The 72,089-nt window shown below is 40.7% G+C and overlaps 2 protein-coding genes and 1 long non-coding RNA gene across 4 annotated transcripts; 1 reads left to right on the top strand and 2 right to left on the bottom strand.

Annotated features, from left to right (window-relative positions):
• Positions 1-23,542: 23,542 nt before the first annotated feature.
• Positions 23,543-27,711, bottom strand: ADRA2B (adrenoceptor alpha 2B). The gene has a single exon (XM_003758102.4). The coding sequence runs from the start codon at positions 27,035-27,037 to the stop codon at positions 25,721-25,723; it is 1,317 nt and encodes a 438-aa protein (XP_003758150.1). The 5' UTR covers positions 27,038-27,711; the 3' UTR covers positions 23,543-25,720.
• A 75-nt stretch (positions 27,712-27,786) lies between these two features.
• Positions 27,787-34,974, top strand: LOC116421430. 2 transcript variants are annotated; one of them, XR_004231787.1, is made up of 4 exons: positions 27,787-28,092; positions 30,651-30,710; positions 32,876-32,985; positions 34,290-34,974. It is a non-coding gene; the product is annotated as an uncharacterized LOC116421430 (long non-coding RNA). The 2 variants fall into 2 exon arrangements; XR_004231786.1 differs by lacking the exon at positions 27,787-28,092 and having other exon boundaries at positions 30,341-30,710.
• On the bottom strand, positions 31,135-67,425 carry ASTL (astacin like metalloendopeptidase). The gene is made up of 13 exons (XM_031950954.1): positions 67,282-67,425; positions 64,857-64,967; positions 61,942-62,000; positions 49,435-49,525; positions 47,014-47,131; positions 45,813-45,994; positions 42,104-42,185; positions 41,748-41,893; positions 35,602-39,081; positions 34,284-35,147; positions 33,188-33,313; positions 31,973-32,100; positions 31,135-31,474 (listed from the first exon to the last, which is right to left on the bottom strand). The coding sequence occupies exons 1-13, from the start codon at positions 67,337-67,339 to the stop codon at positions 31,334-31,336; spliced, it is 5,586 nt and encodes a 1,861-aa protein (XP_031806814.1). The 5' UTR covers positions 67,340-67,425; the 3' UTR covers positions 31,135-31,333.
• Positions 67,426-72,089: the final 4,664 nt, after the last annotated feature.

Here is a 72,089-nt window from a genome sequence, read left to right as displayed (position 1 = left end):
GTATAATAATTAGAATTGAATTAAAGAGAAATGTGTGGCCTTGGGAGATACTGGGGTCCCCATCAGTGGTGTCTTCAAAGAAATTATTCCTGCTTCATATATGGGCTAGACTACATGACTTCTGAGGTTTCTTCCACCTTTAATTTTGTATGATTCTGTGTAGAGGAAAGAGGGAAATAAGAATTCAAAAGTTGCTAGAATGCAAATTTGAATGGATAGTGATTGTTTGGCAAAGGGCTTTAGAATTTGTTTGGTAGGCAATAGGAAGCCACTGAAGGATTTTGAGCAAAAAAAAAAAAAATAGCATAATTGGAGTTATTCTGTAGGAATAGCTGTGTACTAGGTCATCAGTAAATTATTTATTGAGTTCCTATTATGTGTCAGGCTCTGTGCTAGGTTCTGGGGTTAGAAAAAGAAATAAAAGATAGTCCCTGAGAGACAAACAAGTAGACAAATATATACAAAAAAAAGTATATGAGGGGAAAATAGGAAATAATTAAAGGAGAGAAGGGAAAGATTTCCTGTAATAGATGTATGTTTAGGAAAGATACAGGTGGCAAGGAGACCAGATTTGATTAGTAAATTGAAATAGCCCAGGCAAGCCCTAATGAAGGCTGAATCTAAGGTAGTAGCAGTGGAAATGGAAACAAGATGATTTAAGAAATATCCTAGAGGAAGAAGACCAGAACTTAACAATTGTATCCATAAGTCACCCTTCAGGTTTTCTGTTTTTCAGTTAGAGGTAAGGAAACCTACTTGGGAGGAAGATGGGAACTGGCCATGGGGTTACCAAAAAAAATTTTGTTAAGTGAGCAAAGAGGGTCACTGAAGCATATAAAATGCATGGAAGAGAATAAAAGAAGGTCAGCAGAAAACAGACAAGCAAGATAATTTAGGAAATATGTGTTGAATGCATTATATGCTTAAAGAGAAATGCAAATGCTTTATAATACATATTTGAGATTCCATACACTGTCTTCCTTTTCTGTTTTGACTTGTATATAGAAATTATAGTGTTATTTGGTATTGGTTAAATTCAGAATTTTAAAAAAGAAAAAAAATATACAAGTCACTCTTTAACTAGTCTGAGGACTACTAGTCAAAGTCACAGAGAGGCTCTTAGGACCAAGAACAGGACAAAAGGACTATCTCATTCATTTCTAAAATTAAGAGGTTATACTAAGCCTCTTTCAGCTTTAAATAACAATAGTAACAACAACAATATAATAATAACAAATAATAATAATATGCAATAACTAATAATAATAAAATGTTTTAAGGTCTGCAAAATACTTTACATATGTTAATTAATTTGAACCTCACAATAACCTGGGAGGTAGATGTTATTACTGTTCCCATTTTACAGATTAGAAATCCTATGAATTTTTTTTTTCTTTGTCAAGGACTTCTCTTTTTTCAGGGATCATGTGAATTTTAGCAACTTTAGACTTTGCTCATGCTAACGGGCTAGAACATCTCAGAGCTAGAGGGCCCTCAGAAATCATCTTATTCCCACCTGTAGCAGATCAAACACAAACCATGTGTTCTAGTTTCAGCTTGGAGAGTTCCAATAAAGGTAGCCCACAATCTCCTCCAGCTACCCATTAAACTTTGGACTTTGCTTTTTAGCTTTGTTGGTTTTTTCCTTTTTCCCTTGAGCCTAAATCTGTCTCATTAGAACTTGTACTCGATGCTCCTAATTCTTCTCTCTGGGGCCAAACAGAACAAGCCTAATTCATCTTCCGTAGGACGGCCTTTCAGACACTTGAAGGCAGCTATCATGTCTCTCTTAAATCTTCTCCACCTTAAGCTAAACATAACCAGTCCCTTCAACTACAGTCTCAGGTCCCTGCATCATTCCTGTCTCCTTCCTCTGGACACTCTCCAGCTTATCAGTGTCCATTCTAAGACATGACACCCAGGACAGAACGCTCTGCTCCAGATGTGGGGTGACCAGGGCAGCTGGTCCTATCACCTCCTTATGATGGCTGCCTAAGATCCCATTGGAGCATGCAGAAGGTTGGGGGAAAGAGGGAGAAGGGAGCTAAAAAGCCTTTCTGAGTTACTGCAGGTCCAGCAGGGATATTTCACTTCCACTGGAATTGGGGGGAGGGGGGGAAAAAGGGAGAGAGAGAGAGAGACAGAGAGAGAGGAAGAGTGACAGAGAGAGGAAGAGAGACAGAGAGAGAGAGAGAGACAGAGAGAGAGGAAGAGCGACAGAGAGAGAGAGAGAGAGAGAGAGAGAGAGAGAGAGAGAGAGAGAGAGAGACACAGACAGATAGAGAGAGAATGTGACAGAGACAGGAGATGCACACACAGAGACAGACAGAGAGAGAGAGAAAGACAGAGACAGACAGAGACACAGAGAGACAGAGAAAGACAGAGAGAGATAGAGACAGAGACAGAGAGACAGAGAGAGAGTGTGTGTAACAGAGAGAGAAAGACAGAGACAGACAGAGACAGAGAGACAGAGAAAGACAGAGAGAGATAGAGACAGAGACAGAGAGACAGAGACAGAGAGAAAGTGTGTGACAGAGAGAGACAGAAACAGAGAGACCGAGAGAGAAACAGAGAGAGCAGCCTCAGGGATTTCAGCGTCAGGGAGAAGAATAATAAACAAACATGTTTGTCCAGAGTCCCTCTGCTCATGGCCTCCCCTCCTCCTCTGCCGAGCTGGTCCCCTGATACCCATTGCTCATCCTGACTTCCTGGAGACAGGAGATCCTGACATCCCATCTTATTTTTATCCACACGCCTACGGAGCCGAGTTGGAAGCTGGACTCTCCAGACCTCGGTGTGCCCTGGGCCTCCTTCTGTGCCCTCAGCAGTGCACTCTAAGGCCATCTCAGACGTGAAGGAGCCCACAGCTCGGGCCACAGCTGGGACACATACCTCCTGCCTCACCCCCATCTGCTCAACTCTAGCACAGTAAAATCAGGCTCGCTCCCTCTGGCGTCCCAGCCAAAGGTCCTGGGTTTGAAGGCTGGATATTCCATTTAGCAACTGTGTGACCCTCGGCGAGTCACAACATCTCTGGCAAAGTTCCTCAGCTGTGCGGTGAGAAGACTGGACAAGATGGTCTCTGAGCCTTTTCTAGCTTTAAATCTGTTAACTTGTGAGCCTCCCTCCCTAGCTCAGTGTCCTGGAAGCCTTTCCTCATTGCCCCTCCTTTGGCTCCCTTGAGGGATTGTTCCTTTCTCATCACTGAATGACAAATCCCCTCACAGCCATCCCATCTCTCCTTCTAAACTGTAAGCACCAGGAAGGCAGACTTCACTTGTTATTCATCTTTGCCTCCCTCCCATTGCCTTGCACACAGTAAAATGCTCGAGGAATCTTTGTCAGATGTTGGTTGCTGCAGCAACAGAGAATCTGGAGACTTGGATTTTTATCTTACTCCTACCTGGAATAGTGAGGGGGATGGGAGGAGTGGGGGATATCCTAAGCATGAGAGACATGGGATCACAGGATCATAAACCTAGAATTGGAAGAGATCTCAAAGGCCATTAAGTCCAACTCCCTCATTTTACAGATAAGGAAACTGAGGTCTTATAAAAAAAAAAAAAAAGAACTTTTTCCAAGGACTCTTTTACACTTAGTAGGGGGAGCTATTATTAGATTTATAGACTCTCCATGCTACCAGCACTACTGAATGAGTGACCCTCTGGTTTGTTATTTGGTGCTTTGGGATTGCATAAGGCAGCTTACAGCAAAACTGTCAAGTAAGAGACTCCTGAATATTCCCTTTTTCCCTCACCTTCTTGTCCCCTACCCCTGCTCCCATGGATAGAAGCAAGAAGATGAGGGAAAGAAGGTGATGATTCCCTGTTCCTGACACCAAAATAAATGACAATGGGCCTTTTCCCCAAAGCACAGAGAGGGGGACTAAAGCGTGGAAGGAGGGAGATGGACCGGTAACTATCAGAGGCAGGGCCAGGAACAGAGTTGAGGAATCTACTTGCCTTCTCCTAGAGGCTCTGAAACTCTCAAGCTATCACTAGCATTTATTTAGCAGGGTTAACTCTGGAGGTCGAGGAGGAACCCCAAGAATAGAAATGGTTTATGGAGACAACCCCTATCCCTCTCAAACTGGAGGCCTTTCTGAACCCTAGCATTAGGCCTTGCACACAGTAGGGATTTAATCAATATTGGCTAAATTAGGCAATGAAAGGTCCTCCAGCAACTCACATACACACTTGACTTGGGGCTCAAGGAAGATCTAGCAATATCATCAGTTAATCTATCAGTCAAAAAGCATTTATTAGGGGCCAATTATATTCCAGATACTGTGTTAAACTCAAACTCCTGCCTGAGATCTGGACTGCTTTTCCAGGCATATCTAGCTAAAGATACCAGAAGCTGCTCTAAGTTAGAGAAAAGCTAAGTCCAGCTCTGGGAGGATTCCTTCGGATTCTCTCCCTCAAAGATAGCACCTTGCATGGAATTTCTTGAGGCAAGATTGCACAGTGGCTAATGTGCTGCATCTTCAAGTCAGGAAGGCCTGATTTCAAATCTTGCATCTGACACTTACTAGTCAGCAGGTCACTTCAGCCCCTCAATGTACCACTGTTTCCACAGCTGTAAAATGGGAATAACAGAAAGAATCTCAAGGAATGCTCTCACAGGCTTTTTGTGGGACTCAAATAAGCTGATGCATGTTAAATGCTCGCTGATTTTAAAGGACTATATAAATGCTAATTCTGCATGAACTGCAGGAGTCTCTTAACCTCTCCATATTCTGGGCAAACTCTCCTAAATTGAAAAAAAAGGTACCAATCTGCAGGAAATTTCCTATAGCAAAGAAATACTTCTCCCTTTGAATGTCAGTTAAAATCATCTTTTATCTATTTTGTATATGTGCATATTATGTTCATATGGGCATAGGTTCATATATGTGCACATGGAAATATTTTATATATCATTTTTATTTTATTATAATTTTTTCTCAATAGAACATAAACTCCATGAGGATAATATCATTTTTATCTTTATATTCTTAGTGTCTAGCACAGTGCCTGGTACATAATAGGTACTTAGTAAATATTTATTGAGGTATTATAATTATTCATTACTTTCTGTCCACAAGATTCCTTGGAGAGTCAAAAAATGAGAAAGCTTGTTCTTTCTAATAGACAGGGTGACCAAGATGCAGAGACAACCTCATTCTATCCTATTACCCTAAAATTGCCAGAGATGGGAGGAGGAGTTGAATTTCTTGGAATCATCCTCTATCACCAGGGCTCTGCCCCCAAAAGCACAACCCAGCACTTTTTATAGCCTAAACATGGCTACTGCCATCAACACCTTTCCTGCAATTTCCCCCCCAGACTGTCTTTACCTCCCCCCAAATGAAGGGAGCCAGACCATTTGTGGAAACACAATATGGGAGAAAGAATACCAAACTTGGGAAGTAAGATCAGCATCATTAAATAATAATATTTGACTTATAAAAGACTTCAGAAATTCTCTAGTTTGCCCCCTCATTTTATAGAGGAGGAAACTGAGGCACAGATAGGGAAAATAATTTCTATGTTAATTGCTACTCACAGGATACAGGATATCAGGGGAGTCATGTTGTCTTTTGGGCCTCAATTTTCCCATCTGTAAGATGTAGATAATAATAACTTGGAGTGGTTTATAATAAATATGTATATTTATATTATAAAATATATAATATATATAAAATTATTAAAAAATATAATAACTCAGAAAGTCAGACCTTCTGACTCTAAGACTCATACTTTTCCCCCTCCCTATACCAAACTGCCTCTTGTAAATCACAGAAGGAAAGCAGTATGATTCAATGGTTAGAGTGCTAAACTTGGAGTCAGGAAAATCTGAGTTCAAATTCTGTATTAGATGTAGAGGGAAGCTGCATTAGAACCAAGAGAACAATTTATATAATAATAGTGATATTATAAAAAACAAACATCTTTGAAAGGCTGAAGCACTCAGAACATCCACTATTCCAAATAACCGATGATAAAGTTTGTTATTCCTGATCGAATGGGGATGGACTCAGGGTGCAGAATGGAGCATAATTTTAGATACAGACAATACAGGAATTTGTTTTAAATGACCATGCATATTTGGAGTAAGGACTTTGTTTTTCTTATCTTTTTTTTTTAAATAGGATTGGAGAGAAGAGAAAAAAAGGAGAAAAACAGATTTTTGTTCATTGAAAAAAACCCAATTTTTAAAAAATCCTTCATCTGATACTGGTTGTCAGTTTTTCTGTCTATAGAATGAGGGTAACAGTAATTTCACAAGGCAGGTATGAGACTCCAATGAGATAATATATGTAAAGTGCTCAGAAAAATGTTCCATGCTATAGAAATGTCATTTGTCACAGGGCTATTGTGAAGCTCAGATGGATAACAGATGGCAAAGCACTTTGAAGAGGATTGCTACATTATCCCTCAGCATCTCCCATGTTCGAGCTCCTGTACAGGTTGCCTGGATATCTGCACACTTATTCCCCTCCCACATTCGGGCTGGCTGTGAGAAGCTCCAGTCCGAGAAGCCCTGATCTTCTTGTTGTCCCTCTCCCCATCCGCAGCTGTGGGCTAACCCTGACTCCCTGGCTGCCCCTCTCTGTCACTCTCTCAGTTTTTCTCCAGCTGCTTTCCTCCAGATGCACATTTTCTCAGGATCCTTGGAACCCTGCCGGCCCCTGACCCCTGACCCTCCTAGAAGAGCTGTTGCCTCCCAAGAAGCAGCAGTGCAGGAATCCTGGAGGCCTCAGGCTGCGTCTTCTCCCCCTTTCTAACTCTCACTTCACCTCCTCCTCAGCTCTTCTAGGGAGCTGTCAGGATTGGATGCAACTGGGAATTGCTGCACCCCTGGCTTGGGGGTTCAAAATGTGTCCTGAATGGAAGGAAGTGGGAGGATACCAGCATGCAGCTGCTCCTGGAGTGGGAAAGAAGGAGCAGGTATAGTATGGGAAGCACAGTCAGTCACGGGGAAGGGCTCATCCGAGCCCATCAATCCCTCTTCTCTCCCAACTCCACTCTCTGGGTATCTTTGTCTATGGTCTCGTTCTTTCATCCCATCATCCCTTTCCAGTTCCCCGTCATCATGTTCTTCTCCCACATTAGAGTTCCTTAAGAGAAAGGATCATCTTGCTTGCTATAGTACCTGACACATAGTAGGCATTTAATAAATGTTTTACTCTCTATCTGATCATCTACAAGTTTCCAACTTTAATTTTCTTGCTAATAATAAAGTAAAATAAATTTACTTTATTTTAAAGTACATAATAAAGGTGGAGAGACAGAGATAGAGATGGAGACACAGAGGTACAGACATGTTGATACATAAAGAAAAAAAAGGAGAGAAAGATACAGAGTCACAGAGATACAGACACATTGATACACACAGAAAGAAAAAGAGAGAGAATGAAAGAGAGAGAGAAAGAGAGAGAGAATGAAAGAGACAGAAAGAGAGAGAAAATGAAAGAGAGAGAGAGAAAGAGAGAGAGAAAAAGAGAGAAAGAGAAGAGAAAAAGAGAGAGAATGAAAGAGAGAGAGACAGAAAGAGAGAGAGAAAGAGATAGAGAATGAAAGAGAGAAAGAGAGAGAAAAAAGAGAGAGAGAATGAAAGAGAGAGAGGAAGAGAGAGAGAGAGAGAGAGGGAGAAAAAGAGAAAGAGAGAGAGGGAGGAAGAGAGGATTAGGAGAAGGAGGGAGTTATCTTGAGAGGTAGAAGAGTATGGGGAACAAGGAAGAGTGTTGAAGAATGAGCAACATAGAGAAAACAGAAGAATTTTCACCCACCACCCACCCTAAGTACAAAATGCATCATAAAACCTTAGGTTCTAAAGTTGGAAGGGACTTTAGAAATTATCTAGCTCAATTTCCCAAATTTATAGTTAAGGGAACTGAAATTCAGAAAACAGTAATTTTCCTCAAGGCTATAGAGGCAATAGAAGAGTCAAGATTTGAACTCTGGTCTTCCAACTATAAAATCTATTTTCTTTCTTTCTCCTCCAATGGTACCTTTTTTAATTCATGCAGAAGTTTCCTAGCCAAGAAAGAAGAAAATTCACCCTTCTGATGATCTCTGTTCCTTTAGTACTTGTCTTCCTGTTAAACTGGGTGTACTCATATAAACTCCTTACTCGTAGTCATTTTGGTGAAGGTACCACACATTAGGAATCTTCGGTCCAGAGAGTCCAAGTGATTGCTTTTGCCTATAGGGCTGGTCAGTGGCAGGGCCTAGACCCAACCCCAAGTCTCTTGACCCCACCCTAGTGCTCTCACTAGCACTCACAGACTCTGCTGGGTTGGTAGAAAAAGGAGATGAATCCTTTCCTCTCTCTAACAGCAACAGGCCCTCACATCCCTTTCCTCACATCTAAAATGGGCTCATTGTCTAAAAAAATGAGACATGTGAATGTCAGAGCTTCAAATCTGGTTCCAACTATACATGTTCTGGAATCAGGAAATCTAAGCTCATAAAATTATGTGACCCTTGCCAGGTCACCTCACCTGCCAGTTTCTTTATCTGAAAAATGAAGGTAACAAGAGTATTTATCTTCCAAGGTTGTTGAGAGGATCAAATGAGATGATATTTATAAAGTGCTTTGCAGATTTTTAAGCACTATTCTCGGGCTGCCAGGTGGTACAGTGGATAGAGCACTGGTCCTAGAATCAGGAGAACCTGAATTTATAGCCACCACTAACTTGTGTGCTTCTGGGTCATTTGATCCTGATTGCCTCCAAAAATAAAATAAATGCTTATTATTATTATTATTATTATTATTATTATTATTATTCCTGGGATTGTTCCCTTTTCACATCAGGAAAGATTCTATCATGAAATGGGCTAATCATCTTAGCAGTTTTGAGCTCAGAAGTGTCCTATCAATTCAGGGGCATCTCCTCAACTCAGAAATAATGCTATTACACTGGGAAGGGAATAGTCAAATTTTCCTAAAAGCCTAGCACCCTGTGGCTTCCCTGGGGACACTGAGACATGGTTTCCCTTCCCGTGTCAGAGAAAAGGCCCCAGAGAGGGATCCGTCAGCACCATAAATAGCTTTAACCTTCCAGTGATAAAGCTTTTCCAGACTTTTTTGGTCTAAAATTTGTTCTGATGTCTTTTCTTCAGCAGGCCCAAGAAAGGCCTGGTCATCCCCAGGCAATCCTGGGAACTAGGCTGATGAGGGGACAATGAAGAAAGAATTGGGCGAAACCAGCAAGAAAGAGAGTCACTATGAAGAAAAACACTGTCCACATCCAGAAAAAGAACCGATGGACTCTGAATAGATCAAATTATACTATTATTACTTTCTCGTGTGTGTGTGTGTGTGTGTGTGTGTGTGTGTGTGTGTGTGTGTATTTTCCTTGGTCTATATTTTCTTTCACAACATGGCTAATATGGAAATATATTTTACATGATTGTACATATATAATCTATATCAAAAGGGGAAGGGTGAGGAAAAATTTGAAACTCAAAATTTTGTAAAACTGAATATTAAAAATTGTCTTTATATATAATGGGGAAAAATAAAATACCATAAAAAAAACGAAGAGTCACAGAAAGCAGCAAAGTGGGCAAAAAAAGAGCAGGAAAAAGAGAAGAAGGGAAAGACAAAGAGAGGGAGGGAAACTTGTAGAGGAAATGGATATGAAATAAGGAGGGATTTTCTTCAAGGAAATCTCTTATTAATAGATAATAAGGAGATTTTCTATCCCGGGTCTCAGGATTTAGAAATGCACCCCTGGGTGTAGGTGTTAAAGGAATACAAGATGAGAGAAAGAACCATAATTCTAATTTCTTTAAACTCTGGCCCACTGTCAATTATCCTTCCAAATGGGGGACACACCACAGAAAGCATGAAGAATCCAAAAGTCTAATTTTATCCAAGAGCTCCAACCTCCTCCCCACACAACCTTTTACCAGAACTGATAATAAAAAAAAAAAAAAGCAAAATTGAAGGATCTGGAGCTCATTTCGCTTTCCCCTTTGATAGAAATGCTAACCAGCAATGATAGAGAGGGCTGGCCTTGGGCAAAACCGTATAATTCTTTCAAAGATTCATTCAATAAATATTTAGTAGATGCCTCTTATGTGCCAGGAACTGTGCTAAGCACTGGAGGAAGTTTTAAGTTCCCTATCAGGCCATTCTAATCATAGAATAATAGAGTTCCAGGCAATCTAAACTTCCAATTTTACAAATAAGAAAACTGAGGCCCTGAATAGTTAAGTTCTTTCATTTATTCAATGTACAGGACTTTTTCCATTACCGAATGGCAATGCAGTTTCTCCAAGGAAGGTGAAGTGATGCAATGAAGAGAACACTGTACCTGGACCCAGGACAGGAGTTCAAATTCAGCCTCAGACACTTAACAGTGGTTACTAGTTAGGCAAGTCACTAAATGCTCCCCAGTCTGTTTCTCCATGGGTAAAATGAGGTAATAATAGCATCTACATGCCAGAGTTGTTGTAAAGACAAAATGAGATAGTTGTAAAGCACCATACAAATCTTACATAGTTCTGTAAAAATGCTAATCATTGCCAATCAATCAATAAATATTTATTAAGTACTTACTATGTGCCAGACATTATGTTAAGCACTGGAGATACAAAAGGAAGCAAAAGATAGTCCCTGCCTTCAAGGAGCTTACAGTTTAAAAGGGGAATCAACATGCAAGTAAACCCTTTTCAATGTGCTTCCATATTTCAATTCAACAGATATTTCTTAAGTGCCTATTATGTGCCAGGAATTATGCTAAATTCTGAGGATACAAAAGGAGGCAAAAAACAGTTCCTGATCTCAACAAGCGCCCAGTCTAATGGGGGAAACAACATGGAAATAAATATATCACTTTATATTTTTCAATGTGTTTTCATGTAGGTTATCTTGTTTGACACTTGTGGTTAGTGGACTCTTCTCTTACTCTCTATTCACATATATCTTCTCCTTTTAATAGAATAAGACCTTGAATCAGCCTAGATGGTAGAAGAATTCTGCAAACCAACAGTTCTGGAGATGGCCTCCCATCTTGGCACTTCTGGTACCATTGTGGTGTGTTCAAGGAAAACTAGAACCTCTTTAGTGAGGGCTTGCCAAGCCCTTTTCAGGCTGTTCCTCCACCTTTGGGTTTTACCTGGCATTCAAATCTCACCTGTGTCTACAAGACAGGTGTGGCCACACCTGGCAAGACAAATGATCTCAGCAGATAGGCTAAACCAGGTTGAAGCTAACCAACAATCCTTACACTCATTGGTGAGTTAGGGGAATATTTTCCCCAAGCATGTGATGACTTCCTGCAGTGGAATAGATGAATGAGAATAATTTGTCCCAGTGACCATGAAGGCAGCTGAAACAGGCTCTAAAGAGTATCTAGAGCATGGTCACAAATCAAAGACGCCAAGGTCACCCACTGCATCCCAGACCATCATCAGTCATCTTTCCCTTGGACTTCAATAATGCTGGAAGAAAAAGTGAGACTGACAATTTAGTGCAACTCTGCCTCTCTTAAATCCAGTTCACACACAAATCAAGACATCATCGATGACATCATTGATCCTCCTCGAAAAGAATGAACAACAGTTCCACTGTACATCAGCTACCTCTACAATGATGAGAATGGCATTCAAGGAGTATGTTGCCCACCAGAAGATGAGGCATGGAAAGGGATCTAGATAATCCACAGACTGTATTCTCACCCCCTAATACCAGAGACTTGAAAAGAGCTTTGTTATTAAACTAACTGGAGCCTCTGAAGAAAGATGATGGGGAATGGAATTTCCTTCTTAAGGATGATTTTTTTCCCCAATAGTATTTTATTTTTGCAAATACATGTAAAGATAGTTTTCAATATTCATTTAGTGTTCCAAATTTTTTCCTTTCCCAAGACAGCAAGTAACCTGATATAGGTTAAATACATACAATTCTTTTAAACATATTTCTATATTTGTCATGTTGTACAAGAAGAATCAGATCAAAAGGGAAAAAGACATGAGAAAGGAAAAAAAAACAAGCAAACAAACAACCAAAAAAATTGAAAACACTATGCTTCAATTCATATTCACTCTTCATAGTTCTCTCTCTGGAAGGAGATGGCATTTTCAAAGGGATGATTTTTTAAAGGACTAGTTCTGAACTTAGCTTTGAAACTGCAAACCTTAAGTGATATATATCAATGTTATTGAAACTGAGGGAGAATTACTTTGAGGGACAATGCTGGATAACAGGTCCTCTCAACCCATCTTCCTAAGTTTCTAAAAGTCCCTGAGAAACTCTTTGTTTATTAGCTGCTTCTATGAGAGTATTACTTAATGGTCAATATTCCAGTCTTGCTCTCCACAACTAGAATTGCCCTATCAACCCAACTCCTCAATAAGAAAGCTTTAGATCACAGATTTCTAACCACTAAATATAAGTGTCTCAGGAGATCTCAAAGCCTTGCCCGGAAGCTCTCCAAGCTGGTTGCTTCCATCATTCTCCCTAACCCCAAATTCCTTCTAGAATTAGGGCAGGGTCAAAGAATCTCGACATTGGAATGGTTCTAAAAGGACATCTCATGAATGACCAAGAATCCCCTCTATGATAAACAAGTAGTCACTTTGACTAAAGACCACTAGGGAGAGAGGGAAATCATTGCTTCCCAGAACAACCTATTTTATTCTTAGAGAGCTTTAGTCATCAGGAAGTTTTTCTTGACATCAAGTCAAAATTTGATTCTTTATAATTTCCACTCATCACTCCTATATCCACTCCCCTACCTTCTATAAACAAGCAAAATGAACATAATTCTTCTTCCATGTAACAGTTCTTTAAAGTTTGTGAGCATTTCTACTTTCTCCCACAAAAAAACCAAGTCTGCATTTCTCTCAAATAACCATGTTCAGTTCCTTTGTTGGATTTTCAGATGTCATAATCTTCGTGCTCTTCTCCATTCTGGTTGCTATCCTCCGGACACTGAAACCTTCTTCAGGACTTCACAGTTAGCATATAGAATCACCTTCATCACCCAAACTCTTCGTCCTCTAGAATGCTCACAGAGGGAAAGAAAAGCTCCTTTTTTCATGAAAATAAGAATTTCTGACCTAAAATTGTCAAAGTAAGCATAACTTTGTCTTTCTGCTTTTGGAAGGAGTATTTCACCTCTAATTCCTGGAACATCTAGGAAGAGAATGTGTAAAAGAAGGGTTGATTTTGGAAAGAGGCCACAAGTGAACATTTTTGGATGACAGCCATGAAAAAATGAAGAGCACCACCATTAAATGATAAATGGAAGGGAAGAGAAGGGAGTTTGTTGACAGAAGATGAAACTTCTTGTGAGCAGTGAATGGAGAGGGATATGTTTGTATACTTGGGTAAAAGGGGGAGAAAAATATTCTATATGTCTGTCCCATGCTAGTATTTGCCTCAGATAATCTTGTGGTCTCCTTCTCTATGTACAGATTGTATTCTATTTCTTCCCTTAATCACCTCCTTTGAGAGCCAGTTCTATTTTATTTGTCTTTATATTCTTGACACCTAGCATGCTCCCTTACATCTAGTAGGTACTTAATACATGTTGGTTGAACTAAGGTGAAACTCCTGTGGAAAGCTCTTTCTTCTCCTCTCTGCCTCCTGGCTTCTTTCAAGTCTCAGTTAAAACCTTGCATTCTACCAGAAGCCTTTTCTTTTCCTTCTGATAATTATTCCCCATTTCTCCTGTGTAGAACTTATTTGTATGTAGTTATTTACATGCTGCCTCCCTCATTAGAGTGTGAGCTCCTCTTGAGAAGGAATTGTCTTTTCTCTTTCGTTGTACATAGCCAGCACTCAGCACAGTGTCTAGTACACAGCAGGTACTTAATAAATGTTCATTTATTAAGGAGTAGAGTCTTAAGGAGCAACCTTGGTGCAACCATGAAGAGGTCAGGCTAGGAATAAGGTCTGGGAAGAGACACCAATGGGGAAAGAGGAGAAAGAAGAGTTTGAATTAAGTGCTGATTTTGGAGATAAACAGAATTCATGGGACAAGGCTGTATCTCCATAACCCCACCCCCAAGTAGTGGTTACCTGAAAGACAACGTGTGATGCTTAGAGACATGTCTCCTGATTGTTTGAGAGACTTCTGAGAGAAGACCAGCAAACTCTGAATGGCAAAAGGGATTTGGGGAGGAGTCCATACCTCAATACTGCCTTTGATTCCCAAAATCTGCGCCCCCAGAAACTGACTAGAGTATACCATTAGATGAGATAGCTTTGTACCTGCTTAAACTGAAACTTTCTCTCACTTCCAGATCTTTATTCTTGTGCAATCTGTCACCCAAACAAATCTGCAGTTTTCCCAATTATTGTTTTACTTTCTTTCTTTGATAAGTATGTTTGCTTGCTATCTATGATTGTCCTTTGTTTAATAAATGTATGGTGAGGAGGGGAAATTAAGTCACTAAGATTAAACTAGCACTTTCTAGATCTGTTGCATCCCATTCCCCTTCCCCAAGCAACCAGGGGAAATGATTTTTATTTTGACCCTCCCAAAGAGAATTGTACCCTTAGAGTATAAATATCTGATTATAATAGATAGAATTCCAAGCCTGGTAATTCTCACGCTCCTCACAAAGATGGGACTCTAGTCTCCTTGAGATTTGGAGAAGTGCATTCAGATCTGTGTACAAGTCTCTGCTAGACTAGGTCAGATTACTCTTGTAACATCTCGTTTTTCCGTGATCACAGCCCTGCTCCCGGAGGCAAGACAAACCTTGTCGGAAAGCAATTGAAACCCAGTCTAAAATAAAGTTTGCTGAAGTAGACAATTTATCTTACCAATAGAAAAGCATCAAATGTTAGAGCTTCAAAGGGAATTTAACAATTATCCAATCCTTTAATTACCTACAGAGCAGAGCTAATCTCTGATGCTGCCTGCTGTCTGCCTGGGTGGAGAAGTCTGGCCCAGGGCCTCTACTCTACTGACATATGAATTGGGTTCAGTCCTTAGGAACATGATTATTGGGTATTTAATGATCCAGATGCACAGCCTGGATCCCCATCCCACTTATCCTCTCATCATCAGGATTGTGATGGAGAGGGGAAATAAAATAAAAATCCAGGATGGAGACTATTTTTACCACATCCTTCTCTGGCACTAGTCCCCCTAAAGCAATGTGGTAGAGAGACAAAATAGTAAGGTGCCCTGAGATCATAGACAAACAACCCAAACTCTGTGTGCTTCAATTTCTGCATCCGTACAATGGACATAATATCTGTTTTGGTTGGTTTATTATGAAGATTAAGGGACATATAATAATATGCGATTGCTTTGAAAACTTAAAGGTGATTTTATACAAGTGTGTGGTAATTCCAGTAGCCTGAACACTCATTAAGGGTAAGGACTATTTTTATTTTGCTGTTGATCGAACCCCAGAACCTGCCCCAGAGCCCGCCTCATAGTAAGCATCTTATAAATGTTTGTTGAATTAAATTGACTCTATTCAACTAAGTGCCCTAATCAATAGGAATGGCCCCAGTTCTTGAGCTAGCAAAAGCTCCCCTAATCCATGTGGTTCAAAGTCTCCATCTGCTGCTACCTCTTCCTGAATTCTCATCTCTGTCCAGCTCAGGACCCCAAGCCTACCACTTCCTATCCTTTTCCTCCCCTTTCATTATTCCCTCCAGCACTTTAGTTCCATTATTACCAAATTCCCTTTCATCTTAGATCTCTTCTCATACTCTATTCATCTTTTTGTACTCATAGAAACCTGATTTTCTTTGAAAGAAAATTCATCTCTAGTCTCCCTCTTTAATGTGACTCTACTACTTTTCATGAATCCTGAAACACCAGAAAGCCAGTCCAATTAATCGGTCTCTTTCTCTTCCTTTTTCAAAACACCAATCCATTCCTCCCTTTTAACAGAGAACCTTACCTCTACTTTAAGGGAGAGGCAAGAGAAGCCATCAACACAAGCTTGATTATACACCCTAAAAACTCCTACTATACCTAAAAACTCTGCTTCTCAATCAAGTTTCTAAATAAAAGGAAGCCCTCCTCTTTGCCGAAGCTAGCCCCTCTACTTGTGCCCTGGATCTCATTCCCTCCTATTAACTTTCCCCAGTAATCACTCTTCTATAATCTTCAATTTCTCTTTTCGTCTTGGCTCCTTCCCCAAGATCTATCTCTATCAGGTGATAGATATCACTATACACTATCATATATTGTCATCCTTTAAAAAAAGCCTTCATTTTAACCCACCATCTTCTCAAATTATTGCCCAAATCTCCCCTTCCTTTTCTCTGACTAACTTCTAGAAAAAGTTGTCTACACAGGCTGCCTCCACTTTCTTACCACCAATTTACTTTTCAGCTTTTTGCAAACTGATTTCCAACTCCATCACACTACTGAAATTGCTTTCTTTGAGGTCACCAATTTTCTCTTAGCTTCCTTCTCTTGATCCTCTCTCCTTCTTGACCTGTATGTAGTACTAGATATTGTTGTCTACCCCATCCTTCTACATATCCACGCCTCCTGAGGCTTCTATAATATTCCTCACTCTCAGTTTTCTTCCTATCTGACAGCTTTCTTAATCTCCTGTGTGAGATCATTGCCCATCTTCTTCCCCATCAAGAGCAGATTTCCCCAAAGCTCAGACCACGGTCATCTCTCCTTTTTCTTTGTCTGCTCTCTCCTTTGCTGATTTCAGCCACTATTCGGTTTCATTAGGTAATTCACAAATTTATATATCTAGTCTCATTCTCTCCTGAATTAATGGCCCCTAACACTAATTACCTACTTGACATCTTTCTTACATATAGTTAGCATCTAAAACACGATATTACAAATGGAACTCATTCTTCCTCCTAAACCAGCCTTCCTAACCTCTTTAGTTCTACTGAGGGCACCTTTCCTGTCACTCAGGTTTGTAACCCTGAAGTTTTCCTTGACTCCCACTTTTCTCCTCTCTTCCCCACAAAAACTAGTCCACTGGCAAGTCTTTTTTTTTTTAGTGAAACAATTGGGATTAAGTGATTTGCCCACATAGCTGGTAAGTGTTAAGTGTCTAAAGCTGGATTTAAACTCCGGACCACACCATCTTTTTTTCCCAATGTTTTAATTCTTTTCCCTCCACTAGCAAGCTCGAGGATGATTCTGTCTCCACAATATCTCTCATACCTGTACCTTCTCTGAGTCCTAGATAGCTATTTGGCTACCCTATTTCCACACAGCTGACCAAATTATCTTTCTAAAACAAAGATCTGAATATCATCTTGAAAAAACAAATAAAAATAAACCTTTCCTCCTACTAGTTCCCTGTGATCTCTAGAATAAATATTATAATAATAATTTTTACTTCACATTTTAATATTATTCCTATATTACTTATTATTTTAAATTATAATTATATTATTCCTCATCTTGATATTTAAAATACTCCACAAGCCAGGTCTAACCTACTTTTATAGTATTTCATATTTCCTTTACAAAATCTATTTTCTAACCAAACTTAGCTACTAGCTGCTCCCTGAAATCAATGTTCCATCTCCTACCCTTATGCTTTAGTATACTAAACTATCCTTATTCCTCATCTCAGATTTTCAGAATCTTTATGTTCCCTCCAGGCTCAGGTTGGGTACCACCTCTAGAAGCCTTCCCTGATCTTCTCCAGTGTTTTCCCTCCTGACATTATGTTGCATTAACTTATCTGCATGCATACTGTAGCCGCTCCATGATCTATGGGGAATGCAGACTCCTTGTTCTTTGTATCTCTAGCATGTAGCCACAATGCCATGATGATTAATAAATGTCTGTCAACTTGAACTGACTCACCTCTGGAGATAACTAACCTGTGCCCTAAAGAGGCAAAAATGACTTGTCCGAAGATCAAGCAATAGTCTGAGACAAATTTGTTACAGAAATCCATGGCTTCTGACTCTAAGATCAGGGAACTTTCCACTATAATGTGCTGCCTTCCACAAAAGAACAGTTAATCAATATTAAATTTAAAAGTTTCTGTATGGACAAAAGAAATGTAGACAAAATTAAAAGGAAAACAGGAAATGGGAAAATTTTGCAACAAATTTCTCTGATAAAGTTCTCATTTCTCAAATATTTAGGGAACTAAGACAAATTTATAAAAATTAGAGCCATTCCCCAATTTATAAATGGTCGAAGGATAAGAACATGAAATTTTCAAAAGAAGAAATCAAAGAATTAATAGGTATGGGAAAACATGTTCTAAATCACTATTGATTAGAAAAATACAAATTAAAACATTTCTCAGATATCATCTTATATCCATCAGATTGGCTAACATGACAGAAATGGAAAATGACAAATGCCAAAAGAGATGTGGGAAAATAGACACATCAATGCACTATTGTGAACAGGCCCAACCCTTGTAGAGAACAATGTGGAACTATATCCAAAAGGCTATAAAAGTGTGTATACCCTTTGACCCAGCAATACTGCTACTAAGTCTGTATCCCAAAGAAACCAAGGAAAATGGAAAAGGATCCATAGGTACAAACATATTTATAGCAGCTTTTTTTTATATTGGCAAAGGAATTGAGAGATGTTCATTAATTGGAGAAATGGCTGAACAAGTTGTGGTATATGATTATGATGGAATACTGTAATATGTTGTGCTGTGAAAAATAATGAAGAGGATGATTTCAGTAAATCATGGAAAGACATGAGTTGATGCAGAGTGGAGTGAGCAGAATCAGGAGAACATTGTGCCCAGTAATAGCAACGTTGTAACAATGATCAAATGTGAAAGACTTAGCTACTCTGATCAATACAATGATTCCCATTTCCAAAGGGCTCATGATGAAAAATACTATCCACCTCCAGAGAGAACCAATGGATTTTAGTGTAAATTGAAGCAAATTTGTTTCACTTTATTTTCTTGTGTATGTATGTATGTGTGTGTGTTTTCCAACAAGGGTAACATGAAAATATGTTTTGCTTGACTTTACATGTTAAAAAAAATAAGAACAGATAATCAGAAAATTTGCTACCCAATTTTGGAAAAACAGTCCATTTATCCCTAGAACAATATTCCGTCTTTAGTGCCAAAAAAACTCTCAAGAATCATCATCTTTCCAGGTCCTTCATTAAGTGAATGAATATCCCCACTCTCACCTTTCACTTTCACTATCCAACATTTGATACAGACAATTCACATTTTCTTTCCATCCCTGTACTCCCTGCTCTAAACCAAGGACACTCAGCATTCTGAGTATATCTCTGGACCAAGAGAAATTTGGTGAGGCAAGAAAGCTTATGATTCTCTGTCTTTACCTCTAGAGCCCAGTTCAGTGTTAATCAGATAGAAACTGAAGATAGAGATGAAGACTGGACTTATGATGTTATTGACACATTGAATATATTTTACTATCCAGTGATACTGGCTTCTTTGCTATTCTTCACACAAGCCTGTCCATCTTTTGCCTTTACTCACTTTTACTTGCTATATTCAGTTGTGGAGTGCTTCCCATGCCTAGAGAGAGAATTCTCTCACTATACATCTCTGTCTCTTGATTTTTAAAAAAATCTCAGCTAAAATTCCACTTTCTGTAAGAAGCTTTTCCTGATTCCTTAAAATTCAGTGCCTCCGCCCTGACAATATCTCTAATTTGTCCTGTACATATTTTGTTCATATATAATTGTTTGCCTGTTGTCTCTCCCATTATATGAACTTTTGAGAGCAAAAACTGGTTTTTGCCTTTCTTTGTAACTCCAGCACTAGAAATAGTGGCTCAATAGAGCAGGCACTTAATAAATATTTATTGTCTTGACTTGACTGAAAACTCCCAGATTAAGAAAGCCTTTCTACCAATGCTGGTCAGCACCTTCTCTGCATTGCATTGTTTTAGAGAGTTGCTGGCCCTAGTGAAATGAGAGGTTACATGATTTGCCCAGCATCACATAATTAAGTGTCAAAGGCAAAATATGAAACTCATTCTTTAGGGCTCTAAGGACGGCTCTCTATCCAGTACGAGATGTGCCTCTCAGTAATAAGAATGTATGTGCATTTATACGGGGTGTTCCAAAAGTCTGTGCAATTTTAAGCTATTGAGACTTAAACCTGCACTCAGACTTTTGGCACAACCTCTATATGTATTTTAAGGTATACAGAGCCCTTGACATAAGTGCTTTTCTTATTTAAGACTCACAATGACCCCATGAAGTAGGTTCTATAGGCATTATTAATCCCTTTTCTTGGAAATGGGACAAAATGAGGTTCAGAGAATTTAAGCAATTTTCCCACAACTAGTATATGTTCATATGTAGAACTGGAGTATAAGTATATTTGGATCTTATTCTAACAGTGTATCCAATAAGCCAATATTAAAAGATATTGTTGGATTGGTAGCTCTATCTCAGGGATCTCTAAGAGATATCACTATAAAACTGAGAAATACTTTGGAGGAGCTTAATATCCCTCAACCCCACATCATCAACTCAACTTAACAAATTTATATTGTTCACCCAGATCTTCCCCAATATAATCCCCAAGCATCATTCCCCATTCAAAGAGAATATGGCTGCCAAAGTAGCTGTCCTCAAGCACAGGTCTGACCATGTCACCTTCTAGCTCAATAAATTCAAGAGAATTCCTATTAACTCAAGGATAGCAAGTTCTCTGTTTGATATTTAAATTGTCCTTTCCTACCTTTTTATCCTTCTGACTTTTTATACCCTTCCCATTCTAATATTCAAATACACTAGCTAATTTGCTGTTCTTCAAATAAGATACCCCCATTTCACAGGTTCCTTGGCTTCCTTCAAGTCTTAGTTAAAATATTATCTCTTAAACATCTCAGTGTCTCCCCTTCTCTTAACTGCTAGTTCCTTCTCTTCTGAAATTAACTTCCATCTACTCTGTACATATCTTGTTTGGACCATGCTGATACCATCATCAGAATAGGGGTTCTTTTGTGTTGTGGATCCCTTTTGCAGTCTGGTAAAGCCTATGGGGTTCTTTTCAGAATAATGGCTAATATAAAATATATAGGAAAGCAAAGGAAAACAATTATATTGAAATAGAATTATCAAAGTTTCTGGTCCCCAAATTAAAAAGTTATAAATTCATATGTAAGCTCTTTGATAGCAAGAACTGGGTTTGGAGTGGTTTTTTGGTTTGAGATTGTATCTTTTTCATAATCCCAGAGTTTAGCAGGATGCTTAGCACAGGGTAGGTGATTAATGAATGTTTTCTGATTGATTTTGATGGATTGCTCAAAATGGCTTTCCTCATCCTGTTTTCTTTACTTTCACTGACTCCCACTGAAAATTATCAGCGCTATGTTCTATCCCCTCAGAGACAGTCAGTCAGTCAACCAACATTTATTAAGTGCCTACTGTGTAACAAGTACTAGAATAGACTAAGCTTAGTTCTCTCTAAGGATGAGCCAGACAATGTAACAAATGAATCCCAATCCGCCCTATCCTCATTGCTAGTAATGTGATAATGAGAGGGCTGGGCAGAGTCTGTGACAAATCCGGCTGAAGAAGGCATCTTGGGGAAATGTGGGATTGAGATATGTGTGGAACCAGGCAATTATAATAATAGCATTCATGTAGTGCTTTTTAAAGTTTGCAAAAAGCTTTACAAATAATATTTCATTTTATCCCCACAACAACCCTAGGAGGTACATGCTGTTATTATCCTTGTTTTAACTGATGAAAAACTGAGGCAAACTGAGATTGTGACTTGTCCCAAGCAGGATCACACAACTAGAAAGTGTCTTAGGCTGGTTTTGAATTCAGGGCTACCTGACTCCAAAATTGAAGATTCTATCTGTTTGCCTCTTGACCAATTACTTTTCCTCTCTATGAGGCAGCCCTTCCTCATACTTCCTCCCTGCCTTACTCTCACAACTGCACAAGAGTTGGAAAAGACCCAGAACAACCTAATGTATATTTTCCCTTCTAAGGAAGAGAGCCATTCTCTGTGAGCTTTGGGAATGACTTGTATGCTGAGTTGCAGTAATCTGATTTTTGAGATGAAAAGAACACTGGCTTCTTCACCTTGTTGTATCTCCTTATTTATCTCTCTGGTCTGGGGAAGAAGTGAATTAGCTAAGAGATTCATTATGGATGGAACACCAAAACTCAACAATGCACATCAAGAGAGCTCCTGATTGGCTAAGACTAAACCTGAGACAGTGAAATGGATCACTCTAACCCTAAACCCAGTGACCAACTCCAATCCCCAGAACAGTTTGGTCCTGAGTTACCTGTACACTTGAGTCTTCTATCTAAAGAATGGTGGACCATCTGTGCTAGAACTAGGGAATTATAACTAGGTTGAATAGCTTTGGAAGTTTAGAAGCAAACTAATTTGGAGCTGGGTAAATTTATTTGTTGGACATTTCTAATTACCTTCCTCTGGTATATTATTCCTGAATTTACATATTCTCTTTCCCTGGTGAATAAGCTTTAGAAAAATCTCTTGGGATATATGGAGAGAGCTGGAAAGGAACTGGATGGGAACAAGTGAAAGAAACTGGGACTGGTAAGAGAGAAAGAACATTGAGGGGTAGGGAAGCTGGGATGATCCTGCTGTAAGGGAAATGATCATTGCAGTTTAAGCATGAGAACCCAAGATGTCAAACTGACTTAAGATCCAGGAAAGTCAGAAAGCATAGTGCCTCAAGTTATGGGTTCAATAATTAGTAGAATTTAGGAGGTAATGGAAAGCCAAAACCCTAGGCTCCCTATACAAGATTCCCTGGGAAGCTAGTACCCAGGAAATTAAGTCAGGCCTAAAGCTGATGTTTTATGCTCTCTTTTTAAAAGTAATTTGGTGTTTGTCTTCTGTTTGAGCCCTGTGTTTGCCCAGGTCAAAAGATCATAGCGTTTATTGTTCAGCTCCAGCTGCATCTACCTTATAAGAGGAACTTAAATAAAATACAGCTTTTTAACTTGCTTGCTCCTTTCCTAACAATGAAGGTCCCAACTACCCATCAAAGCTTAGGCTGGAGATTACCCACAATAAATGAGCAAAAAGAAAGGGAGATGACTCTGCTAATTGGAACATGTTCGATCCCCCTCCTCCTTTTTTTTTAGCTTTATTCATGCCCCAGAAGTAAGAACCCCTATGTGCCTAAGAAGTCACAAGACTATGGGGGTTCCATTGTTGGACACATAAAAACCCCAAACCATTTCATTTGTCCTTTTCTAAAGCTGAAAATATCCTGGAGATATTTCTCTGAAAAAAAGTAGTAGCTATTCCCACTTTCCCTTCTTCCCTGTGTTCTAGCAGGACTCATTTCAGTTGTCCCCAACAGGGGAGCACACCCTTAGCCCACTCAGGCCATACATTTAGCCCTGCCAATCCACCCATGGGAGAAATTCTGCCTATCCCACCCTCCATTCTTTTTGGCCAAGGCTGTGAGACAGGAAGTCCCAGAGACACCATCCCAGAACCCCCACAAAAAGGGCAGAAAGATACACAGTCTTTGTCATCTTACTGCTTTTAAGTTCCCTTTACAATCTGGTTATAAGGTTGGGAGTTCCCAGAGCTGCTCAGGTCCTAGGGAAGAAACAGAGTTGCCCCAGCCACATTTCAACCAAAGCCCTGAGATCTCAGTGCTAGGAGCTGGGAAAGAATGGGAATAATAGTCTCCTAGCAGTTTCCTGGGTATTGAGCACACAACTTCCTTATTAAAAAATAACCTTTATTGTTTAAAAAAAAAAAAAAGCTCAGACTTCTTAGAAACACCTGCATGCGGCGTTGCTGGGCCATGACAAAACAGGAGAATGCCACAGGGCACAAATAACAAGACCAGAAAGCATAGGTTGCCTGGCTGTCCCCTCCCACAGTCTGTGGCTCCACAGTGGTGGTCATGTCTACACCCTGGAAATGTTCCTCACTTTCCTGCTGACTGTTACAGTCAAGGCCAGTTCTCCCCTCTTCCCAAAGAAGACATTCTCTGATCTTGGTGATGTCCATTTATCTAGCCCTCCCACCCCCCCACCCCCCCGATTGCTAAACCAGGGACCCTCCTCACTTCCTCTCTTCTCTTCACCAAAATCAAAGCTCCCTAGAGGTACCAGTCTGAGGTCAGGACCCCAGGAGTGCTAGAAGGCAATCAGGCCTACAGCACTGCCCACACCTATCTAGGAACTGAATAGTCCAGTGGGCTCCACTTTCCATTACTACTGTATCATAGGCATATGGCCAGACATTCCCCTGGGAGGGTACTGGGAATATCATTCATATATTCTCAGTTGTACCAGACACCACATTCAGAGACCGGGAAGGAGCCAGATGATAAGCTGCTCTAAGGTGTGGAATCTGGAAATTCAGTCTCTAATGGCGCTGATCCTCATGTACACCCTGAGGTCAAAACGGTGAGGTTCCCAAGCCAGGGCATCCCGACTTCCCTAGCACTTCCACGAGAAATGCAGAGCTCCCCTCACCTGCTCCTACAACAGCCCCGTCCGACGCACAACCCCCATTCCCCTGAAATCTCTGACACCCATCTATCATCCATCCCTCTTAGCTTGTTCCCACAGACAGGGTATTTTTAGCCATCTTGGGGGAAATAATTTTCCTGGCTCATGACAAAAGACTTATCCAGTGTCGGGGGACAGAAGGCAGCACAAGAAACTCCTAGTGTTCAGGTGAAATGTCAAGAAGTTGTCATGCAAAATAATAACTCAAACCTTTGGAGGCAGGAGGAGCATATTTTCAATGAAACCCTTTAAAAGAAGGAGCCACACTCTTCTCTTTCTCTTGGCTTCCAGGTTTGGGGTAGAAATTCATACAACACAGGCACAGAACTAAATTCCAAAGGAAGACAGGTGGTGGTAAACACAGAGAAAAGGAGATTTTTTTATATTACCGGATAATCACATTTCCTCAGCCTTGCAGTCCCCAATCAAACCGGGTACCTTTCTATTTCTCTAGAGCCTTCCCCCACGGAGCTCAAAGCTTTTTGCAAACCCTTTCATCTTCTTGCTGTGAGTAGGCGGCAAGCTATTGTTGCCCTGGTTTTTGCAGAGGGGGGAGACTGAGGCAGCGAGTAGGGAAATGCCTGTGATCCAGGCTCACCGGGTGAAGCAGAGGCAGGGCATATTGACTCCCACATGGGAGCTAGTCAAGGGAACAAAGCAGAGACTCTTCCTGAAAAGGAGCCCCAACCCAAAGGGAAGTGCCAGGATACAAAACTGCCAATAATTCTCAGAGCCCTGCAAGGCAGTGGGTACCGTTGGGGAGGGAGGCTATGGCTCCATTGCCACCTCAGATACTTGCCTTCCCTGGAAATGTTTAAGTCTGGCTTTCCTTGCTCTTTGGAAACATTCCCAGGTAAGTGCCCTCCCCAGGAACTCGGGCAAGGCAGATTGAAGAAGCCAGGTTTCCTGAGAAGGGAAAGGTACCCAGTTTGATTGGGGACTGCAGGGCTGAGGGAAAAAAAGCCATCTCTCTGTCATTGTGAGGTCTTCTCCAGGATTTGGCCTCTGATCCTGCTCTCACTTTGCCTCACCCTCTGCACAGGATGGAAGGCAAATGCTCCAACCCACCAAGTTCTGGAAAAATAAAATTATGCTCCAGGACACATACACACACACTCACAAACACACACTCATTCACACGTAATACTCTCCTCAGCAGGCTCCCTAACTGATCAAGAAGAGGAGGATTTAAAGAGCTTAGAGCTACAATCAGTACCAGGTAGAGAGAAAAGGCCACTGGGAGCTACCCAGCCTGATGGCTCCACTCTATAAAACAGGGCAGGCTCAAGGACCCTAACTGGATCCCCCAATTCACCAAGCTGTCTGAGTCCATTGGCGGCAAAGGATCCTACGGAAGGCCCTGCGGAAATCCTGGTTGAAAATTGTATAGATGACAGGGTTGAGGGAACTGTTGCAATAACCAATCCAGAAGAAAAACTGAAAAAGGCCATGAGGGACCTTGCAATGCTGGGGGCAGATGGCTCCTAGGCTATAACTGAAGAAGAAAGGAAACCAGCAGAGGACGAAGACTCCGATCACTACGGCCAGCACAAAGGTGAAGCGTTTTTCTCGGTTCATCTGGGTCCTTCGTCTCCATGGCTGCAGCCCCAGAGAAGCAGGTTGGCGGGCCAAGAGTACCTGGCCCCGGAGTGTAGCCAGTATCTGGGAGCCCTGGGGAGGTTGAAAGTTTGAGGTTCCTTGGGGAGAGGAGGAAGTTGGAAGGGCTGGAGGCCCACACTCTTCTTCCTCTTCCTCTTCTTCCTCCTCCTCCTCCTCCTCCCGCCTGTGATTGCCATCCTCCGGCCCCACGGAGCTCTGGTTGGGAGGCGTAGAAGGTGGCGTTGGATCTCCGATCGGTTCCCCTCCCTCTCTCTCCCCGGGAGGCTTGGAATGCCCATTGGCTTCACCCACAGCTGGGAGAACAGAGGGTGGCAGCTTGGATATCGCAGATGCCCCACCAGGACCAGAGGGCCCAGTGTCCCCATCCCCAGGGGCCCGTTTGCCATGGGGCCCCTGGCGGTTACGGCGCTTGGCAATCAGGTAGATCCGCAAGTAGACCAGGATCATGATGAGGCAGGGTGCAAAGAAGGAACCAATGCTGGAGGACAGGATGTACCAAGCCTCCTCGTTAAGCTTACACTGGGGTCGGCCTCCAGGTTTCTTGTCCTTGTCACCCTTGTAGATGAGGGGGGGCAGTGAGATAAAGGCGGCAATGAGCCAGACAGTGAGAATGATGCCCTTAATCCGGCGGGGGGTCCTCTTGGAGTTGTACTCCAGGGCCCGGCTCACTGACCAGTAGCGGTCCAGACTGATGGCACACAGGTGCACGATGGAGGAGGTACAGAAAAGGACATCCAAGGCCAGGTAGACCTCACACCAGGTGTGTCGGAAGTACCAGTATCCCAGCAGTTCATTGGCCAGGGAGAAGGGTATGATGAGGGTGGCCACCAAGATGTCGGCTGCAGCCAGGGAAACCAGGAACAAGTTCTGTGGGGCTCGAAGAGAGCGGCTAGTCAACACGGCCAGGATGACTAGGGCATTGCCAAAGATAGTGAAAAGGATGAGAAAGGTGATGACAGCTGCAATGGCTGCCGTGGCCTGCACAGAGTAGGGCTCTGGGCTATCCATAGCATAGGACTGGAGTAGTCCAAAGGCAATTGCCAGGGAGGGGCTGCGAGTGCCAGCCCTGCCGCCTTTCTGCGGGACAATCTGGAGTTAAAAGCAGGACCTCCTGCAGCGGGGGCTGGAGAAGGGGGCGGTCCCGTGGGGTTGGCACCCCAGGGGCTAAGCCAAAGACCTGGAGCACCAGCCCATTCTGTCCCGGGATGAAGCGCAGCATCCAGCCCCCATGCCCGGTTAGAGGTCCGAGGTAAGGTGAAGAGAAGTGAGGGCAGAGTTTTGTTCAGTAGCTGGCGACTCTACATTGTCCTCTGGGCTGTGGCTGCTGCCTTCCCTCTGGTGTGCCCCCAAGAAGTTTGTGAAGTTCCTGGGGGCTTCTGTCCCTTTCCTTTTGAGGTGCCCCAGCGGTGCGCTCTACTCCTGCGGAAAGTTGTGACCTCCCTCCGGACGCGAGGCTGTCCCAAGCCCGGATTAGGTGGGCTAGGGGTAGGAGGGCAGTGAGAGGGAAGCTCCAAGCATCTCTTGCTCCTGCACAAAAGCACTGTAAGAGGTGCAGGCTCTCTCCTTTCCAACCCCGAGCGGAGCTGGAACCGTGATGTCAGGCGAGCAGGCAGGCAGCCGAGCAGGCAGCCCCGGGCAGGGGGAGTGGAAGGGAGGAGACCGAGTAGGGAGGAGACGTGGAAGGGAGGGAAGGAAAGGAGTAAGGGGGGGGGGGGGGGGGGGGGGAAGAGGGCAGGAAGAGAGGGAGGGAGGGAAGGATGAAGAGGGAGGAAAGCAGGGATGGAAGAGGTGGAGAGAGGGTGAGCACAACCAAAGGGCGGACAGCTGGGGAGCCCGCGGCAGCGCAGCTTCTCTTGGGGAGCTTCGCTGCCTCTTCTGCTTTTCCCTCACCCTTAGTTTTGGAGGGAGGGCCACAGCCCAGGGATCCTGGGGGGCGGGGCTGGGTGTGGCGAGCTTGCCTGCAGCTGAGGGGAAGGGAAGACTATTCCAGGGGAGTGGGGATGTCAAGAGTGCTGGAAGCGCGTATTACATAAGAAAGGGGCTCAGGACGTGTGGTTGCGGAGGTCAGTCAGTTGAGGTGGGGCGGGAGGATGTGTGGGTTCGGCTGGATTGGGGAGAGGGGCTGGGAGCTAGGAGCCAGGGCTGGACCATCTATGCGGACTGGGCGGTCTGCGAGGGGAGGTTGGGGCAGGATGGGGGGAGACGCTTGAAGTGTGGGGTGTGGTGAGACTAGGGGGTGATTTGCGTCTGCAAGCAAAACCCCATCTAGCAGCTCCAAGCCCCGGGGAGGGGGCGGAGGAGAAGCAATCACCCCCAAGCTGCGTTGCCCCAACCTGAAAATCCCGGAGATTTAGTGGGCACACGGCCCCCAGTGACCACCCGAAATTTGGCACGGAGACCACCACTGTCCGCCCTCCTCCCCCCGACAGGGCGGGCTTACGCTGAGCCCAAGCCCCCCCTTTGATCACCGGTTGGAGAGCGCCCCCTGCTGCCTTTGGAGCGTCTAGGACCCCCACCTATACTAGGGCTCCCTCTAAACACCCCTACCAAAGGAAAAGGGGCAAGATTTCATCTCTTCTTGGGCATCTAAATGCTACCTCAGCCTGAAAAAGCAACAGGAGAGAAGCCCAGATTTCCGAATCTGCAGCGAAGTCGCAGCTGCAAGTTTTCCCACTCTCCCTTAGATGAGATTTTAGGATGGGGGTGGAGGGGGAAGGTAGTTCTCATTTATTTTCCCTGGGTGACCTTTCTTCCTCTTCCTTAGCTCTTGTCTCAGTTTCCCTTCTTATTCAACCCCTTCTTTCTTCTCCCCCAAGAAATATACTCTGTATTCCCAGCTTGAGGGCAAATAAGATAAAATGTGTGCTGATCTGGTCCAAAGAAACAGACCTAATAATTAACAGCATGAATAGGTGAAGAGAAGGCTGACCCATCATCCTGTGTCCCTTAAACAATAGTGTCTGCAAATGGAAGGTAATGTGGAGAAAAATTAATAGGGTGAGTTCATTCTTTATCCCGCTCCCTTTCTAGAAACAGGGTCTATATCACTCTCATTCAGTAATTCCTCCTCCCTCCCCATACCACCTATAGGTGAAGGAAAGAAACACCCTGCAGATGTCCCCTGCAATCTCTGCAAAACACTTTAAACAGCTCTGGGACATGCTTAATCTCAGTGCTGGAGACTAATGGACTGGCAGGGAGGAGTTAAAAGAATGTCTAACTTGATACCTCCAGCCCCAACACACACACACACACACACACACACATCTCTAACAGCCTTCCCTATTCCATCCATCCCTCAGCCCACCCTAACTCATCACTATATTCAGCTTTACACTGCCTGTCATTTCCACAGCTCAGATGGAGTCCCAGGATCACTAATGGTGTGAGTTCCTAGCACTAAAAGCTGTAGCTTAGGCTGTGGGGACTGAGGGAAGGTGGTGGATTGTACTTTGCCCCAAAGCCACGCTCTAGCAACTAGAAACAATTCAGTTTAACACCCATTTTGCAGAATAAGGGAAGCTAGCAGATGACTTTCTTCCTGTCCACCTTCACCCACCACCATCAAAAGCTTTAAGATTTCCTAGTCTCTTTACTCAAGCATGCACATACATACCTGGGATCTCTCCCACCCCCAACAATGATGTTTTATCTTAAGCTGATTTGGGGAACCCTTTCTGTGTTGCTTGCTCCAAACCCCCAAATTTCTGCTTGAGAACTGAAGCCACTGACACATCACCCTTTTAATCCTAACCACTGAGTTTGAGCCTGGACCAGCCTATTCAGTGCTTCATGCTATTTCCTGAAGCCCCGTAATGGTCTGTCTGAGACAAGAACATGACACTCCCTGTAGAAATAGGCATTAATCCACCAAGAAGAAAGAACACTTCACAGCAGGACCTGGCCAAGTACCAGACTTCCTCTAAAGCCCCTTCTAAGCTGCAAACAAATGTCCAAACTTGAAATTCCTGTGAAAGAACAGTTCCTAGCTTACATTTCTGTATGGCTTTCAAGTTTAGTAAATGAGGAGAAAGCTGGTAGAGGAGGTAAAGAGCTGATCTCCAAGGCAGAAAGAGCTGGGTTCAAATATCACTTCTGCCACATACTGCATGCCTCAGGACAAGTCACAACTTCAGGTGTGTCTGGTTCCTTTTGAAGTTTTCTTAGCAAAGATGCTGGAGTGGTTACTTTCTTCTCCGGCTCATTTTACAGATAAAGAAAGTGAAATACACAGAGTGAAGTGACTTGCCCAAGATCACACAGCTAGTAAGTGTCTGACACTGGATTTGAACTCATGAAGATGAGCCTTCTTGATTCCAGGCTGGGCACTCTATCCACTGTGCCATCTATCTGCCTTCTAACCGTTGTCAGTAAATTGCAGAGAATGTGCTGACCTGCATTGATAGAGAGATTATCCTCACATGGGAGTTCCCTTTAACTAATGAAATTACAGATTCCATCCTAGTTTACATAAAATTTTGCTTACAATTATTTCCACGAGAAAAGTAGTGGGAGAATAGTTCCCTGTTAATACATGGGGGGAAAAAGAAGTTGTTGGCTCTTGATCATCTATAAACTGTCACATTTATTTGCACATACTCTCACCTTTATCTTGAGGAAGCTCCCGAGACAGGCCGTGGTCTGCAGCACCCTACACAAGATCTCTTCTCAAAATATATAGGTAAGTACTTTGCCCTAGAGGACAAGGCTCAAGACTTTTTCTGCAGCTGAAGCTGCAAGTAGAACAAAGTAATTAGCATCTTATACTAACTGAACAGGCCGTGTCCACTAAACTATTCAAGTTAATAGCAGAAGGAATAGGTAATAGGATACCTTACTGTTATACTCTGTACTGCAGGTAAGGCAGTCTGCTGACCCACCAAACTTCTACTCCTCTGGAGGGCACCACCCACCTCCCAATCACCTCAGGGTCATCCACAAATTTATTCTCCCTCAAACTTCAAATTATGCTTCAAAACTTGTGGATTCTACCTCTATAATTTCTTCTAATTTACCTCTGACTATCCCTCCCTTTCCTTGTTCAGGCTCTCACCACCTCACCTCTAATTTACTATCTTCCCTATCCCAGTCCATCCTAATTCCACCTTACCCTTCTCAAATTATCTCAGTTTTACTTGGAAATCCCCATAAAATGTAAATTCCATAAAGGAAAGAAGCTACCTAATATCTAGCACTATATTTTGGATTCACATTAGATATTTAATAAGTATATTGAATTTTTATATGTAAGTTCCCCTTAATATTAAAACTCAAATATGACAGCTCAAAACTTATTTTTTTAATTTAAGCTTTATTTAAAACATCCCCAAAAGAATGACAAGGAAGCTTGGTTTCTCCCTTTGGCCATTGGTGACTAGAGACAGAAAGATTATCAATGCTCACATGAGCACCATCTTCTGGGCCTTGAATCCCCTCCACCATCACCTGTAGAAAGGTTCAAAGAAAGATATTCAAGGTCATTTAAAAATGGATAAGAAATCTCAAAGTTAATTATGTAGATCTATAATTTAAACCTTTCTTCCTCCTCCATCGCTTTAGTTCTCTTCTCTCATATATGGTACCACACATCCTTAGGAAATCAAAAATACCCTTGAGATCATCAGTTACTTTGTGGCCAAAGGGATCTATATTCTCTGTACTTTACCATTAAACTCTAAAATCAAACTAGACTGAAAAAAGTAGATAATAAATTCAGGACACACACCCTCTTGGTTTTTTCCTCTCAGGGGACATTTCTTTAGACAACATGCTCAATTATCAATTTTTTTTCTGACTCTGTTATTCTTAGAAATTTCCATTTCCAACTTCTTAGAAAATGGTGAATTTTTTTTTAGTATCCCAAAAGTCCCAAAACTTTGGAGACTAAAGTCCCAGAGTCCCTGTCCCCAGCTTCCCACCCATAACAAAGAGTGAAATACTCACCTGTACCTTCCGGGATGCCCACAGTTTCATTTCCACCCAGCTCCAGGATAAGCTCCGGTGCCCCATGCTGGACCAGATTAGATGCCACCCAAATTGAGCCCGAGAGTAGACATAGACACTAATGGATCCTGTCAAAGAAACCCACCTCCTTGGAAGGAGATCAGAATCAGGGACTCTTAGAAATCACACACCTCGGGAGAAACCTAGTTTGGAATGGATAGACTTAAAACACTAGTGTCTGTCTTTCTCTGTCCATTCTAATTCAGGGAATAAGAGAGAAGGAGGGTCTCCAATGTTCCTCCATTACATAAGATGGAAAGAAGCTATAAGAGTATATATACACATATGTTTATTATGTATATATTATCTATGTATATATGTTTACAGAGTATATATTATCTATGTTTATAGATTATATATATATATGTGTGTATAGTCATTTATAGAGATATTAAATATATTATATATAAAATATGTGCCTATAAGTTTGTATTCTTTGTATATATTTATAGGTATATATTATATATAAGTTATATGAATTGTAATCATAAAATATTCATGTATATGTGTATGTGTGTACACCCTATGCCTCTTGCTCTCTTATGTAACATAAACACACTACTCCCTGCTCCCTTATTCCTTGGAGCAGAATGGACAGCAGGTAGAAATACATGTACATATACGTACACATTTGTGTATTATAAATGTCAATGTGTGACAGACACATAATATTATGACAGGCATAAACACCTAAAATATGTAGTATGTTGTGTACATATTCTATTGTTAGGAGATGGCATTTATATTATACTTTGAGGCACACACAATTCTTTACTACTTCTAATAGTAATAATAGTAGTAATTGAGGTTTACACAGTACTTTATGCTATATCTCATTTCTAGAGGAAATCCCCAGAGGATGGTTCCCAATAGAACTCGATAAGCAAAGGGACCCAAAGGCTGAAGTCCCTCTGATATACAGGCAGTGGTGATGGAACCAGATGAAAATCCAGGTAACATTTAATTCATCTCAAAGGGTAGGAGAAATAGGTTCAGGTAGCAATCAGCACACCCAACCAGATCTGTACTAAATGCTCCCATCCAATCCAGAAAGATGGGAGAATGTAATCCAGAAGTATCCTTAAAAGGGTCCAGCCATGTGGGCTCTCAGAACCCTGTAATCAAGGCCCCCCCCCCAGATAATTTGACACCTACCCATGGCTGGCTGCAGGGGACCATACCAAAATCGCACCCATCTGGCTCCATGCAAAATTGGGCTAATCAGAACAGCTTTGGGGATTGTTTGTGGAGAAGTCTGGCTCTTCAGAGACAGATGGCTTCCTGGGGTGTGGAAAAAGGCAAGGAAAAAAACAGAGAAATTCAACTAAAAAAGACCTAGCATCTTCAGTACTAAAAATTTTAGGATTCTTACTGACTACCAAGCAGGCCCAACAAAATCCCAACACATCAATATTAAAGATGATTTTGGAAATCCTGTTTTTGATCTCATTTTACAAGTAAAAAAATAGACATAGACAAATGAAGTTTTTAAAAATCACTTAAGTAGGAGCTCAGGTACCAGGGTTCAAAGCGTCAACTATGTCAACTTGAACAAGAAAGTTTTTCTAAATTTCCATTTTCTGTATCTGTAAAATGGTCATTTTCTCCAAGCCTAACTGCTTTATACACGTAAGAAGAGAAATAAAAGCCACCTAGTGTTTTGGTTAGATTGATGTGTCATTTTCTAGCTATCATCACTGGCATCAAAGATGGGCCTTTGTACTTTGTAGGTTTAACAAATGGTTTTGGATGGTAGGAAATTGGGGGTCTCATTTGAAGGAAATGTTCTGAAACATTAAGAGGCTCATGCGATTCTTAGTGACCTTGCCAGATATATCTCCTCTCAACAAGGAAAGAAAACTTAATTTATATAGTGCTTTTAAGATTATAAAGTACTTTTTATATCCGTGTCAACAATTCATTTGATCTAACAATCCTGTGAAAAAGGCTCAATGTTATTCCCATTTTATAGATAAGTAAATTGAGGGTAAGTTATGACTTACCTAGTTTTGAGATTTAAAATTTGGATAAATTCCTTCTACTAATAGACTTCTATCTGCCTGCACTTGGAATGTCACCCTTTCCACTTATAGGACATATGCTAAGAAGAAGAACCGAACTGGACAAATTGTGTCTTTAGCACTCATTGCCCGATTTCCTCCAGGGCCCTGTTCTCTCATTCTCAGGCTCAGGATATATAGTCACCCTATAAGAAGGTAACAGCTTCATTCTACTCTTTGTATCCACTTACCTCCAGGGAAAGGACAAGAGCTCTCCATGGGGTGGCTGCTCCTCCAGGGATCACTGTTCTGGTCTCGAGTGAGCACCCAAACAGCACCGGTCCCATTCTGCTGCCAGCCACACAAGTCTGTCTCAAAGTCACAGAACCAGTCAAAGAACCAAGGTTCTGTCCTGCTCCCAGAAAGGGCAAATCTCAAGGAAGTGCCCATAAAATGGGGCCCTGAGCTTGACCAGTCTGGATGAACTGACTCTGTGGGGGGTGACGGCTGCATGGACCCACGTCCCTCCTCTGGCATCTGGACATCTCTGGGGGGACCAGTGCCTGTCCCTTCCCTCTGGAGAGGCTTTGGCCCAGGGCTTTTGGCCCGTAGGATTTTTACACTAGTAGTCTCAAGGTCTTGGGAAGACTCAAGGCTTTGCAAAATGACCTCCCAGCAGTCTCCATCGAGGCAGAGCCAAGAATGCCCAGATGTAGCCTCCAGCTCAGAGCTTTGTCTTTGTGCTCCAAGTCTCACTAAAGAGACTGGCTCCAACTGCCTCGGATGGGGCAAAGAGCCCAGACCTGGACCTTGAGAGTTGATGTTCCCTGATGAGTTCCCAGAAGCAGGGTCCTCTGGGCTCTGGGCACAGCTCCCTCCCTGCTCTGTCTGGTCACAGGCCTGAGGAGTCCTTGAAGCTGGATTACCAATGTTAGCCTTATGTGGACCCTGCAAAAAGCCACTTTTATGGAGGGGAAGGCTCTGTTGGTGTGTCTGTAGGGTGGTTGCTTTCCTTATGACTGAAGCAACTGTGGATAATTTAGTGACGGCCAGATTCTGGGGAAGAGGTGAAGAGAAAGAAGGGGAGCTAGAGGGGGAAAGGGAAGGGGAGCTAGAGGGGGAAAGGGAAGGGGAGCTAGAGGGGGAAAGGGAAGGGGAGCTAGAGGGGAAAGGAAGGGAAGCTAGAGGGGGAAAGGGAAGGGGAGCTAGAGGGGGAAAGGGAAGGGGAGCTAGGGGGGGAAAGGGAGGGGGAGCTAGAGGGGGAAAGGGAAGGGGAGCTAGAGGGGGAAAGGGAAGGGGAGCTAGAGGGGGAAAGGGAAGGGGAGCTAGAGGGGGAAAGGGAAGGGGAGCTAGAGGGGGAAAGGGAAGGGGAGCTAGAGGGGGAAAGGGAAGGGGAGCTAGAGGGGGAAAGGGAAGGGGAGCTAGAGGGGGAAAGGGAAGGGGAGCTAGAGGGGGAAAGGGAAGGGGAGCTAGAGGGGGAAAGGGAAGGGGAGCTAGAGGGGGAAAGGGAAGGGGAGCTAGAGGGGGAAGAGGAAAATGAAGGGAGAATGGTCATTCTGAAATAAGAAGTTTTGTCTAAAGGTAAAGTGATACCCATTGAGGAAAAAGAAACTAATCCCCCCTTTCTTCCCTGGGAGCTAGGGACTTTTGATTTAGTCTTTGTGGACTTTATAGGTTGGTCCAGTGGAGAAGATAGGTTGACCAAATGTAACTGGCTTGAGGAAGACTTGGCTCTTTCAGAATGGACAGCAGAGGACTCAGCCAGGCTTTTACTTTTCCCTACCACATTTCTGAGTTCCTCAGCCTCCCTCTCTGTTTTAAAAGTGGTTGGGACAGTTTCCCTCCTCACAGCTGGGAGACTTCCATATGGCAGCATCTGGCTGATATGTTCATCATCAGTAGGCCTACTTTGGACCCTGTGTTGCGCCATCCAAGCCTTATGGTCGAGCAGACTCACACTAAGTGTCTCTCTGGGGTTGAAGTAGTCCGTCGAGGGCTTATTGCCATGTCCAGCCCTTGAAGGACTTGGGGAAGGCGTCTTGCCCTCTTCTCTGGCTTTCTCATTGTGAGCCTCCCGTGCAGAGGGGACATCAGTAAGCTGGGGCTCCATCCCGGGCCCGATCAGGGAAAGCAGTTTGTGGTAGGCTTGAAATTTGAGTCTGCCCTCCTTCACCATGGGCTCCCCAGGGAGGACTCTTGTCCAAGCAGCTCCCCCTTCTTGCGGCCACGGCTCCGACCCCACTGCTGAGGAGGCCAAGGGAGGAAGTGTCCCTTCAGCCCAGTTACTAGTTTGAGTCCCCAGAGCTAGCAGGGGATGCCTCTGGAAAGAGGCATCCAACCCCAAGGAAGGATTTCTCAAGGGCAAAGCTTCACCAAAACTGGACCTGAAGGGGAGGAATTTGGGGTCTCTGCCTCCCTGTTCCTTTGAGGTTTCATGTTCTTCCCTTAGCATCTGTATTACTTTATTCCTCACCAAATGGGTCATTTTTACTGTGGTCTGGATCAAAGGAAGAGGTGTAATTCCAAATTGGTCCCTCCCTTTTTTCTCTTGTGGTCTGTCAAGGAAAGGGATTTGAGTCTTAAGGGTCTGTAAGGGCAGGACCACGGCCTCTGTAGCTGAAGAGGAGCTCTCATCAGAAGCAGGGGAATATTCCTTCTCCAAAGCCTCAGGCTCTGAAAAATAGGCCAATTTTCTGACTCCACTTGGGTCCCAGCACTCCCAAAGAGGCACAAGGCTCAAGAGGCCTAATGGGCTTTTTAAAAGTACAATTCCTGGCCCAGCTAACTTGGGATCAGCAGCCCTCTCTGGTCTTAGCATTCCCGGTTTGGTCTCGGCAAGAAGAAAAGTTTGGCTCCGAGGATCCTCTAGAGATCGGGGTAGAGGCACCAGATGTCCCAGTGTGACACTGCTAGAGTTGGAGATCCAGGAAAGAAAGGATGCTACCTTTCTCCCCACCCCTAAGGACAGGAATTTCAAAGTTTCCTTGGATTTATATCCCCTTGGAATTCTCTCAGGCTCCATAGGAAGCAGGGGGATCATGGATCCCCCTAGGAAAAGTTGGATCCCTCCAGGGAGACATCTGAGAGGGGCAGAGGAAAGAATCTGATTCTTTTCAGTTACTCCCAGGCTCCCCTGTATTATTCTTCCAGAAGGATGTGGCTTTTGGTTCCCAGAATCCTCCAGGGACAAGACTGAATTTACAGAGACAGCAGGGCTGGCCACTTCCCCTTCAGGAAATGCTGACCCCACAGTGAAAAGGGAACCAATTTGTTTCTCTTCCTTCCCATCAACTGCGGTGGTCCTGACCTTAGAGTGAGCTCCTCCAGACCTCTGAAAAGCCTCATCTGGAGTCTCCATTCCCAGGTAGGGGGGGTTTCTCTGAGAAACAGGGAAAATAAAGCGGTTTCTTGTCACATTCTCCATCAGATGGCTCAGGTGAGGAGTCTGGATGAAAGCAGCCAGCACGAGCGACTCCATCTGAGCTGGAATCTTGTTAGTCAGAGGCTTCAAGAAAAGGGCGGGTGCCACGGGGGTCGAGGAAGGGGTCTGACTGTTGGCTGCTGGCAGGGTGTTTGGAAGCCCCACCTCACTTTGGGAGGCCTGAATCTGCAGAGAATGAAGCTCCCCATCTTGAGAGCTGGTCGGTGCCTTCTTCTCTGGGAAAAGAGTAGAAGGGCCGCTTCCAAATTCCTCCCTAGTGCTATTGCTGGCTACTCCCAAGCTTGGGATAATTGGGTTTCCCGAGACGGCCCCGGGGACCATGAAATCTCCGTTTCCCCTCCTCAGAACAGGAATTCCTTCTCTTGGAGTTAGAGCCATGCTTGATGCCCAACTTAAATTGTGGCTGCTGGATAGAGACTTTGCTTGAGAGAGATGCGCTCCCACATGATCCCCGGAGAAACTATCCCTTCTGGGCTGTTTTAGAACATCTTTCTCTGAACTCCCATGCTTGGGTCCCCACCTGGACCAAGTACTGCCCTGACCCATGCTTAGGGAGAGCTTCTGCCTTGCTCCATCTGGGACACCGGTTGCTACTCCAAAGGCTATTTGTTTTAGTTTTTCTTCCTCCCCAAAATCTGCTTCTCTTCTTTCTCCCTCTATGAGGGTCTGGGCTGGCTCTTCAGCAGCCTGGGGATTGTGTGTCCCATGGGTAGGGAATACCACGCCTGGGGGCTCAGACAAAGCTGTATCTCTTCTCAGTTCTGCAGAAAAGAGTTGGTCTCCAGCCCCTAGACCCTGTGCTCTGGCCCCTCTGAGGGGTGACAGGTTCCTGGAGGCTGATGCCATGGTCAAGGCCTTTAGAAGACGCCAGAGAAATCCCCTGCTCCTGCTTGCCAGGGCCCTTCCTCCAGCAGTGGGAGCCGAGTCCGTCTCCTCCTGGGGACACAGCTGACATCTGTGGGGTCCTGGGCCACTGCCAAGGCTGGGATGGGAGGTCCGAGTACTTGCCGGGGTGCTCTTGGGTCTGGCCCACCAGTCTGGGCTGGGGCTCTGTAACCCAGAAGAAAAAGAAACCAGGGGAGCCATGCCCTCAGACCAGTCCCCTCTACCAAGGAGGGGCGTACCCGGCAATCCACCTCTTTGTCCCACTGCTAGAATGCTGTTGTGGATCTCAGGCAGAGACGTGGGTTCTGGAAAACTGGCCATTGTCCCCCTAGAGAGCAGTGTGAGGAGAGGGGCAGAGGTACTTGGCTCACTCACAAGCAGAGCTGTTTCTGGGTTGTGCAAACTAACGGGCCTGTTCTTCACAGTCTCTGAAGCGACTGCCTCAGAGGGGGAAACTATCTCTGGTGTCCAGGCTGCTCCAGGAGAAGATGGTGAAATGGACCAGGTAGTGTTTGCCATCTCTCTCCCCTGAGGATGTTCACTAGGGGCTGAAATGGGCCAGCCAGGAGATGCTCTGTTTCCTTCCCCAGCCTGGCTCACAGCTTGCAGGGAAGGGAGAGCTTTGAAAGGGGCTTCTGTAGGACGGAGCTTCTTTTCTTTTTGGTCGATGAATTCCACAACCCCCAACTTTCTGTGACTGCCATTATTTTCACCGTGGAGCCCTGAAACAGAACAAAGAGAAAGATGCACAGAAGAGATTTTGCAAGGGAATCATAAAATGAGGGTGGAAGTCAAGCAGGACTCAAGAACAGTTCTAACTGGAGTGAGGAACAGGGCTTCCCTCTCTTCCCCTCCTGCCCAGAATGTCAAAATTTAAATTATATACATATTTACAAAATATAAAATTATATACAGCCACTCCTTTTTCAGCAACTATTTCCTCCTTCTAACTCAATTGGATGTGTTTAAATTATTTCTCAACTCTTTTTTCCCCATAGAGGCTGACAGAAGAATGAAAACTGGCCTGAAAGACATGAAGACAGTTTCAAAATTTGCCTCTTATACATACTCTAGAGAGAGATAGAGGAGGAGAGAAAGGGAGGGGAGAGGGAAAAGGGGAAAGAGGGAGAGAAAGGAGGAGAGAGGAGAGGGGGGAGAGAAGGAAGAGTGGGGGAAAGGAGAGAAGGAAAAGGAGAAGAAAGGGAGAGGAGCGAGAGGGGGAGAAGAGGAGCCAGGTCTCTAAGTTGCCCATTCAATTGTATATTGCATTGTAGAGATGTTCCACGTAACTTTTCCTTCCAAATGCTTGGGTGACTGGAGCTTACTTAGGAGATTCTGAAATTCTCCAGGGATTGAATCCAGGGATTCAACAGAATGTCATCTACAAACAGACATGTCTGAATAATACTAGTATAGAGTACCCTTTTTCCATTTCCCACTGTATAACTTTAATTAAAATGTTAAACACCTTTGGCAAGCATATGTCTCTCTGTTTTATACCTCATTTTGGTATTAATCATCAGACTCATTAAACAAACTTTCTTCTGATCTAGTAAGGAATTTTGTATGATTTTGACATGTATATGGGGGAAAAAAGCACTTTCTCTATCAAATCAAAGGATTTCTTATGAAATGAGCCACTGAAGATTTTTAAATAAAGGAATGATATAGCCCTTGAGTCTCATACTATGATAAAGCATTCACTGTACAACAGTGGATATTGACTCTCTGGTTACCAGTTCTCAGCTCTCAAGTAGAGAGCTCCCCCTGCAAGTTTAAGCTGGAAGAAACATAGTGAACAATATACTCCATGCCAGACAGAAATCCATAGTTGGACGATGTATGGGGTCAAATCTGCCCAACCATATGCCCCATCCTCCCACTTTATTGGTGCACCTAAATACAAAAAGGCTGGCATCCAAATATGGATTGGCTTAGACAAAGAAAGGGCACAGAGTTTCAGTTTGTTCTGTTCCTCAAAATCCAAGCTTTTGACAGAATGAAGGAAACAAGGATAGCTTTGGGGTTCCCTTAAAATTTTTGCAATTAATTTCCCTACTTGTTCCCAAATGGCTATGAACTGATGCATGAAAGAAATGGTATTATATGCTGAATCATGATACCAGAAGGATAAGCCCTTGGCAAAGGATGAAGAGACTCTCACAAAGATGGTGGAAAATGTATTTGGCAGGAAACTCACCAACCTGGACAATTTTAAAATGAAATTCAAGGGGGACAAAAGAAAAATATCCAAATCAAACTATAAAATTGGAACTTCTGAAGGACACGTATGACTAAAAGAATTATAGTGATGGGATATCCCTTAACTCTTAAGAGAAAAGAGGAAAGTACATCAAGAATAATGTAAGACCTCAAATAAAATATTTACCACTCAATGTTAGATGCATTATTATTATTATTACTATTATTGCTGAGGCAAATGGGGTTAAGTGACTTGCCCAGGATGACATAGCTAGGAAGTGTTAAGTGTCTGAATCCAGATTTGAACTCAGGTCCTCCTGACTTCAGGTCTGGTGCTCTATCCACTGCACCACCTAGCTGCCCCTAGATACATTATTTTAAAAGTGAAATTTACTTGGGATTTTAACATAGGGATGGAAATGATCCTACAATAAAGCAGAGTCATGACCTAAGCTTTTTAAACTGTAAGTCACACCCCATGTGAGATAAGAGCTCACCCATGTGAGGGTCATGTAACAATGTGAGGATCATGAAATTTTGATTTATTATCAGTAAATGTTTGATTTGTGTACTTATTTTATATGCCTATATAACTGGGGGTCATATAAAAATTTCTCAGGCAAAAAGGAGTGGAGTGGGAAAAGTTTAAACTGTTTTAGACAAAAAAAGTAGTTTTAATAATGGGACAAAGTGACAAGGGATATGTTAAAAAGTACAGTTATCCATGTAATTATGAAAATCCACTAGACATCTAGCCTCAGACACTTACTATGTGACCTTAGGAAGGAAGGAAGGGAGGGAAGGAAGGGAGGAAGGAAGAGAGGGAAAAGAAAAGAAAATTCATTGAATATGATAGGGAAGATGTTGAAGGGAGGTAGAATTTAAAAGAACTTTTTAAATATTAACTACATCTGTCTTCTCAGGAAGGGAGCATGTCATCACCCTAAGTATTCAACCAGAAACTACCTTCCAAGGATCTGGAGAAGGGATCCCTGTATTAGATCTATTGGTCTAGATGGCTTCCTAAAGGATACCCCCCTTCTCATTCTGGCTCCATCCTCCAATCCATTTCTCCTGACTTTTCCCTCTTTCTTATAGAGTGATGAGTGACTCATCTTTTCTTTGTAAGCTTAGGGCCCAGCCACCTATTTATGTTGCCTCTCTCCCTTTGGTTCCTCTTTCTTACCTGAATCTTTCACAGTCTGGCTGCATTCGTAAAGCCTATTGATCCGAATGATGTCTGAAGTGCTTAGGTTCCACCGCTGACCAATGGGAATGTCTGGTCCAGCCAGTGGCAGGATGGTAGTGTTACCGCTCTTGCTAAAAGCATATCTGAGAGTCCCACGAGAGTAAATGAGGACAGAAGACAAGAAAAGGTAGTTAAAATCAGTGGCCAGCAAATAAGGAATGCAATAAGGCGGATTCCACAGAGTTTCCTAACTCCCAGCCCAATACCTCCTAGGGAGGAGGTTCGGATAGGACAAAAACTACCTGGGATTCTCAAAATCAAGGGCCAAGTTATTAAAACCAAGGCATCCTCACCGCCCATAGTGCATCACTGATGTGTAGTCATAAGGCACAAGCATGTTGCTGTTCTGGGATTTGATGAAGTTGATTTCGAAGCCTGAAAGTCAGAAAGCAAAACAGATGTAGACCAGACCCTCCCCTTCCTATATGCTCAGTACTTCCTAGTGAGCACTTCTTAAAGTACCACTTCTTCCTGGAGATTTAGGTATCTTAGTGGGAGAAGGACCAAGAGAGAAAACAGAAAATAGCAACACAGATTATAGATTCCTCTAGTTACTCCCCAGCCAGACTGAATCAGCAACCAACCATCGAGTGGTTTAGGTACGTTAAACTTAGTAGACTAAGCAGAGCAGAAGACCACCATACAGAGAGAGGCAGTAGCAGCAGCAAAGTTAAGAGCAGAAGAGCAAGGGAAGAAGGACAGAAGAGCAGAGAGGAGGAGGAGAGGAGGAGAAAGCAAGCAGGGAGCAGGAGAGGAGGAGAGGAGAGGAGGCAGAAGAGCAGCAGGAGCAGGAGGAGGAGGAGAGGAGGCAGAAGAGCAGCAGGAGCAGGAGGAGGAGGAGAGGAGGCAGAAGAGCAGCAGGAGCAGGAGGAGGAGGAGAGGAGGCAGAAGAGCAGCAGGAGCAGGAGGAGGAGGAGAGGAGGAGCAGGAGAGGAGGCGGAGAGAGAGGGAGATAGAGCAGCAACAGAAGATTGATGAGGAGGACAAAGACAGCAGGAGAGGAGGAGAGAGAGGAGGCAGAAGATGCATATGGAGCAGGAGGAGAGGAGAGAGAGGCAGAAGAGTCAGACAGGAGGGAGGAGAGGAGGCAGAAGAGCAGCAGGAGCAGGAGGAGGAGGAGAGGAGGCAGAAGAGCAGAGGAGGAGGAGGAGAGGAGGCAGAAGAGCAGCAGGAGGAGGAGGAGAGGAGGCAGAAGAGCAGCAGGAGGAGGAGGAGAGGAGGCAGAAGAGCAGCAGGAGGAGGAGGAGAGGAGGCAGAAGAGCAGCAGGAGGAGGAGGAGAGGAGGCAGAAGAGCAGCAGGAGGAGGAGGAGAGGAGGCAGAAGAGCAGCAGGAGGAGGAGAAGGAGGAGGAAAAGCAACAGGAGGAAGACCAGCACCAGCCACCAGACTACTCTAGTAGTTGTCTAGTTGGTTTCCCTCCAGTATCTCCCCAGTATAAGTCAGATTTCTGCGCTATCTGCTGTATCAAATTAATTCACTGTTTTCATAACATCATGACTAGAAGGAGCTTTTTAGATCATCTAATCTAACCCACCATTTTAGAGATGACCAGGAGAAATCCAAATAAAGTGATTGAATCTCAGGACCAACAGAAATTCATAACCAACTCCTTTAACTTCAAATTCAGAAGACATGGAAAGACATAGAAAACAGGCTTTCGTGGATGCCCATCAATTGGAGAATGGCTGAATAAATTGTGGTATATGAATATTATGGAATATTATTGTTCTGTAAGAAATGACCAACAGGATGATTTCAGAAAAGCCTGGAGAGACTTACATAAACTGATGCTGAGTGAAACGAGCAGGGCCAAGAGATAATTAAATACTTCAACAACAATACTATATGATGACCAATTCTGATGGACTTGGCCATCCTCAGCAATGAGATGAACCAAATCATTTCCAATGGAGCAGTAATGAACTGAACCAGCTACACCCAGTGAAAGAACTCTGGGAGATGACTAAAAACCATTACATTGAATTCCAAATCCCTATATTTTTGCTCACCTGCATTTTTTATTTCCTTCACAGGCTAATTGTACAATATTTCAGAGTCCGATTCTTTTTGTACAGCAAAATAACAATTTGATCATATATACTTATTGTGTGTCTAATTTATATTTTAATATATTTAACATCTACTGGTCATCCTGCCATCTGGGGGAGAGGGTGGGGGGAAGGAGGGGAAAAATTGGAACAAGAGGTTTGGCAATTGTCAATGCTGTAAAGTTACCCATACATATAACCTGTAAATAAAAGGCTATTAAATAAATAAAAAATAAAAAAAATAAAAAGACAGGCTTTCATCCTATCATTTCCTTATTCACAAACCTTCAATAGCTCCCCGCTGTCTAGAATAGTGGTGGGGAACATTAAGCCCACAGGCCATATAAAACCCTCAAAACTATTTGTTCTGTCCCTGCCAAAGCAATGACAGGTAATAAGGTAAAAGCTAGATACAACCATCTCCCACTGCTCTAGTTCTATGAGCTGATAATTTTGTACATCCCATAAATGATGTCATAAATATCCAAATGGCTCTTGGCAGGAAAAAAAGTTCTCCACCTCTGGTCTAGAAGATAAAATCCAAACTCCTTGAGCTGGTATGGTCTCCATCTCCTAGAACTCCCCTGTGAGAGAACTCTTTAATCAAGTTAGTCTATTCATCATCTCCCAGACAGGTCTCATTTTCCACTCTTCATTTACATCTACTCTTCCCCACAGAAGAAACATCTTCCTTTTTCTATCTTTCTATGCTCTGAGGATTCTTTTGACCTCAGCCCAAATCCCATTTCTCCTAGGAAGCTTTCTGATCACCCCAGCCTACAACAATCTCTTCCCCCACTTTATTGCCTAGAATTCCTTTGGCACTGCATTGTACTGGTACCATGTACAAGGTCAAGGATTATGTCTTAGAGAGGAGCTTTTTAAGGACAGGACTGTTTGCATTTTCGTATCCTTGTTAGTGCCCAGCAATCCCCAGGAATCTAGCATTGGAACCTCTCTACACTGTTGCACCTCCCACCTATTTTTCCATTCTTATTCATATTATTTCCCTTCACACAACCTCCAGTCTTCTCAAACTGCCCTCTAGCTCTTTGGTGCCCACACAGGATCTTCCATGTTTGAGCTTTGTACAGTCTGTTATCCATGTCCAGCATCTTCCTCCTCTTCACTTCCTACCCCTTAGCTTTCTTCAAAGCTTAGTGCAGTTCCTACTACTTATTTGGAGGATTCTCCCCATCCCCTCTCCACCTTGAGAGTGTTCTTTTCATCTTAAAATTACTGTAATTACTTATCTCTCACTCTATATTCTTATTTACAGTACCTGGGTGATCATGGCTGTCTCCAAGTTTGTTCCTTATCTGAATACTGTTATAAAAGCTTGTCTGTGTTACTCCCAAGTTGAATATAAGCTTCTTGAGGACAGGGATGATCATTTTAGTCTTTGTACCCAGATGCTCAGCATAGCGTCTTACACAGAGTAAGTACTTAAATATGTCTTAAATTCCAATGAACATGAGTTGGAAAATGTCATCTGCATCCAGAGAAAAAACTTAGGAGACCAAATGTGGATCAAAACATAGTTTTTCCACTTTGGGGTTTTTTCCACACATGCAAGCATACACATATGCATATATTCATGTGTACACATGTACAAATACATGCATATACACCAGAGGGACCAGAAAAGGAGGGATCATCTTGACTCTAGGAGTCCTTGGGGAGATAGCCAGGGACAGCCATTAAACCTCCTTAGCTATGTGCTAGAAAAGAGGCAGAGAGTCTTACTGCCTGAAGCAGAAAGTCCCCAGAAGCAGTCCAGGCAAACTCCCCAATCCCAGGTTCCCAAGCAGAGTTTCTGGGATATATCCCCCTCTCTGTTACTTCCCCCCTCTCTTCCATTAGCTGGTCCTTCCAAACTGAACTTCAAGTTTTCCCTCCCACCTGTCTAAGCATCCATGGGCAGTGGTTGTTGGCAGCTGGCCATGGTACTCACCTGGCCGGATCTCTTTCCAGGAGATGTGGATGTAACGGTCCCGATCAGCACGGGAATGCTCATGCCAGAATCCCAGCACATGCATGAGCTCATGCAGCGCGATACCTTTACCCTTCTGGAGGCAGAAGGGGGCCAGAGAGGCCACCTGCATCCCGCCACTGTGTCCCACACTGGAGAAGCACCTAGAGCATCATGGAAAGAAACCAAGTGGGCATCCCCTCCAGCTACCTGAGTACTAAAGAATTACTTCATCCCAAGCAGAGGAGGGAAAATTTGCTAAAGTGAGAGAGAGACAATATCAAGAATTTCTTCATTAGAGTTGTCCAGAAGAGGAGCCAGGGTTGGGGGAATGCCATGAAGTAGAATCATTAAGATTCAGGGCTGGAAGAAAACTTTTCAATCACTTAAAGCAGGAGTTCTTAGCCATTTTCCATTATAAACCCTTTTTGAGTCTGGTAAGGTCCATGGACCACTTCTCAGAAGAATGATTTTTATTTATTTAGAGGGGAGGCAATTGGGGTTAAGTGATTTGCCTGGGGTCACACAGCTACAGAGTATCTGAGGCCAGATTAGAACACAGATTCTCCCGACTCAAGAGCTGGTGCTCTAACCACTGTACCACCTAGCTGCCTTGGATTTTTTATTTGCATAAAAGAAATTTCAAAGTATGACAAAAGGAAGTAATTATATGGAAATAGTGATGAAAAAATATTTTTAAAGCAGATTTAATCACAGATTAATATCCTCTGTCTAAAAGGAGATATGCTTTCACTCATGTTTGATTCTTTATGACCCCAATTGAGGTTTCTTTGGCAAAGATTTTATGGTGGTCTGTCATTTCTTTCTCCAGCTCATTTTATAGATAAGGAAACTAAGGCAAACAGGATTAAGTGACTTGTCTGAGGTCATTTGAACTTGGGTCTTCTGGAATTCAGACATGGCTACTTTATTCATTGTGCTTCCTAGGTGCCCTTTTGAAACTCCCCACCCAACAAGCACAAGCTTGGGAACTCATGTATCAGGTATATCTGGGAAGCAACCTTTGGGGATAGTAGGAAAAACTATAGACCTTCCATTAGATTATTGCTCAAATACCCTATAACTGTGGCACTCAATAGAAAGGTATAGGGGAAATAGGACCAGAAGGAAAAAGAACAGATGCTGTAAAGGGTTGTCTGTCTCCCATCCCACAGGCTCTTACCCAGACATGGGAATGATGGAAACAAAGTCCTTCTGGTTTGTCCGAGGAACAAACCTAACACAAGTGAAGTGCTCAAAGTCAGCAAAAGCCTCCAGAATGACTTCCCGGCTGGGCTGATCTGGAAGGGAGACGGCACACATAGTAATTGTCTTTAGCATTTCTACCAGATAGATGGAGACATAGCATCTGACTGTTGCCTTCACTTCTGATGCCCAAATACTTGCCTATTTCACATTTTCAGGGGAGGTAACCCTCATTTGTAAGAAGGAAAAAAATTTCCCAAAACAAAATCTCAGGGAAGGGCCACGTGGAATGGGGAAAAAAAACACTGACCTAGGAGTCAGGTTACATAGGTTAACTAACTCCACAGCCCCGAGCAAGTTGGAATCCTTTAGGTCTTGGTCTCAAAGTCCTAAAATTAAAGATGGCCCCAGAAGTCATCTAGTCCAACCTTTGGTTATTGAAATCTTTTTTTCCAATGGCTATGGAGATGGTTATCCAAACTCTGCTAGAACACTTCCAGTGGTGAAGAATTTACTACTTCTGAGGCAACTCATTCTAATTTTGGACAGCTCTTTTTAGTTTGCTCTAATACCAAGCTGGAATCTACTTCACTATGACTTCTACTCATTAGTACTAGTCTCATTCTCTGGAGTTAACCAGAATCCCCTTTCCATCAAAAGTCCTTCATGTTCTGAAGACAAGTATCATGACCCCCTCTATCTTCTCTTTTTCATATCTCTATAGCATGGTATCCAGACCTTTCTCCATTCTAGCAATTGGCTTCTGAATATTTCAATTTTGCACCCAAATGGGATCAGACTACTAGAGTGAAACTATTATCCTCCTTGTTCTAATACTATTATGCTAATAATACAATCTAAAACTTTTAGGGCTTCACTTAAAATATCTAATCCTTGTGATGGTAAAAAGATACTCACATCCAGAGAAATAACCATGAAAACTGAATGCAGATGGAATCATTCTATTTTCATTTTTTTAAAATGTTTTGTCATGATTTTTCCTTTTGTTTTTTATTTTTCTTTCAGAAGATTACTTGTAGAAATAGGTTTATGGACTACTATGGAAATATGTTTAACATGATTATATATGTATAACTATATTAGATTGCTTACCATCTTGGGGAGAGGGGAGGGAAGAGAGAGAAGGAGAGAAATCTGAGACTTAAAATCTTACAAAAACTATCTTTATATGTAATTAGAAAAATATAAATATTGGTAAGAAATTTTAAAAAATAATCTGGTTCTTCAACCAATAAATACGAGAAACTTGGAAAAACATGAGAAAATATGAATAGATACAGAACAAAGCAAATAGAATAGGAGAATGGTATAATTATAATTATACTAATAAATCTTACTGTTAGTTTATATTAACTTGATATCAGCCAATACTCAAGAGTCTTTTATATGAACTGCCATTAAGCCAAACTAAGCTATACTAAATAGCTTAGTAAATGGTTAATTTGTGGTAAATGTTTAATAATCAGCACTCCAAAAAAAAAGTACAAACTTTTAAGTTTAATCTGTATTATTAATATTTCCCTCATCACTTTCCTAAGTCTGGATAACCAACAAAGTAACAAATTGACTCATGATTTGAATCATTGGCTAATTTTCAAAGTATGAATGCTCACATTGAAAATTTAATACGAGGCTCTCAAAAGCCAGTTCAAGATGATTCCAGCACATCCTTGGATATCCTGTATTTGTAATATTGATTTTTTTTCTAACTTTAATGCAGGACTTTACATTTATTCCTGTTAATTTTCATTTTCTTGTATTCTAACCTACTGAAATATTTTTGGAACCTGATTCTGTCATTCAGCATATTAGCTGTAAAATAAGAGAGCCAAACTAGATGCTATCTCAACTCCCTTCCAATTCTATTTTTCCAAGAAGACTCATCTTAAGAGTTCAAATCTGATTTCAAATACATACTAGTTATATGACCCTAAGACACATCACATAACCCTTTTTGCTTCAGTTTTTTCATCTGTAAGATGAGCTGGAGAAGGAAATGACAAACAATTCTAGTATCTTTGCCAAGAAAATCACAAAGAGTTAGATATGGTTGAAACAACTGATCAAAAACAACAATAACTTTTTAAATGTTCAAGACCCAGAGGGGCTCCTATCACTATGGATGTTTAGAGAGGAGTCCTGAGATCTTGAAAGAAAAAATCTGTGGACCTTTTATAAACAGAAAGCTGGAAAGAAAAGACGAAGAAACTCAAGGTATAGGACACAAAATAAGGGAGATCCAAGAATGACCCAAACAGAATAAGTAAAATAACCACAATTTTTTAATTATCTCTCCAGCTTGCTGCCCACATCACTCTTCTAGGCTCCCAGCATCTAGGAAGCAGCCTGATAATTTTCTCTCAAGGTCTCTGCTCACCATATTTGCTGGAGAAAAGATATGGGATCTTTACTATTCCATCCTTCTTGGGCCATTTGAAACTGGCAGCAGAAAACAGCTGGAAGGGACGCTGAGGATAGAAAAAAAAAAAAGATAAGGACCCACCAAGCCTCAAAATGTTCATGTCTCCTCCTTGGAGACTACTCCCACCTTTCAACATCAAAGGATACCCAAGTCATTTACCTCCTGTTCTAGTCTACCAATAGCAAGCCAAGTACACTTTATCCCTAATAACCCAAAAAAGTCTAGGAAGGTATACAGTCATAGACAGGAGCAGTTATTGAAGAAAATCCAGGTATTCAGGGATGATGTATTCCCACCAAACTGCCTTTGAGTGTATATGATAAAGAGAAGGAAGAGTTGGTCATTATCGCTTCTATTAGAGTCTTTCCTTCTAATTTGTTTTTTTTTTAATTTAGTCATTTTTCAGTCATGCTCTATTCTTTATAACTCTATCTGGGGTTTTCTTAGCATTTACTGAGGCAAATATGACTTTCCCCAGGTCATACAGTTTTAGGTATCTGAGGCCAGATTTCAACTCAGGAAGAAGAGTCTTTCTGCCAGGCCTGGCATTCTATCCACTATGCCAACTAGTCGCCCAGTTGCTTCAGTTTCCTCATATGTAAAATGAGCTGGAAAAGGAAATGGCAAACCACTCCAGTATCTTTGTCAAAAAAAAAAAAAAAAAAAAAAAAAAAAAAAAAAAAAAAAAAAAAAAAAAAAAAAAAAAAAAAAAAAAAAAAAAAGACCCAAAACAAACAAAAAACCCAAATGGGGTCGCAGAGTCAGACATGAGTGAAATGACTAATAAAGTTTAAGAAGGAACAGCACTAATTATTGAGGATTCATGGAGGAAGAAATAAAGGAAAGTTATATTTTTGTTTGCACTGTCTTGAAGGAAACAAGGAATCTTTTGAGGTGGAAGTAAAAAGAGAATGTATTACAGGAATATAGGGTATGACTAGTAGAAATGGGGGAAATAAGGGAGATGGGATGTCACAGAAAATAAAAAAGTAAAAAAAAAGTATGAAGTATAATGATTCTGGAAATATAGGCTAGAGCCATGTTATGAAGGAATTTATCAAACAAATTAGGTTATATTTTCTCAAAGAAGTAATATAGAACCAATGGAATATATGAAGACCCACACTTAGGGAAAATAACTTTGGTAGTTGCATGAAGGATGGAATGAAGAAAAAGAAGTTTGAGGTAGGGAATCTATTTAAGAATATATTCAATTGTCCAGGAGAAAAGTGGTACATCATAAAGCAGTTGTGAAGAAAAGTCCTTTATTGAACTGTAAGATGTGATATAAATGGGAACTTCCAGCAGTCCTTCATTTTCCAGATTATGATAGTACTCTAACCTGGAATTCCTTTTGCACATTTATACTCCATTTTATGAAATTTCAATCTTAGAAAATTAGGATATGGTCATTTATATTTTTAAAATGTTGATTTTATTGAACCCCCTCAACCAATGAATACAAGAAACTGGTAGTAACACAGGAAGACTTATATGAATTGATGTAGAACAAAGAAAGTAGAACTAGAATGGTATATGCTATAAGAATGTAAACAAACAAAAAAAATGACAGCTAGATCCAAATTCATTATCATGACCAAGCTTGGTCCCAGGAAACAGATAATGAAGTGCACATCTCAGCACTTGTTAGAAATGAAAGACTATGATGAAGAATGCTTCATTTGCTGCTTGACATGGGGTCTTGGTTGGTTTGGTTTGATCATTTTTCTTTATTAGAAGGGGCAATTCAGCAGGGGATAAGGGAGGAGGAATATCTGAAAATGACTGACATAAAACAAAAGGCATCAATAAAACTGTCTTGAGAACTCTTGGCACACTAAATATTAAAATTTCTGTGCAATTTTAAAAGTCCATTGTATAGAATGAGATGGTTCTTTCTTGGATCTATGTTCATGACATGGTTGTATTACTTTGTCTTCATCAATCAGATCATAAATTCCTTTGTGGAAGTGATTCATTTATAGTTCCCATAGCACCTTATACAGAGCCAGGTACATAATAGATACCCAACAAATATTATCTATTTAATGGGCTTGTGCCCTGAATGGTCAATAGGTAGTTTTACAGCTTTTATCTCCCCCATAGCCATCCATCTTACCCCATATTTAAGCATCCTTTCACTGATCCTGAAGGAAGAGCAGAATTAGTCTTACCAGGAGACTAAGGAGAGGCTTGTTGAAGGTGTGGGATGGAACATCTATATAACTGGGTAACTAGTCTCATGCAAGGAGCTATATAGAACAATTAGAAGAAAAATTGGTTGGGAAAATAAGTAGCAAAACAACTAAATCAATGATTTCCAAACTTTTTTTGTTATAGAGACCCTTTTAATAGTAATAAATTAAAAATAAATATTTCAAATTCTTACTTGAAAGTAGACAATTAATATCTGCTGATGGAGGAAAAAAAAATGCTTGACAGAAAGGTAGTGCAGCATAGTTGATATGAAGCTAGCCTGAGTCAAGGGTTCAAATTCTGGTGATCTCTTTTGACCATATGATCTTAGGCAAGGCATTTCATCCCTCAAGGTTCCCAGACAACTGGGACATTGGTACACATATGGAGTAGTGGAGCCATTGTAAAAGCTCTGGGCCCTTCTGTACTTGGATACTCACTACTCACACACTGGAAAATTTTGGACTAGGGGATAAAAGCTAGTTTGTGACAATATAATACAAACTAAATCCAATCCTATCTTGCTTTATAGGACTGATAACTTTCAGGGGAAATTGCAGGTAGTTCCTACTAAGTAGAAGCTTTCCTTTGCATGGGCCTTCCTCACCTGCCACTGAGGCTTAAAGTTTGCGTGTATGTATGTAGAAGGAGACAAAGTTTTTTCCACTTGGCCCACCCCCACAGACCTAAGGCTAGACAGTTTTGCTGCTGACATACATAATAACACACAATAAAGACTGGGATTCAGCTGAAGTGAGTAGCTAACAGTGATCTTGCTCTCTTTGTTTACCTCTTGTGCTGACTCAAATTTATTTATTTGTACATTAAGCCAAGAGGCTCTTGGGAATTTCAAAGTCAGAGTTGTCAGTGACTAAGGACTTCTCCAAATATGAAGTGAAAAAGAAATCATCAGATATCATTTCTGAGGCATTCTGTGTCTACTTTTTGTAAGCTGGGAATGATTGGGCTGTGACTAAAGAGTTCCTTGGTCAGGGAGACCCTTCTCAGTTCTAGTCTGCTTGTGTTTGGTAACTAGTTGGCAAGTAAGGAGCTCTGAAGAGATAAAACTTTGAAGCTGGTAGAAAGGAAAAATTACCCAGAAAAGTCAAAGGAAACAGCAGGATGACACCTCCAGCAGCAACAGAAAAACCCAGGAGACATCAAGAAACAAAATCTTTCTCTAAAAAATATTAGGCCCTTTTACATATTCTTGAACTAATGTCAAAAGTTTCACAGATGCAGCATTAAAACTGGAAAAGGGAGATCAGCAGGAAGAAAGCCCAGCAAGAAGCAAATTCAGAAAGAGAAACTTGATAATACCTCCACAAGATATTGGGGATTCTGTACTCGCAGAGACATAAGTTGGCTTCATGTTCCTTAGGAGCACGTCCCACTCTTCCATCAACATTATGTGTGTTTGTGGAAAAGTACATCCTAGATATACAAGGAAAATGTTCTACTGCTACTTTTCTTACAATGCTATTTCATTAAATGTCTTTGCTTTGAACTTATTTGTGTCTGACTTACTAGTAAAAGTAAGGTAGGGACTTATTAACTTTTGAATAGATGAGGATCTACAAGGTAACAGACCTAAAAGAACCTTTACATATAAGGGAGTGCTGTAGGAAATATATAAATATATATATATATATATATATATATATATATATATATATCTCCATCCACACATATATATGCATGTGTGTATCTATGTGTGCTTATAGATCTGTATACATATATGCCTATGTATATACATGTGTGTCTATGTACATATGTATGCTAATAATATGTTCTACAATTAGAAAGGGTTTAAAATGCAAAGGATCTTGAGAGGTAAGTCTTCAATTTAAAGTTTAAGTGTTTTAAGCAATAAATATGAGATCCTTTGGAGAAGGAGGGATGTGGGAGAAGAAGGTAGATAAAGAAATTCAGAGAAGAAAAACAAAGGTAACCAAAGAAAAACCTCCTCAAACTTCCCATTTTTGCTTAGATTGATCGTGTCAAGGAACTTTCATTAGGAACTCATTAGGAGCCAGTAGATTCTTAGGATCAAGCTCAGTATCTTGTGCATAATAGGCATTAAGTGCATTGGATAGAACATGCTATAAAACCCACAAAGCTGGTTTTCTTTCTCTACAACACTATTCCTTATATCCCAGAAGAGATTTGTTCTTGAACAACAGATTCTTATCCGCTGGGTGGCTGAGTGAAAGTCCCTTGTCTAGTTACCACATTTAGGATCCACTAAGGAGATGCAAGCAAATGGGATTCATTGTCCTTAACTGAGTGGGATCCAGAACTGATCATCCTAACTTCTCAAAATCACAGAATTAGAAGGTAGCCCCCAAAAATAACTAGTCCAACATTAACCTGAAAGAACCTCTACAAAATAATCAAAAAAACCTCTTGAAGACCTCTGGTCCTCCAATAAGGAAGAATATCCCACCTCCCAAGGCAGCACCTTAACCTTTATACCTCTGCTAAAAGTGCAAAGTGTTTTCTTTCTAGCAGGCCTAAATTTACCTCTCTACCCAGGAGTTTGCTGAACCAGAAGTATAAGAGTTTTAAAGGGAAGCAACCATCTACTTTAAAATGTGACAGAAAAAGAGAAGAAACTGTATAAATCTAACATATCTTCAAATTGGGGAGAACAGATGTCCAGAGTGTCAAAGAAAGAACTTGTATATGGGCCTTAGTTTCTTTAGGGAATTTAGGGAAACTACAATTGTGGAACTTTACTTAAATGTTGTGTACCATTACAGGAAGGTAACAGTAGTGAGGGGAGGAGGATACACAAGAGATTAAGATAAAATGATTGATATGAAAACAAAATAAAAAAGCTTTGAAAGCATAAAAGTAGGCAAGAACACAAACAAAAGCACACCCAAGAGGAATGAGAAGTCAGTCTCAAAAATGAAATTTTGAGGAGGCAAACAATTTCAATGAAAATGAAAAGGGAATCAATTTGGATAGGAACCAACCTCAGCCACCTTAGATTTTATTTTAAGGCCTGCATAGAAGACAGAAGCAAGGGCAGGTATTGGAGGATAAACACAAAAGAAAAAAAAAATGGCCCTAGAGGACTCCTGTCAGGAATTCTAAAGCTCAGACTCAGCTAAGGCTGGCAAAGAATGCTAAAGACATGGGAGAAGAAAAAGCCTTTAAAATACACACACACACAATGTTGAAGACAAGAGGAAAAATAAAAAAGAGACAAGACCCTTCCTCAGGGTAGATGGAAGGACAACAAATGACAGAATATAGAACTACCAGACTCATTTTGCTTCTGGCTTCTCTGACAAGGGAATGATCTTTGAATGGAAAGAATAAAAGACAATAATTAAGAGGAAGTTAAAAACCCAAGCTAAATGCCAATTAAGCTGCCATGGGGATATTTTATGGAGCTAGACAAAATAATAATAAAAATTTATTTGGAGGAACAAAAGGTCTATAATGTCAAAAGAAAAAAAATTAAATGGGAGGAATAAAGGGAAAATAGCATTTCCAGATCTGAAATTATAGTATAAAGCAATAATGATCAAAACTATTTGGTTCTAGATTTAAAAAAGAGAGAAAGAGAAAAGCAGGTTAATGGATCAAAGAAAAATCAGAAATAATTGAGCTAATTAATTCAGTGTTAAACAAACCCAAGAACATAAATAATTACTCCCTACTAGACAAGTACTGCTGGCAAAAGTGAAAAGCAATTTGACAGATATTAAGTTTAGACCTACCATAATAAGCTGAACTTGGATGCATGATATAGAAATTAAAACTTATACCATTAAAAAAATTAGAAAAGAATCAAATCAGGCATCTTTCCATTTATGGCTGTGGGGGGAGGAAGAGACTTAATAACCAAAAGAGAAAGAACATATTAAAAAATTATCCATTTTATCTTTTGTTACCACAAGAAGTTGAAAAGCTATAGACTAATGCACTTAACTTCTACTCCTAGCAAAATTCTAGGACAAAGAAAAAAAATGAATAGCTTTATAAGCATTCAGAACGGAGCTTCTTAAACTTTTTCCACTTACAACTCCTTTTTGCCTGAGAAAATTTTACACAACCTCAAATTTATAAGTATATAAAATAAATATATAAATAAAACATGTTCTGATGATAAATCATAAATTTACCATTTATTAAAGACAAAAGCAGATTTGTATACTAATAATATTGATGTGCTTATTTTTATGGAAAGAATTAAATCTTGGCAGAATATTTGATACATTTTACTATTGCTATTTTTTTTTTTTTTTGCAGCCCACATATTACTTGACCTCCTTTGGAGTCACAATCCACAGTTTAAGAAGCTTTTATTTAGAAAAGAAAATTCTGACTACTAGCAGGTAGCATGACTTTATTAAAGTCATGCCAAACTATTCTCAATTTCTTTTTAAACAAAATTATAAGACTAATAGGTCAGGAAAAAAATTATAGATAGTATTTTCCTAGATTTTCAGAAAAACATTTGACAAAATCATTCATGCTATCCTTGTAGACAAATCAAAGATGTGATGGGCTAGATTCTTATAAAGTTTTAGAGATTCAAAAATGTTTGAATGCCCAGACCCCAATAGTAGTAATCAGCAGTTCAATGGCAACCTAGAAGGAAATCGCTAGGGACATGAAAGTGACCTTCAAATAAATGAAGGGTTGTCATGTAGAAAAAGATATAACAGTTTTCCCATATAGTCCCAGAAGACAAAACTAGAAGAAAAGAAGTTGCAAAGAGAAAAATTTAATCTGACATTAAGAAAAAAAAAAAAAAACTTCCTAATGATTAGAAGTCCATAAATGTGAAATGTACTTTCTCAGTAAGAGTGGATTCATCTTCACAAATGATTTGAGTCTGGATAACAGATAATAGATGACTTCTCACCTATGTCATAAAGAAAATTCCTGTTCAAATATGAGATTACATAGTCTCCGATATTTCTTCCAACACAGATTCTGTGAGGACAAATGAAGGTCCAAGTATAAATATCATTTCACATTTTGAAAATTTTGAATTATTGCCCAGAAAGGTAGAGCTGAGATGGAAGAGAAAAGTCAGGAAGTTGCCCAAGCTGTCCTTAGTTTCTCTTGGAAACAAAATTAAATCAAGCCTGTAAAAGAATTCTGGGATGACACAATCCGTGAAAAGATAGCGTGAAACAATTTTTTAGCCCAAGATAATTTAGAAGGACTTCAAGAAATGTCTGTCTCACTTGAGTTAAAGAGGAGCAGAGCCCAGCACAAGCAGTCTCCAGAAAAAACAGTGGAAGGCTCTTAGCCACAGCACAGATCAGGACCCAAAGCTCCACAAACTTGTCTTAACACACCAGTGGTACAACAAGCCAGCTGTAAGGCCTTCAGCCCCACTACTATGGGCAAATAGTCAGCCACGAAACCCAAAGTATGACGCATGCAACTATGCTGGGTCACCCCTAGAACAATGGGCAAGCTGCCAGCTTCAGAGGTCCCAGTATAGAAAGCCAGTGACTAAACCCCTGACCTCTAAGGCAAAAAGCTTGGAAAAGTATTCCCTTTATCCCAGGAACAGAACTCAACTTGTGAAAATGAGGAAAAAACAAAAAAACAAAAAAACAAAAAAAACACCAAAACAACAAAAAAAAGATCCCTGATCATAGAAAGCTACCATCATAACAATGAAGACCAAAACACAAACTCATAAGGGGACAACAATGTCAAAATGCCTATATGTGAAACCTCAAAGAAGAATATAAATTAGTCTCAAGCCTACAAAGTTCTCTTGGAAGAGCACAAAAAAATGTTTTTAAATCAAGTAGAAAAATTGGAAAAGAAATGTTATCCAAAAGAATTATGAAAAAAGAGTCAACATCTTTGAAAAAGAAGCACAAAAATTGACAAGAAAATAGCTCTTAAAAAAAAAAAAAGTAGAATTAACCAAATCAAAAAAGAGGTACAAAAAGTAACTGAAGAAAATAATTCCTTAGAATTAGGATCAGGCAAGTGGAAGCTAATAACTCTGAGATATCAAGAATCAGCCAAACAAAAGAAAAAAATAGAAGAAAATTTTAAATATCTCTTTTAAAGAATAATTGACATGGAAATTAGATCCAATAGAGATAATTTGAATTATTCCCCAAATGAAAGAATTTTCATGAGTGTGGGAGAACAACATATTACAATCCCTCCACACAATAACTAGCTTGTGAGTTGTTATAGTTTGCCTCATCCCATCTCCAAAAAAATTTATTTGATGACCAATCAGATGAAGGTCTAAAAAATTTAAATTATTCATAGATTCAAAATAACATTATATATATTTTCCCCCAAAGTTTATTAGGCACTAAAAACAAAGCTAGGAATTTTTGCACTTGGGGCAAGTAGCATAAAACAGGCTTCAGCTGAAGGCATGAGGAGAGGAGTTTACAGAAGTCCCCGTCTAGTAACTTCTCATATTAATTAATTATTGTTGCTAAGTACATTCTGGGCAATTGAATAACTTCTGTCAATGACCTCTATATTCTGTGCCCTGGAGCAAAGCAAGTTGCTCGGCCCTAGTTAAGCCTCTATTAAGCAACCCACTTCTCAAAGTAGGAGAGCACAGAGTTAGGTACTCTGATAGGATACAAATAGATGTCAAGTTATCTGTGCTACCAAAGAATTGTTCAGAACTCCATAAGGGGTATTTAAGAGAAATTAGGAAAAATAAAAAATATAGATCATGGGAAATGATGAAAAGAAGAAGGGGGAATAGCACTTCCAGATCTCAAACTATACTATAAAACAGCAATCATCAAAACCACTGGTTAATAAATACAGATACTATATCCCAAAGAGAGCATAAAAGAGGGGAAAGAACCCACATGTGCAAAAAAAATGTTTGTAGTAGCTCTTTTTGTAGTAGCAAGGAAGTAGAAATTGAGCAGATGCCCATCAATTGGGAATTGATTAAATAAGTTGTGATATATGAATGTAATGGAATATTATTATTTTATAAGAAATGATGACCAGGCTGATTTCAGAAAAGTCTAGAAAGAATTAAGTAAACTGATGCTGAGTGAAGCGTACACAGTAACAGCAACATTATGTCATAACCAACTATGATCGGCTTAGCTCTTCTCAGCAATGCAGTGATCCAAGATAATTCCAATAGACAAGAAGTGGAAAATGCCATCTGTGTGGCATTTTCAAGAAATGTCTGCCTCACTTGAGTTAAAAGGGAACAGAGCATCCCCTTTAGTTTTTTCTGAGGAAAAACTATAGAAACTTAATGAAGATCAAAGCATACGATTTGCACTTTTTTTTTTTTTGCTTTTTCCTTCTCATGGTTTGATTTTTATTGTACATGACAAATATGAAAATATATTTAAAAGGACTGTACTTGGATAATCTATATCAGATTGCTTGCTGTGTTGGGGAGAGGATAGGTAAGAGAAGGAGAAAAAATTTGAACTCAATTTTATAAAAATAACATTGAAAACTATCTTTACATGTAATTGGAAAAAATATTATTGAAAATAATTCAATGGAACAGACTTAATAAAAGAGAATCAAAAAACAAACTTAATAATCCACTGTTTGATAAAGTAGAAAATAAAAATGACCTAAATAAAAATTCATTATTTGATGAAAACTGCTGGAAAAACTATAAATCAGTCTGAGAGAAATTAAGTTTATACCAAAAGTTTATTCCACATTCCACAATAAATTTTAAGTGGATATGTGACATTAATAATAGAGATATTATTTTTTAAAAGTTAGAAGAGAAATAGATTATATGCCTCTCACAACTATGAATAGGAGATGCATACACACACACACGTATGTATGTATATATAGAGAGAGAAACCAAACATGAAATAAAGGCAATTACAAAAGACGATATAGATAACTTTGATATTTGAAACTAAAAAACTTCTGCACAGTCAAAATTAATGCACTTAGGATAAGAAAGAAAATAGATGAATAGGAAAAAAATATCTTCACATCAAATTTCTCTAATGAGGATTTAGTATTTGAGATATATAAAGAATAAATTTATACAAAATAAATTTGTCTTTAACCATCGGGGCACCTAGATGGCATAGTGGATAGAATGATATGCCTAGAATCAAGAAAACTTATCTTCTTGAATCTAACTTTGACTTCAGACACTTATTAGCTATGTGACCCTGGGCAAGTCACTTAACTGTTTGCTCAGTTATTTCATCTGTAAAATGAGCTGGAGAAGAAAATGGTAAACCACTTCAAATTCTTTGCCAAGAAAACCCCTTATAGGGTCACAGAGTTAGACATACCTGGAAAATGACTAAATAACAATAAGTCATGACCAATATATGTGGTCAAAGAATATGAACAAATAGTTCTCAAAAGAAGAATTGCCAAATATTCAAAACCACAGGAAAGAATATTCCAAATCACTAATAAGAGAAATGCACATGAAATGACTCCTCAAATTTTACTTCATATTCTGAAAGTTGACAAAAATATCAAAAAAATGACAATAGTCAATGTTGGAAGACTTGTAGAATAAAAAGCACTTTAATATATTTATGGTGGAGCTGTGAAATGGTACAATTGCTTTGGAAAGCAATTTGGAATTATGCAAAAAAGTGACTAAAATATCTATACCCTTTGAACTAGAGACTCTATTACTGGACTTACATCCCAAGAAAATCATTAATAAGAAGAAAGTTTCTATATCCACCAAAATATTTATAGCAGCACTTTTTGTAATAGTCAAGAATTGGAAGCAAAATGAATGCCCATCAATCGAGGAATGGCTAAACAAATTGTAGTACATGAATGTAATATGATATTCCTAATTTTTTTTTAAAGAAATGATGCTTATTGTTGCTTGATACAAATCAAAGATTAGATTAGAGAGGATTATGGTGAGGTCAGGAGCTTGGAAAACTTTATAAAAACAGAGATAAGGTCAGAGTTTGGAATCTAGTTTGGCCCTGGAGACAACTCAAGTCTCTCACTGTCACCAAAATATGAGAGAAGAATCTTAAAATGACACAATTAGAATTGGTGAATCAGCCTGAGAGGGGTAGTATGGTGGAAAATGGATGTAGAAAACCTGCGTCCAAATACCAGACTGACATATACAAGCTTTGTAAATATCACCTAGACAAACCACCTTTCTGAGCCACAATTTCTTTACTGGCAAAATGGGAGTAATAATATTTGCCCCAACTACCTTAAAGTTTATGAAGTTAGTTGTGAGGGAAGTGTTTTAGAAAACTTTAAGTAGTGGGAGGAAGGAAGATAACTTGGAACTCAAAATCTGTTTAAATGATTGTTAATTTTTCATATGTAATCAGAAAATATTTAATGAAATAAAAATAACTTAAGTGTTAAAAAAAAAAAGAAATGATGCATTGATGAATAGAGAAAAGCATGGAAAGATCTGCATGAAGCAATGCAGAGTGAAGTAATCAGAACCAAGAAAATAATAAGCATATTTGACTTACATAATGACTATCAATAAAAAAATTTAAATGGAATTTGGGGTGCTTAAAAACATCTAATCTTGGATAGAAGCCTTAAGAAAGCTAATCTTCCATCTCTACAATATGTCCTTTAGTTCCCCTTATTAGGAATAGAATTCTGAACTAGCATAAAATAAGGGCATTTAGGAATATACATATGTATATTCATATGTATGCATACAAGAGAGACAGAAAGAAGGCCCATATAGTATTTCTTATATTCTTATTTTTCAGTAGAAAACTTAAAATATATAGGAGGGATCAGAAAACATGTTTACCTTTAGAATTCTCTCCAAAGAAAGAACAATCTTTCTCTCTCAGAGACCCTGGTTCTATTAGCAAAAATGTCCTTCCTTCAACTCTAAGGCAGCATCACTTTCTGTCTCTAGTCCTGAGTATAGCTGTGTCACAACCTGTGACATTTTAGCACTAAAGCAAGTCACAAACTGTGAGACTTATTTACCTCATCTGTAAAATAGGGGTATTTCTTCTTATTTGAATTACCTCCCCAGATTTTAATAGGGAAAAACACCTGGTAAATGTCAAAGTGCTATAGATATGAGAATCATAAGCATTACAGAGAGTGCAAATTTGGTAAGTATGTTTTTTAAATGCATGCAATGATTGCCAGGGCCGGTAATCACATTACATAATTAATGAAAATTTCTAGTTTGGTACTCAAATCTTTATATATGTATGTTAATATCTACAGAAGTGTGTGTGTACAATAATTAAATGAGATGAATTTTTAAAAAAGAAAGAGAATCATAGTTATTTCTCTTCTGCTTACTACCTTAATGATGTCACCTTCGACAAGGAAGCTACTCTCTGGGGATTCTTCAGGGATGAGTCCTATAAAAAAAGATTTGAGATAAAGATTACCTATCCAAGAAGTCCCACTTCTCCCCTGAATAAGACCAAGGCCAGAAACAGTTTCAAGTCTTAGTTTCATGTGCCAGAATAATTTAAAATAAAACACCTACTCTTCTCCCCATACACTAGGAGCAGGTGGGGAGAGTGGGAATTTTTCCTACTATTTCCACAACTAAATTGAGAAAGAAAGGAAAAGGTTTGATGCAGACTTACAGGATTCATCTACAACCTAGCTTCTTAAACTATGGTTTCATGACCCTATATTGGGTCTTGTAACTAAATGTGGGAGTTGTGAAATTAAGACATCAGTAAATGTTTGATTTGTACATTTCTTTTATATACACATACATCTAGAGTCACGTAAAAATTTCTTGGGTGAAAAGGAGTCTTGAGTGGGAAAAGTTTAAGGAGTACTGCTCTACAGAAACCTGGGAAGATATTAAACTAGGCTATTTCCTTTTAGTCATCCTTCAATGCTTCTGGAAGTCCTCACAGAGACCTGACCCAGGTACAGATTTTGTGTCATCTAGGGGCCTCAGACACCTGCCCCAGTATCCCTTTTTTCCCCTTTTCCTGAATTAGATCCCAACCAAGGTCTGTATACTTTGGATTCTCTCCAGAGCCTCAGGGCAAGAGCTTTTCTCGACTGTTCCTTTTTATCTGGTTCCAACACAGTATTGACACTGAGCTCTAAGGTCCCAATTCAAACTATGATCACCTTCCTCCCGATTCATATTCTTCCTTCCACATTACAAAGAACCAAGGGGCAGAAAAGTTCTACAATAGACTATCCCTTCAATCCTTTCCACAACAGATAGGGTGAGCAGCTACCAGACCCAGAAGCCATTTCAGAAGCCCTGCCTTCTTAAGATATTGGGGAACAGGGCAGGGGGACAAATCAGTCTGCCTTGTTCTGCTTAGGCTAGAAGTATCTTTCCTCCCCTGTTCTCCCTCTCTCATCGCCAGCAGCTTCGTCCTCTCATTTCTCTTGTGCTTTTCTCCAAAAGTTACCTGCCTGTTTGTTAGTTTCATACACAATGTATACAATGTATTTCCATACACAATGTATACATACCACAATGTAAAAGAGAGGCAAGAAAGTGATCCCCTGGACTGGTATAAATAACTAGAAACTAGGCCGTGGGCATAATTAGAAAAGCTTCTGTGAGAGGGGTTAAATCTGATACTTAATAACTTAGGATCACAAGTAAATTACTTAGGATTTCCAAGCTGTAGTTTCCTCCGCCATAAAATGGAGAAAATAACATTTATACAGCCGACCTCACAGAACTTCCCGGGTCTCATAGCTAATAAACATAAGGCCAGATTATGTTTACATAGTATTTCAAGCATGTTACCAAAAAAGTCTAAGGTCAGATTTGAACTGTCCATTTCCAACACTGTCCTCTGCATCACCCAACTGTCCATGTAAGGCTAGAATGTTCAGGCAATAAAGTTTTCTAAGAGTTTTATTTCTATCGTGTCACAAGTCCTTAATGAGATAAAATCTATAAAACTCTTTGACAACCATAAAAGTACTGTGTAAATGTCAGCAATTAGTGTGATTTAAAGAAGTACAGACTTTCTCTGCTTACTTAGACTAATCCTAAGGGAACCCAGGTATGCCAGAGGTCAGGGAAGTCAGAGAGCTACCAGCTCAGAGGAGTCTGGTAGAGAATAAGGAGTTCTCTTGGAGAAGAGGTTCTGAGACTTAGCTCTTTTCCTCTTGGCTAGAAGAAGGGGAGGGTAGCAAGGGAGAATAAACACTTCTTTGTATATGCACTAATGTCCTGGTTCAATCCTCAACACCCAATACTTGGGTTGCTGAGATTGACACCTAATTGAAGAGTCAACTATTTGCCTTAGATCTAAGAAATCAACTCAGAAATATAGAAATCAGATGATTTCCTGCATCTGAAAACAAAATTTAAAAAAAAAAAGATTCCTAAGGGGGAGATTGGGAAAAAGTAGGCTGTAGGCTGCAGAAAGATGAGACCACATTTTGCCTTAAGAGTTGTAGCTCCTAATCACGAGTCTAGGCTGGTCTCAGAGAGGGGCCTGAGCACATTTACCCAGACTGCCTTCTGGTGACCATCAATTCTGCCTTCAATATCTCCATTTAAGGTCCCTGAGGCCATTTGTGGGTATGCAGAGAAACTCTCCCAATATAAAGTTTCTGCACTTATTTAGCACTAATCACATACTGCCATGTTATTTATCTTACCACATATCAGTGTCTTATTTCCTTAATGAAAAGGGACTTTCCTCCTTGAGATTCAGGCCCCCATCTTATTAATCTAAATATAGTGTGATTTCTTGAATTCAGGAGCCTCAAGTACAAACTCTAATAGTAATTGTTCAACCTTGGGAAAGCTATTCCACCTCTCTGGACTTTAGTTTCCTCATTTGTAAAATGGGGGAAATAATGTTACCCACTTATACTACTCACTTCACCATTATTGAAGATCAATCAGATGAGATCATTTTTGTATATTTCTTTAAAAAGTAATATAGCAATTATATACAAAATATATAACAACTATGTATAATATATGCTATCTCTAGAAGAATTATTTATAACAAATAACAGTTATGACATAATACATATATATATATATATATACATATATATATATATATATATATATATATATAAAATAATAGCCTCTGTGTGGATGTGTAAGCTGTTATTACCACTGCTTCCCTTCTCTCTTCCTTCTGCCCATTCCCACATAGATGATAATAGGTATTCCATCAGTTGCTAAATCATCCATTTGAGGCATCTCAAAGATCATAAATACTTTCTGCAGGTCAAATACAATAAAGTGTCCTCACCTTGGTTAATAGCAGGAATATCCCCATCCCAAGTGGACTGGGTCCCTTCAGGGGTGACATGGGTCATGAAACTGGTAGCATTGTCATCTGGGGGCTTTGTAGGACCCAAAGCTAGGTGAGAGATGTAACAATGACAGTTAATATTTCAATAACTCTTTAAGTTCTTTTCTTACTATCACTTTGTAAAGTAAATATAAGTTTCATCTCAAATTTATAGATGCGTACACTGAGGCACAAGGCAGTTACATGATTTGCCCTTGTTCACACAGCCAATAAATAGAAAAGCTGGATTTCGGGCCTTCAGGCAGCAAAAGCAGCATTGTTTTCCCCAATTTGGCCTGAGCATATTCATTCTAGTTCATCCAGGTACTTCCCTCAGTATGGCAGACCAGTGGGACATCAAATTCTAGCATGTCTGACTTTTTTTTTCCTTTTTCCATAAATCACATTTTGCAAAGTCACTTTTCCTAGGAGAAATTCTTTTTTTCAGATGCTGTCTCACACCTCAACTGCAAAACTTCCAGGAAGGTTGCTCAACCTGTCAGACCAAACAGCCCCTCAGCCATGACTTTAATCCAATAGAGGCTTCCCCTAAATCCAGACAGGGAAAAAAGGACAAGAGCTCAGATTGAAGTACACGAGATGCCTCCAAAAAAACTAGCAAAACCTTAGTCCTTTTCACTTTGTAGCTTGGTCTACCAGTGCCATAAGCAGCACTGTTTCCCCTCATAGGCAGTAGGGGAAAATAAGGTCATCTTACCAAACTTAACATCATTACCCATACAACCCAATACGTGGTGCTATATAAACGCTAAATCAAGACATCAGGATAGCATGGTGTAATGGAAAGAGGGCATTTGTAATCAAAGAATATAGATTTGACTCCTGAGTACTTCTTACTATTATGTGACTTTGTTCTAATCACTTAGCTTCTAGAACAAGTTCCTTCAATTCTCTGTCTCAGTTTCCTCCTCTGTAAAATAAGAGGGTTGAGATGGCCAAGATGATCCTCTAAATCTTAAGGCACAATAGATGATCACAGAATGGTGTTATTATATATCTATATTTAGAGCTGAAAAAGATGGATACAGACCTCTGACAGCAGGAATGATTTTGGTTTGGGGGGTAGGGACATTTGCCTAGCTTTGTACCTCTAGAATCTAGCATAGTGCCTTATCTTTAATACACACTTAATAAATGTTTGTTGATTGATACCCAGAGGCTCAAAGAGGTTGATTCTCCAAGGTCACACTGGCAATAATTGACAAAAGGAGCACCAAGAAGCAAATCAAACCCCAGTCTTTTCTCTCAAAAGCCAGTGCTCTTTCCACTAACCCATATTCATAAGACATATTCATAAGATGGTTGTTTAGAAACAAACACTGGAAAAGGTCAAAGATTTCTCTTAAAAGCATTAAGTCAATACATGAAGAACAAACAAGGCTGTCAAATCCTACTGTTCCTCTCAAAACCAGTGCCGGGATTCATTCTCAGATTTTATCACCATTCTCTTTCAAGGTATTCTAAGGAAGAAGCCACACAGGTACACAAACATATCTCTATGGAGAATAGCAAGGTGGTGCCATAGTGCACAGAGCACTGGAACTGAAGTAAGAAAGACTCGTCTTTCTGAATTCAAATCCAGTTTCAGACACTTCCTAGCTGTATGACCCTGGGCAAGTCACTTAACTCTATTTGCTCAAGTTTCCTCATCTGTAAAATGGAGAAAAGAATAGCAAACTCCTCCAGTACCTTTGCCAAGAAAATCTCAAGTAGGGTCATGAAAAGTCAAACATGCTGGAAAAGTGACTAACCAACATTAAGGACAATGATTACTGCATTTGGGGGTCACAATTGAACAGTGGAAGGGAATTACAGATTATCTAATCAAACCCTTGCTGTATTATAGAGGAGGAAACTGAGGCCCCGAAAGACTGTGACTTGCCCAAAGTTACAGTTTATCAGTATCAGAGGTAGAATTTGAACTCAGGTTCTCTGAATCTAAATCCAATATGCTTTCCACTGCCCCATGTTAAAAGATCTGAAATCACCAGCTGTCTGTGTGACCCAATAAGTATAATAACCTCTCCTGACCTCAGTTTCCTCCTGTAAAATGGGTTGGGGGTGGGAAGTGCGATTAGATGTCTCTAAAGTCCTGTAGATCTGTATCCTATAACCCCATGAATTCCCCTCTCTGTCTCTCTCTCTCTCTCTCCCTCCTTTCTCTTGGGGCTTGAGGAGCTAAGCCCAGATTTCCCGGAATGGCCCCCAGCTGGGGAAGAACTTACTCCAGATACCATTAACATCAATTATGATTCCTCCCAGTCCCCTTCCCAACACCCACAGTCCCAGTTCCAGGAACCAGAAAATAAGAAGTGAAGCCTGGAAGGAATCAGTCAGCTTCCCGGTTGCTCAACCCTTTTACCTCCTACAAGCGTAAGCAGACCCAGGACCAAGGGCCAGAGGTCCAAGGCTCTTTTCATGGCCAGATCCCTGGGGCCACTGACTGTGTCAGTAGGGCTGTTGTCCCTACTCCCTCTTCCAGCAGCCCACAGGCCCAAGACCAGAAAGATCCACCCAATTTAAAAACCAACCAACCAGTTACTCCACCTTAAATCCCAGAATGCTTGGGGCTTCTCACCTGAATACCCTCTCCAATTTAGCTGGTTAACCCCTTGGAAGCCTCTCTGGCCACTAAGAGTGGCTGTACTTTTGAATTAGATCTCTGGGACCTATTCTGTCTATGCCTAAGGGAGCATATTGAGAGTACAGACCACAGAACCCTTCACAGTAACACATTCTATTTCAAGTCTCTAAGTCAGAAAACTTGGATTTGAATCTAGCCTCTGCTTTTTTTCTCCCTTTTAAAATCACTCTTATAAGCTTCTCCTCAAGAGTAGACAGAGGGCTGGGCCTAAAATCAGGAAAACCTGAATTCTAATCAGCCCCAGACACTCACTAGCTGTGTGACCCTGGATAAGTCACTTAACTGTGTTTGCCTCAGTTTCCTGTAAAATAAGCTAAAGGAAAATGGCAAACCACTCTATTATCTTTTCCAAGAAAACCCCAAAAGGGGTCACAAGGAGTCAAACAAAACTGAAATATGACTGAATAATGACAAAGCTTCCCCTCTCTGGGTCCCAATTCCTCATCAAATGAGACAATTGGTTGAACTAGAGAGAAGTTCTTTTTTTAAAAAAATTTTTTACTTTTATGCTGACTTGTTATATTTTATTTAATAATAGCTTTTTATTTTCAAAATATATGTAAAGATAGTTTTCAACATTCACCCTTGAAAAAGGACACCCTTGTGTCCCAAATTTTTCTCCTTACCTCCCCCCACTCCCTTCCCCTAGACAGCAAGTAATCCAATATAGGTTAAACTTGTGCTAGAGAAAGGTTCCTAACCTGCAATTAGGGGGGAAATCACATCCTTAATTTCACTGACCTCTACCTGAAATTTAGCGTCATATTCAATGTAAATATAGGCAACAATGCACAGTAACATTAGCAGCATATATGACTTCATCACTAAAAGATGTTATGGATATTTTTACATCACATTACAATTATTGAAGATATAGAAATATCATTTATGTTCATCACTACTTTGAAATTTCTCTAGTTAATATACTTGCTGCTAAACACATTACTATATTGTAAATATATTTTTAAAATATTTTGATAACTATATTTCAGTATAATTGGTTCCCTTTTTAATTATTTTTATTTTATTTAATGCATTTAAAAACATTATCTTGTTAAAGGACATAGATTTCACCATACTTATTGTTCAAGGATTTCATGATACAAGAAGGATTCAGAACATCTGGATCAAAGAAACCCTAACATTCCTCCTCCTAAATCCATTCCCAGTGACTCATTTCCCTTAATCCCACAGTATCCTTTCCATACCAGATTCTGTATTGATGCTTTTAGCACAGAGGAACCCAGAGATCCCACTCTGTTTTCTATAGTTATTTCTAGTATAACTATTTATACCTATTATAACTAATATAACTATTTCTATTTGCTAGGCAACTTGGAAGACATCATTACATGCCTTGCCGTGTGCCTCAGTTTCCTTCTGAGGACATGAGAGTGAGAGAAAGGCAACAGAAGCACAATAGAGTTCTCTGGAAATATTCTCTCCCCTCCTTGGTACCCCAAAAGCAGCAAAGAGATTCCCATCAAGCCACCAGGGGGCAGGGAAACATCACAAGAAAGGAGGCTTGATCACAAGGCAATTTAAGCGTGTCTGGGAGGAAAGATGCCCAAAAGCTATGGGAAAGGTGCCTCTTTCACTCTATTGAATGACAGCTTTAAAGCTAGAAGGTTAGCATTTGGTCCAACCTCTTCGCTGAAGAAATAGAATGAATCTAAGTCTTTTCACTCAAAATCCATAATTTTTTCCACCATAGCATGTTAGGTCCAAATCCCTCACCCTCTTTTGTCTCTAAAAGCAGTTAGATGGTGGTAGAGGAGTTAGAGCATTGGATCTGGAGTTAGGAAAATCTGAGTGCAAATCCAGATGTGGATACTTACCGTGGGCCGCTGTCTGCCTCAGTTTCCTCAATTGTAAAAATGATACTTGCTGAGTTTTTGTAAAATCAAATGAGATAATATTTGTAAATTGCCTAGTACAATGTCAGGCATTTAGTAGATATTTAATAAATGTCTGGTCTTTCTTTCCTTCCCAATAAGCAGAGAATTCTTTCCTGTCTTCCCAAACCAGAGACCAAATAAATAAGGAACCAATGCTTTTGATAGGGATTTCTGCAATGGTGACAAAATTAGCAATCCAACTTGTCCTTCTCCCTCTAACTTTACCTCCTCACCATTTCCCATTCAATTTATCTGACATGCCTCCTCTACCTAAAAGAAAGGCAGTGCTCTATAGTGAAAAGAGTGTTAGTCAGAACACCTGGATTCAACTCTAACGCAAAGGTTTGCCTCCCCTCTGAGTCTGTTTTCTATCTTTAAAGTGGAGAAAGTAGACATGATTCCCCCCTTTCCCCCTCACCCCCTTCCAGGTCCTTTTTCATTTCTAACATTCTATGATTCTGACATTCAATACTTCTCAGTTCCTTCATCTGTAAAATGGAAATAATAATATCTGGATTATCTATTTTACAGGAGGGCTATGAGAAAAATGATTCCATAATGGGTCATGGAAGTATAAACTCTTAATATAATGAAAAATTATTTTTAGCATTACCCACTCCCATTCACCCAAACTCTTCTGCCTGGCTTTTGAGACTCCTCCATAGTCTATCTCCATCTTATTTTTCCACGATTCCCTTTTTGTAGAGGCTAAGGTCAGGCCTTGATTACACTGTGCCTTTTGTTTGCCACTATTTTTGTTTGTTCTGCTCAGTGCGTTATGTTTTATGTCCTCAAAATGATTTTCAGAGTACTTCTATATAACCCAGAGGTTTATGACCCAAATTTTCTAAAACCTTAAAGTTTACAAAATACTTTCCTCCTAACAACACTGATAGTAGAAAAATATCATGTGCATTTTTCAAATAAGGAAAACTGAGGTTCAGAGAGAGCTGACGAATTTGCTCAATGATAATCATGATAATATAATGAGTATCAGAGCTAAGTTTAAAACCCAGGGGCACTCTTGATACCACTGTACTGTCATAGTTCTCTTAGCTCAGCCCTGAGAACAGGGACCTTCAATAAAGACTTAGAAGAGCAGACCATTAAGAGTGAGAGGGCTCTAAGAGACCATCTTGTCCATCTGTTTCATTTTACAGAAAAGAAAACTGATTAGGAGGTGAAGTAGCTAGACTCACATAGTTCTTTTGATTAAAGAGTGGAATCAGACCAAGTATAAAAGAAAGACCTAACCTCAGAAAGAAAGCACAGCAACCGCTAACCCCCAATGCCTGGCAAGTGGTTGGGCTGAGGAGGGACAGTCTGGCTGAGTCATTTTTGAATTTCAAGGGAACCCTCCAGAGACAGGCTGGTTGCCAAAGCCTCTTGCCTGCCCAAGAACCTTTGGAGGGAACTGTGATCATAAAATCATAGGGAATATACATTTAGAGCTGGAGGAAGCCTGGGAGGTCATTTCATCAAACTTTCATTTTAAAAGTGAGGAAAGCAGGGCCAGGGGAGATATCACAGAAATATCACAGCATCTCAGCGTTGATGATGCCTTAGAGGCCACTTACTCCAACCCATATCTGAATAGGAATACTCTCAGCAACTCGCCCAAGAAGCCATCATCAATCTTTGCTTGAAGACCACGAGTAAGGGAGGAAACACTGCCTGCTGAGGCAGGCCATTCCACTGTACAAAGTGCTCGTGGGGTCCAAAGTGCTTTTTTTCTTTAAATAAAGGCTAAATCTGCCTCTGTACTTTGTTTTTCATTTTGCTCTCTTTGGCCAGGCTGGACAAATCTGATCCTGCTTCCATGAGATAGCTCTTCAAATACTTTAAAATAGCTTTCATGTCCTAACTTAAAGTTTATGTTTTACATTTCCTTTATATAATCTTCATACATTGTCTCAAGGGCCTTCACCATATTGGTCTCTCTCCCCTCTGGATGCTCTCCACCTTGTCAATGTCCTTATTATTGTTAGGGTTTTAGTTTTTGTTTTGTTTTTGGTGTGCCCATAAGGCCATATTTGAACTCAGGTCCTCCTGACTCCATGGTAATGTTCTATCCACTGTGCCTCTATCAATGTCCTTCTTAAATGTGGTAACCAGAACTGATCCCAACATTTCAAAGAACAATGAGAAGATCACTTTCATATCCCACTTGCTATTCCTTTCAATGGAGGAAAAAAAAATTGCACTGGTTCTTTTTGGGTGCAATAGCATACTGTGGAGTCTTATTGAGTCAATTCACTAAAATTTCCCATCAGAAACATTGCTGTCTGGATCTGTCTTCCCTATTTTGTCCTTAAGAAGTGATATTTTGGAACCAAGTATGAGTCTCCAGATTTATTCCTATTAAATTTCCTCTTTTTTGATTCAAGCCAGTGCCTTCACTTGTCAAGAGTTGTTTGGATCCCATCATCCAGATAAGTTGTGCTCCTCGCTTTGTGTCCTATGCAGATTGAAAAGTAGGTCATCCATGCTTTCATTCAAGTCACTGATAGAAATATTAAACAGCTCTGAGCTAAGCATCTGTCCTTAGGGCACACAATTACAGACTTCCTTCCAAGCTGACCTCCAACTGTGCATGACTATTCTTTTAGCTTGGTCATTTGACCAGTT

The sequence above is a fragment of the Sarcophilus harrisii genome, chromosome 2, assembly GCF_902635505.1.
Source record: "Sarcophilus harrisii chromosome 2, mSarHar1.11, whole genome shotgun sequence".
NCBI classification, from domain to species: domain Eukaryota; kingdom Metazoa; phylum Chordata; class Mammalia; order Dasyuromorphia; family Dasyuridae; genus Sarcophilus; species Sarcophilus harrisii.
The sequence above is the reverse complement of the archived record's forward strand: the minus strand, read 5'-3'. Positions and strand labels throughout refer to the sequence as shown.

What these genes read in the sequence shown, in the direction of transcription:
- ADRA2B (XM_003758102.4), bottom strand. Translation starts at nt 27,037, where the DNA reads ATGGATAGCCCAGAGCCCTACTCTGTGCAGGCCACGGCAGCCATTGCA.
- ASTL (XM_031950954.1), bottom strand. Translation starts at nt 67,339, where the DNA reads ATGAAAAGAGCCTTGGACCTCTGGCCCTTGGTCCTGGGTCTGCTTACG. An exon ending in TATTCCTGCTATTAACCAAG is followed by an intron (nt 62,001 to 64,856) that starts GTGAGGACACTT and finishes CTTTTTTTATAG; the next exon opens with GACTCATCCCTGAAGAATCC. An exon ending in CCAGACTGTGAAAGATTCAG is followed by an intron (nt 39,082 to 41,747) that starts GTAAGAAAGAGG and finishes GTTCTGTTTCAG; the next exon opens with GGCTCCACGGTGAAAATAAT.